The following is a 72,089-nucleotide window of genomic DNA, read 5'->3' as shown; positions in this document are numbered from 1 at the left end:
ATATTTTTAACCTATCACTTCAGCAGCAAACGTTTCCTGAGGATTGGAAATGCGCAGTTATGTTCCCGGTATTCAAGAAAGGTGACAAACGCAACATAGCGAACTATCGCGGAATCACTTCGCTAGGAGTCGGATCTAAAGTGTTTGAATCAATTATCAACGAGGCGTTATTTTCTGCTTGTCGACACTACATTAGTACATCTCAGCACGGATTTTTCCCAGGACGTTCAGTCGAGACGAATCTCGTCTGCTTTACGTCATTTTGCACGGAACAAATGTCTAAGAAATTGCAGGTGGATACTATTTACACTGATCTAAAGGCAGGTTTTGATAAAGTTAATCATGATATACTGATAACAAAGCTTGATAAGCTAGGGTGTTCTACTAGATTCTGCCATTGGCTTCGATCCTACCTTGTGCACCGTGAAATCGTTGTTCAAATTGGCGATATTGTTTCAGAATCCTTTTTCAACACTTCCGGAGTTCCTCAAGGTAGTACGCTAGGTCCACTACTTTTTTCACTGTTCGTGAACGATGCGGTTTTCGTTCTAAGCCGTGGAGAAAAGCTGTTTTTTGCCGACGACTTAAAATTTTTTCTTGTTATACGGAATGAAGCCGATTGCCGTGAGCTACAGCATCTTATTGACACCTTTTATAGCTGGTGTGTAAGAAACATGATGGTCCTTAGCGTTGCAAAATGTTTTGTCATCAGCTATTATCGAACGAGAAATATGGTTACCTTCAACTATAACATCGCAGGAACTTTACTACAACGCGTTGACCACGTGAAGGATCTAGGAGTCATTCTTGATGATAAGCTAACGTATACTCATCACGTCTCAGCGACCATCGACAGAGCCAATCGTTTGCTGGGATTTATTTTCAAAATATCCAACGAATTTCGGGATCCTCTATGCTTCAAGGCTCTTTATTGCTCATTGGTGCGCCCGCAGTTGGAATTTGCAAACGTCGTTTGGTGCCCGTATCAAGCTACGTGGAGCCTTAGGATCGAAGCAGTTCAGCGTAAATTCATACGATATGCGTTACGTGAATTGCCGTGGAACGATCCATTAAACCTGTCACCATACGAGGACCGTTGTCGTCTTTTAGGACTTAATACTTTAACACGCCGGAGACATGCAGCGCAAGCTACCTTCGTGTCAAAGATTCTGCTGGCTGAATATGATGATCCTGAGCTACTAGCGCAAATCAACTTCTACGCGCCTATCCGCTCTCTTCGCCCTCGAGCCCTGCTGCATTCTGAAATGCGCAGCACTAACTACGCTGCCAATAGTCCAATTTTAGCAATGAGTCGTCGCTTCAACGAGTTTGCTGAAATTTTTGACTTCGTCATGAAATCTTCGCAGTTTCGTCGTCGTGTATTGTCACTATTTTAATTATGTTTAGTTTACCTTAGTTTAGTATAGTTCATTAAGACAAATTGTCAGTTGGACTTTTTTTTATACAAATACAAATACAAATCTAAAGACTTCAGCAGTAGCATCCTGAACATGTCCGGATATGCCAGGATCGCAGTTTTCAGCGCCACGGTTGGTATTCCATCCGGACCGGAAGTTTCTTTGATTTTAGTCACATCGACGCGTCTTTGAGCTCGTCGTTAGTCACTTGCCACTCGACTGTGTTACCTCCTTCTTCTTCGCCGTACGGTGTCGGTGACCAGGTAGTTGAATCGTGATTCGGGAAGAGACTCTCAACGATTATCTTTAGCTTACACGGGCATATTTCAGCTGGTGTCGACGTTTGGCGTTTATTTCTCAGCACAACTACTTTATTTCTCAGCACAACTACTTATGGCAATTGGCTTGCTAAGCTTGATCTTCCATTTTAAAGAGTCCCTACCTTCTAGATATGTCGCTTGCACTCCTTTCTCACTCTCCATCTTGCGCTCTGAGTCCGCCTTCTGGCTCTAAGACAAGCAGCGTGTAACGTACTGAGTAACCAGTAAGCTGCACGCCGTCTACTGCATCGCCCTAGTTTTCGTGACATTGTATCGTCACAAGCCGTCACAATCCTTCTTGTTAGCCGTTAGCCGTATCAACGTACTTGATTCCCTTGTTCGCCGAAGTAACTCAACAAAGAGGTTTTCGTTAAAGGCTTTCGTCTTCCACTTTAGCTTGTCGCCCGTCCTTCTTCGTGCTGCAGCAGGGTTCCATTGGCCGATGCGGTAGCGAATCGCCTGGTGGTATCTATGGAGATACTTCTCTTACACTCTCCATTCCATGTTCGCCGTCAGTCAAGGACTACAAATTGTGACGAAATTTCTCTCGGTACCGATATCCATTTCGTGAACCATTAAGCTCCTAGCTCCTCGCTTCGCCGCGATCTACTCGTTATAGTCCTTGGCGGTTGAGCTAGCCTCCACAACGTGCCGACAGGTAGGTGTCGAGTCTGCAGCCAATTTTCACTACAAGGAAATATTTTCACAAAATAACTTTAGCAAAGGAAACTTTGAGAGTTTCATTTAAAATATTAGGCATTTTTTTATTTAACATTCAATTTTTTCAAATTTCTCCAAAATATTTCGGGGGGGGTTTCGTCCCCAAAACCCCCCCCGCTACTACGCCACTGCACCCAAGGGTATCAAAGAGCTTTTTGGGCCCGACTACACCATACTTTTCAGATCCCTAGGGACCTATACTAAACATCTAAATAGTTGTGACTTCATTTCTACTGCGCCGACAAATTCTATGGTCACTTTTTATGAACGATTTCTACATGCAAAGGGAAAAAAATTTTACCTTATGCCACCCAAGGGTATCAAAGAGCTCTTTGGGCCCGACTACACCATACTTTTCAGATCCCTAGGGACCTATGCTAAATAGCTAAGCACTTGTGATTTCATTTCTACTGCGCCGAAAAATTCTATGGTCACTTTTTAGGAACGATTTCTACATGTAAAGGGAAAAGCATTTTACCTTATGCCACCCAAGGGTATCAAAGAGCTCTTTGGGCCCGACTACACCATACTTTTCAGATCCCTAGGGACCTATACTAAACATCTAAGTACTTGGTATTTCATTTCTACTGCGCCGACAAAATCTATGGTCACTTTTTATGAACGATTTCTACATGCAAAGGGAAAAGCATTTTACCTTATGCCACCCAAGAGTATCAAAGAGCTCTTTGAGCCCGAATACACCATACTTTTCAGATCCCTAGAGACCTATGCTAAATATCTAAACACTTGTGATTTCATTTCTACTGCGCCGACAAATTCTATGGTCACTTTTTATGAACGATTTCTACATGCAAAGGGAAGAGCATTTTACCTTATGCCACCCAAGGGTACCAAAGAGCTCTTTAGGCTCGACTACACCATACTTTTCAGATCCCTAGGGACCTACGCTAAATATCTAAACACTTGTGATTTCATTTCTACTGCGCCGACAAATTCTATGGTCACTTTTTATGGATGATTTCTACATGCAAAGGGAAAAGCATTTTACGGACCTATGCTAAATTTCTACTGCGCCGACAAATTCTATGATCACTTTTTATGAACGGCTTCTACATGTAAAGGGAAAAGCATTTTACCTTATGCCACCTAAGGGTATCAAATAGCTCTTTGGGCCCGACTACACCATACTTTTCAGATCACTAGGGACCTATGCTAAATATCTAAATACTTGTGATTTCATTTCTACTGCGCCGACAAATTCTATGGTCACTTTTTATGAACGATTTCTACATGTAAAGGGAAAAGCATTTTACCTTATGCCACCCAAGGGTATCAAAGAGATCATTGGGCCCGACTACACCATACTTTTCAGATCCCTAGGGACCTATGCTAAATATCTAAATACTTGTGATTTCATTTCTACTGCGCCGACAAATTCTATGATCACTTTTTATGAACGGCTTCTACATGTAAAGGGAAAAGAATTTTACCTTATGCCACCCAAGGGTATCAAAGAGCTCTTTGGGCCCGACTACACCATACTTTTCAGATCCCTAGGGATATATACTAAACATCTAAATACTTGGTATTTCATTTCTACTGCACCGACAAATTCCATGGTCGCTTTTTATGAACGATTTCTACATGCAAAGGGAAAAGCATTTTACCTTATGCCACCCAAGGGTATCAAAGAGCTCTTTGGGCCCGACTACACCATACTTTTCAGATCCCTAGGGACCTATACTAAACATCTAAGTACTTGGTATTTCATTTCTACTGCGCCGATAAAATCTATGGTCACTTTTTATGAACGATTTCTACATGCAAAGTGAAAAGCATTTTACCTTATGCCACCCAAGGGTATCAAAGAGCTCTTTGAGCCCGACTACACCATACTTTTCAGATCCCTAGGGACCTATGCTAAATATCTAAACACTTGTGATTTCATTTCTACTGCGCCGACAAATTCTATGGTCACTTTTTATGAACGATTTCTACATGCAAAGGGAAAAGCATTTTACCTTATGCCACCCAAGGATATCAAAAAGCTCTTTGGGCCCGACTACACCATACTTTTCAGATCCCTAGGGACCTATACTAAACATCTAAGTACTTGGTATTTCATTTCTACTGCGCCGACAAAATCTATGGTCACTTTTTATGAACGATATATACATGTAAAGGGAAAAGCATTTTACCTTATGCCACCCAAGGGTATCAAAGAGCTCTTTAGGCCCGACTACACCATACTTTTCAGATCCCTAGGGACCTATGCTAAATATCTAAACACTTGTGATTTCATTTCTACTGCGCCGACAAATTCTATGGTCACTTTTTATGAACGATTTCTACATACAAAGTGAAAAGCATTTTACCTTATGCCACCCAAGGGTATCAAAGAGCTCTTTGGGCCCGACTACACCATACTTTTCAGATTCCTAGGGACCTATGGTAAATAATTTAACACTTGTGATTTCATTTCTACTGCGCCGACAAATTCTATGGTCACTTTTTAGGAACGATTTCTACATGTAAAGGGAAGAGCATTTTCCCTTATGCCACCCAAGGGTATCAAAGAGCTCTTTAGGCCCGACTACACCATACTTTTCAGATCCCTAGGGACCTATGCTAAATATCTAAACACTTGTGATTTCATTTCTACTGCGCCGACAAATTCTATGGTCACTTTTTATGAATGATTTCTACATGCACAGGGAAAAGCTTTTTACGCACCTATGCTAAATATCTAAACACTTGTGATTTCATTTCTACTGCGCCGACAAATTCTATGATCACTTTTTATGAACGGCTTCTACATGTAAAGGGAAAAGCATTTTACCTTATGCCACCCAAGGGTATCAAAGAGCTCTTTGGGCCCGACTACACCATACTTTTCAGATCCCTAGGGATCTATACTAAACATCTAAATACTTGGTATTTCATTTCTACTGCGCCGACAAATTCCATGGTCACTTTTTATGAACGATTTCTACATGCAAAGGGAAAAGCATTTTACCTTATGCCACCCAAGGGTATCAAAGAGCTCTTTGAGCCCGACTACACCATACTTTTCAGATCCCTAGGGACCTATGCTAAATATCTAAACACTTGTGATTTCATTTCTACTGCGCCGACAAATTCTATGGTCACTTTTTATGAATGATTTCTACATGCACAGGGAAAAGCATTTTACGCACCTATGCTAAATATCTAAACACTTGTGATTTCATTGCTACTGCGCCGACAAATTCTATGATCACTTTTTATGAACGGCTTCTACATGTAAAGGGAAAAGCATTTTACCTTATGCCACCCAAGGGTATCAAAGAGCTCTTTGGGCCCGACTACACCATAATTTTCAGATCCCTAGGGACCTATACTAAACATCTAAGTACTTGGTATTTCATTTCTACTGCGCCGACAAAATCTATGGTCACTTTTTATGAACGATATATACATGTAAAGGGAAAAGCATTTTCCCATATGCCACCCAAGGGTATCAAAGAGCTCTTGCGGCCCGACTACACCATATCTTTCAGATCCCTAGGGACCTTTGCTAAATATCTAAATACTTGTGATTTCATTTCTACTGCGCCGACAAATTCTATGGTCACTTTTTATGAACGATTTCTACATACAAAGTGAAAAGCATTTTACCTTATGCCACCCAAGGGTATCAAAGAGCTCTTTGGGCCCGACTACACCATACCTTTCAGATTCCTAGGGACCTATGGTAAATAATTTAACACTTGTGATTTCATTTCTACTGCGCCGACAAATTCTATGGTCACTTTTTAGGAAAGATTTCTACATGTAAAGGGAAGAGCATTTTACCTTATGCCACCCAAGGGTATCAAAGAGCTCTTTAGGCCCGACTACACCATACTTTTCAGATCCCTAGGGACCTATGCTAAATATCTAAACACTTGTGATTTCATTTCTACTGCGCCGACAAATGCTATGGTCACTTTTTATGAATGATTTCTACATGCACAGGGAAAAGCATTTTACGGACCTATGCTAAATATCTAAACACTTGTGATTTCATTTCTACTGCGCCGACAAATTCTATGATCACTTTTTATGAACGGCTTCTGCATGTAAAGGGAAAAGCATTTTACCTTATGCCACCCAAGGGTATCAAAGAGCTCTTTGGGCCCGACTACACCATACTTTTCAGATCCCTAGGGACCTATGCCAAATATCTAAATACTTGTGATTTCATTTCTACTGCGCCGACAAATTCTATGGTCACTTTTTATGAACGATTTCTACATGCAAAGGGAAAAGCATTTTACCTTATTTCACCCAAGGGTATTAAAGAGCTCTTTGTTCCCAACTACACCATACTTTTCAGATCCCTAGGGACCTATGCTAAATATCTAAACACTTGTGATTTCATTTTTACTGCGACGACAAATTCTATGGTCACTGTTTATGAACGATTTCTACATGTAAAGGGAAAAGCATTTTACCTTATGCCACCCAAGGGTATCAAAGAGATCATTGGGCCCGACTACACTATTTTTTTCAGATCCCTAGGGAACTATACTAAACGTCTAAATACTTGGTATTTCATTTCTACTGCGCCGACAAATTCTATGGTCACTTTTTATGAACGATTTCTACATGCAAAGGGAAAAGCATTTAACCTTATGCCACCCAAGGCTATCAAAGAGCTCTTTGGGCCCGACTACACCATACTTTTCAGATCCCTAGGGACCTATGCTAAATATCTAAATACTTGTGATTTCATTTCTACTGCGCCGACAAATTCTATGGTCACTTTTTATGAACGATTTCTACATGTAAAGGGAAAAGCATTTTACCTTATGCCACCCAAGGATATCAAAGAGATCACTGGGCCCGACTACACTATACTTTTCAGATCCCTAGGGACCTATGCTAAATATCTAAACTCTTGTGATTTCATTTCTACTGCGCCGACAAATTCCATGGTCACTTCTTATGAACGATTTCTACATGCAAAGGGAAAAGAATTTTACCTTATGCCACCCAAGGGTATCAAAGAGCTCTTTGGGCCCGACTATTCTATACTTTTCAGATCCCTAGGGACCTATACTAAACATCTAAATACTTGGTATTTCATTTCTACTGCGCCGACAAATTCCATGGTCACTTTTTATGAACGATTTCTACATGTAAAGGGAAGAGCATTTTACCTTATGCCACCCAAGGGTATCAAAGAGCTCTTTAGGCCCGACTACACCATACTTTTCAGATCCCTAAACACTTGTGATTTCATTTCTACTGCGCCGACAAATTCTATGTTCACTTTTTATGGATGATTTCTACATGCACAGGGAAAAGCATTTTACGGACCTATGCTAAATTTCTACTGCGCCGACAAATTCTATGATCACTTTTTATGAACGGCTTCTACATGTAAAGGGAAAAGCATTTTACCTTATGCCACCTAAGGGATCAAATAGCTCTTTGGGCCCGACTACACCATACTTTTCAGATCCCTAGGGACCTATGCTAAATATCTAAATACTTGTGATTTCATTTCTACTGCGCCGACAAATTCTATGGTCACTTTTTATGAACGATTTCTACATGTAAAGGGAAAAGCATTTTACGGACCTATGCCAAATTTCTACTGCGCCGACAAATTCTATGATCACTTTTTATGAACGGCTTCTACATGTAAAGGGAAAAGCATTTTACCTTATGCCACCTAAGGGTATCAAATAGCTCTTTGGGCCCGACTACACCATACTTTTCAGATCCCTAGGGACCTATGCTAAATATCTAAACACTTGTGATTTCATTTCTACTGCGCCGACAAATTCTTTGGTCACTTTTTATGAATGATATCTACATGCACAGGGAAAAGCATTTTAGGGACCTATGCTAAATATCTAAACACTTGTGATTTCATTTCTACTGCGCCGACAAATTCTATGATCACTTTTTATGAACGGCTTCTACATGTAAAGCGAAAAGCATTTTACCTTATGCCACCCAAGGGTATCAAATAGCTCTTTGGGCCCGACTACACCATACTTTTCAGATCCCTAGGGACCTATGCTAAATATCTAAATACTTGAGATTTCATTTCTACTGCGCCGACAAATTCTATGATCACTTTTTATGAACGATTTCTACATGCAAAGGGAAGAGCATTTTACCTTATGCCACCCAAGGGTATCAAAGAGCTCTTTAGGCCCGACTACACCATACTTTTCAGATCCCTAGGGACCTATGCGAAATATCTAAACACTTGTGATTTCATTTCTACTGCGCCGACAAATTCTACGGTCACTTTTTATGAACGATTTCTACATGCAAAGGGAAGAGCATTTTACCTTATGCCACCCAAGGGTATCAAAGAGCGCTTTGGGCCCGACTACAGCATACTTTTCAGATCCCTAAGGACCTATGCTAAATATCTAAACACTTGTGATTTTATTACTACTGTGCCGACAAATTCTATGGTCACTTTTTATGAATGATTTCTACATTCACAGGGAAAAGCATTTTACGGACCTATGCTAAATATCTAAACACTTGTGATTTCATTTCTACTGCGCCGACAAATTCTATGATCACTTTTTATGAACGGCTTCTACGTGTAAAGGGAAAAGAATTTTACCTTATGCCACCCAAGGGTATCAAATAGCTCTTTGGGCCCGACTACACCATACTTTTCAGATCCCTAGGGATCTATACTAAACATCTAAATACTTGGTATTTCATTTCTACTGCGCCGACAAATTCCATGGTCACTTTTTATGAACGATTTCTACATGCAAAGTGAAAAGCATTTTACCTTATGCCACCCAAGGGTATCAAAGAGCTCTTTGGGCCCAACTACACCATACTTTTCAGATCCCTAGGGACCTATACTAAACATCTAAGTACTTGGTATTTCATTTCTACTGCGCCGATAAAATCTATGGTCACTTTTTATGAACGATTTCTACATGCAAAGTGAAAAGCATTTTACCTTATGCCACCCAAGGGTATCAAAGAGCTCTTTGAGCCCGACTACACCATACTTTTCAGATCCCTAGGGACCTATGGTAAATATCTAAACACTTGTGATTTCATTTCTACTGCGCCGACAAATTCTATGGTCACTTTTTATGAACGATTTCTACATGCAAAGGGAAAAGCATTTTACCTTATGCCACCCAAGGATATCAAAAAGCTCTTTGGGCCCGACTACACCATACTTTTCAGATCCCTAGGGACCTATACTGAACATCTAAATACTTGGTATTTCATTTCTACTGCGCCGACAAATTCCATGGTCACTTTTTATGAACGATTTCTACATGTAAAGGGAAGAGCATTTTACCTTATGCCACCCAAGGGTATCAAAGAGCTCTTTAGGCCCGACTACACCATACTTTTCAGATCCCTAGGGACCTATGCTAAATATCGAAACACTTGTGATTTCATTTCTACTGCGCCGACAAATTTTATGTTCACTTTTTATGGATGATTTCTACATGCACAGGGAAAAGCATTTTACGGACCTATGCTAAATTTCTACTACGCCGACAAATTCTATGATCACTTTTTAAGAACGGCTTCTACATGTAAAGGGAAAAGCATTTTACCTTATGCCACCTAAGGGTATCAAATAGCTCTTTGGGCCCGACTACACCATACTTTTCAGATCCCTAGGAACCTATGCTAAATATCTAAATACTTGTGATTTCATTTCTACTGCGCCGACAAATTCTATGGTCACTTTTTATGAACGATTTCTACATGCAAAGTGAAAAGCATTTTACCTTATGCCACCCAAGGGTATCAAAGAGCTCTTTGAGCCCGTCTACACCATACTTTTCAGATCCCTAGGGACCTATGCTAAATATCTAAACAGTTGTGATTTAATTTCTACTGCGCCGACAAATTCTATGGTCACTTTTTATGAACGATTTCTACATGCAATGGGAAAAGCATTTTACCTTATGCCACCCTAGGGTATCAAAGTGCTCTTTGAACCCGACTACACTATACTTTTTAGATCCCTAGGGAACTATACTAAACATCTAAATACTTGGTATTTCATTTCTACTGCGCCGACAAATTCCAAAGTCACTTCTTATGAACGATTTCTACATGCAAAGGGAAAAGCATTTTACCTTATGCCACCCAAGGATATCAAAAAGCTCTTTGGGCGCGACTACACCATACTGTTCAGATCCCTAGGGACCTATACTAAACATCTATGTACTTGGTATTTCATTTCTACTGCGCCGACAAAATCTATGGTCACTTTTTATGAACGATATATACATGTAAAGGGAAAAGCATTTTACCTTATGCCACCCAAGGGTATCAAAGAGCTCTTGCGGCCCGACTACACCTTATCTTTCAGATCCCTAGGGACCTTTGCTAAATATCTAAATACTTGCGATTTCATTTCTACTGCGCCGACAAATTCTATGGTCACTTTTTATGAACGATTTCTATATACAAAGTGAAAAGCATTTTACCTTATGCCACCCAAGGGTATCAAAGAGCTCTTTGGGCCCGACTACACCATACTTTTCAGATTCCTAGGGACCTATGGTAAATAATTTAACACTTGTGGTTTCATTTCTACTGCGCCGACAAATTCTATGGTCACTTTTTATGAACGATTTCTACATGTAAAGGGAAAAGCATTTTACCTTATGCCACCCAAGGGTATCAAAGAGCTCTTTAGGCCCGACTACACCATACTTTTCAGATCCCTAGGGACCTATGCTAAATATCTAAACACTTGTGATTTCATTTCTACTGCGCCGACAAATTCTATGGTCACTTCTTATGAATGATTTCTACATGCACAGGGAAAAGCATTTTACGGACCTATGCTAAATATCTAAACACTTGTGATTTCATTTCTACTGCGCCGACAAATTCTATGATCACTTTTTATGAACGGCTTCTGCATGTAAAGGGAAAAGCATTTTACCTTATGCCACCCATGGGTATCAAAGAGCTCTTTGGGCCCGACTACACCATACTTTTCAGATCCCTAGGGACCTATGCTAAATATCTAAATACTTGTGATTTCATTTCTACTGCGCCGACAAATTCTATGGTCACTTTTTATGAACGATTTCTACATGCAAAGGGAAAAGCATTTTACCTTATGTCACCCAAGGGTATTAAAGAGCTCTTTGGGCCCGACTACACCATACTTTTCAGATCCCTAGGGACCTATGCTAAATATCTAAACACATGTGATTTTATTTCTACTGCGACGACAAATTCTATGGTCACTTTTTATGAACGATTTCTACATGTAAAGGGAAAAGCATTTTACCTTATGCCACTCAAGGGTATCAAGGAGATCATTGGGCTCAACTACACTATTTTTTCAGATCCCTAGGAAACTATACTAAACGTCTAAATACTTGGTATTTCATTTCTACTGCGCCGACAAATTCTATGGTCACTTTTTATGGATGATTTCTACATGCACAGGGAAAAGCATTTTACGGACCTATGCTAAATTTCTACTACGCCGACAAATTCTATGATCACTTTTTAAGAACGGCTTCTACATGTAAAGGGAAAAGCATTTTACCTTATGCCACCTAAGGGTATCAAATAGCTCTTTGGGCCCGACTACACCATACTTTTCAGATCCCTAGGGACCTATGCTAAATATCTAAATACTTGTGATTTCATTTCTACTGCGCCGACAAATTCTATGGTCACTTTTTATGAACGATTTCTACATGCAAAGGGAAAAGCATTTTACCTTATGCCACCCAAGGATATCAAAAAGCTCTTTGGGCCCGACTACACCATACTTTTCAGATCCCTAGGGACCTATACTAAACATCTAAATACTTGGTATTTCATTTCTACTGCGCCGACAAATTCCATGGTCACTTTTTATGAACGATTTCTACATGTAAAGGGAAGAGCATTTTACCTTATGCCACCCAAGGGTATCAAAGAGCTCTTTAGGCCCGACTACACCATACTTTTCAGATCCCTAGGGACCTATGCTAAATATCTAAACACTTGTGATTTCATTTCTACTGCGCCGACAATTTCTATGTTCACTTTTTATGGATGATTTCTACATGCACAGGGAAAAGCATTTTACGGACCTATGCTAAATTTCTACTACGCCGACAAATTCTATGATCACTTTTTAAGAACGGCTTCTACATGTAAAGGGAAAAGCATTTTACCTTATGCCACCTAAGGGTATCAAATAGCTCTTTGGGCCCGACTACACCATACTTTTCAGATCCCTAGGGACCTATGCTAAATATCTAAATACTTGTGATTTCATTTCTACTGCGCCGACAAATTCTATGGTCACTTTTTATGAACGATTTCTACATGCAAAGTGAAAAGCATTTTACCTTATGCCACCCAAGGGTATCAAAGAGCTCTTTGAGCCCGTCTACACCATACTTTTCAGATCCCTAGGGACCAATGCTAAATATCTAAACAGTTGTGATTTAATTTCTACTGCGCCGACAAATTCTATGGTCACTTTTTATGAACGATTTCTACATGCAAAGGGAAAAGCATTTTACCTTATGCCACCCAAGGGTATCAAAGAGCTCTTTGGGCCCGACTACACTATACTTTTCAGATCCCTAGGGAACTACACTAAACATCTAAATACGTGGTATTTCATTTCTACTGCGCCGACAAATTCCAAAGTCACTTCTTATGAACGATTTCTACATGCAAAGGGAAAAGCATTTTACCTTATGCCACCCAAGGATATCAAAAAGCTCTTTGGGCGCGACTACACCATACTTTTCAGATCCCTAGGGACCTATACTAAACATCTAAGTACTTGGTATTTCATTTCTACTGCGCCGACAAATTCTATGGTCACTTTTTATGAACGATATATACATGTAAAGGGAAAAGCATTTTACCTTATGCCACCCAAGGGTATCAAAGAGCTCTTGCGGCCCGACTACACCATATCTTTCAGATCCCTAGGGACCTTTGCTAAATATCTAAATACTTGCGATTTCATTTCTACTGCGCCGACAAATTCTATGGTCACTTTTTATGAACGATTTCTACATACAAAGTGAAAAGCATTTTACCTTATGCCACCCAAGGGTATCAAAGAGCTCTTTGGGCCCGACTACACCATACTTTTCAGATTCCTAGGGACCTATGGTAAATAATTTAACACTTGTGGTTTCATTTCTACTGCGCCGACAAATTCTATGGTCACTTTTTAGGAACGATTTCTACATGTAAAGGGAAGAGCATTTTACCTTATGCCACCCAAGGGTATCAAAGAGCTCTTTAGGCCCGACTACACCATACTTTTCAGATCCCTAGGGACCTATGCTAAATATCTAAACACTTGTGATTTCATTTCTACTGCGCCGACAAATTCTATGGTCACTTCTTATGAATGATTTCTACATGCACAGGGAAAACCATTTTACGGACCTATGCTAAATATCTAAACACTTGTGATTTCATTTCTACTGCGCCGACAAATTCTATGATCACTTTTTATGAACGGCTTCTGCATGTAAAGGGAAAAGCATTTTACCTTATGCCACCCAAGGGTATCAAAGAGCTCTTTGGGCCCGACTACACCATACTTTTCAGATCCCTAGGGACCTATGCTAAATATCTAAATACTTGTGATTTCATTTCTACTGCGCCGACAAATTCCAAAGTCACTTCTTATGAACGATTTCTACATGCAAAGTGAAAAGCATTTTACCTTATGCCACCCAAGGATATCAAAAAGCTCTTTGGGCCCGACTACACCATACTTTTCAGATCCCTAGGGACCTATGCTAAATATCTAAACACTTGTGATTTTATTTCTACTGCGACGACAAATTCTATGGTCACTTTTTATGAACGATTTCTACATGTAAAGGGAAAAGCATTTTACCTTATGCCACTCAAGGGTATCAAAGAGATCATTGGGCCCAACTACACTATTTTTTTCAGATCCCTAGGGACCTATACTAAACGTCTAAATACTTGGTATTTCATTTCTACTGCGCCGACAAATTCTATGGTCACTTTTTATGAACGATTTCTACATGCAAAGGGAAAAGCATTTTACCTTATGCCACCCAAGGCTATCAAAGAGCTCTTTGGGCCCGACTACACCATACTTTTCAGATCCCTAGGGATCTATGCTAAATATCTAAATACTTGTGATTTCATTTCTACTGCGCCGACAAATTCTATGGTCACTTTTTATGAACGATTTCTACATGTAAAGGGAAAAGCATTTTACCTTATGCCACCCAAGGGTATCAAAGAGATCATTGGGCCCGACTACACTATACTTTTCAGATCCCTAGGGACCTGTGCTAAATATCTAAACTCTTGTGATTTCATTTCTACTGCGCCGACAAATTCCATGGTCACTTCTTATGAACGATTTCTACATGCAAAGGGAAAAGAATTTTACCTTATGCCACCCAAGGGTATCAAAGAGCTCTTTGGGCCCGACTACACCATACTTTTCAGAACCCTAGGGACCTATACTAAACATCTAAATACTTGGTATTTCATTTCTACTGCGCCGACAAATTCCATGGTTACTTTTTATGAACGATTTCTACATGCAAAGGGAAAAGCATTTTACCTTATGCCACCCAAGGGTATCAAAGAGCTCTTTGGGCCTGACTACACCATACTTTTCAGATCCCTAGGGACCTATACTAAACATCGAAGTACTTGTTATTTCATTTCTACTGCGCCGACAAATTCTATGGTCACTTTTTATGAACGATTTCTACATGCAAAGGGAAAAGCATTTTACCTTATGCCACCCAAGGCTATCAAAGAGCTCTTTGGGCCCGACTACACCATACTTTTCAGATCCCTAGGGACCTATGCTAAATATCTCAATACTTGTGATTTCATTTCTACTGCGCCGATAAATTCTATTGTCACTTTTTTTGAACGATTTCTACATGCAAAGGGAAAAGCATTTTACCTTATGCCACCCATGGCTATCAAAGAGCTCTTTGGGCCCGACTACACCATACTTTTCAGATCCCTAGGGACCTATACTAAACATCAAAATACTTGTGATTTCATTTCTACTGCGCCGACTAATTCTATGGTCACTTTTTATGAACGATTTCTACATGCAAAGGGAAAAGCATTTTACCTTATGCCACCCAAGGGTATCAAAGAGCTCTTTGGGCCCGACTACACCATACTCTTCAGATCCCTAGGGACCTATGCTAAATAGCTAAACGCTTGTGATTTCGTTTCGACTGCGCCGAAAGATTCTATGGTCACTTTTTAGGAACGATTTCTACATGCAAAGGGAAAAGCATTTTACCTTACGCCACCCAAGGGTATCAAAGAGCTCTTGCGGCCCGACTACACCATTCTTTTCAGATCCCTAGGTACCTATACTAAACATCTAAATACTTGGTATTTCATTTCTACTGCGCCGACAAATTCCATGGTCACTTCTTTTGAACGATTTCTACATGCAAAGGGAAAAGCATTTTACCTTATGCCACCCAAGGATATCAAAAAGCTCTTTGGGCCCGACTACACCATACTTTTCAGATACCTAGGGACCTATGCTAAATATCTAAACACTTGTGATTTCATTTCTACTGCGCCGACAAATTCTATGGTCACTTTTTATGAACGATTTCTACATGCAAATGGAAAAGCATTTTACCTTATGCCACCCAAGGGTATCAAAGAGCTCTTTGGGCCCGACTACACCAAACTTTTCAGATCCCTAGGGACTTATGCTAAATAGCTAAACACTTGTGATTTCATTTCTACTGCGCCGAAAAATTCTATGGTCACTTTTTAGGAACGATTTCTACATGTAAAGGGAAAAGCATTTTACCTTATGCCACCCAAGGGTATCAAAGAGCTCTTTGGGCCCGACTACACCATACTTTTCTGATCCCTAGGGACTTATGCTAAATAGCTAAACACATGTGATTTCATTTCTACTGCGCCGACAAATTCTATGGTCACTTTTTAGGAACGATTTCTACATGTAAAGGGAAAAGCATTTTACCTTATGCCACCCAAGGGTATCAAAGAGCTCTTTGGGCCCGACTACACCATACTTTTCAGATCCCTAGGGACCTATACTATAAATTTAAATACTTGGTATTTCATTTCTACTGCGCCGACAAATTCTATGGTCACTTTTTATGAACGATTTCTACATGTAAAGGGAAAAGCATTTTACCTTATGCCACCCAAGGGTATCAAAGAGATCATTTGGCCCGACTACACTATACTTTTCAGTTCCCTAGGGAACTATACTAAACGTCTAAATACTTGGTATTTCATTTCTACTGCGCCGACAAATTCCATGGTCACTTTTTATGAACGATTTCTACATGCAAAGGGAAAAGCATTTTACCTTATGCCACCCAAGGCTATCAAAGAGCTCTTTGGGCCCGACTACACCATACTTTTCAGATCCCTAGGGACCTATGCTAAATATCTCAATACTTGTGATTTCATTTCTACTGCGCCGATAAATTCTATTGTCACTTTCTTTGAACGATTTCTACATGCAAAGGGAAAAGCATTTTACCTTATGCCACCCAAGGGTATCAAAGAGCTCTTTGGGCCCGACTACACCATACTTCAGATCCCTAGGGACCTATGCTAAATAATTTAAGAATTGTGATTTCATTTCTACTGCGCCGACAAATTCTATGGTCACTTTTTATGAACGATTTCTACATGCAAAGGGAAAAGCATTTTACCTTATGCCACCCAAGGGTATCAAAGAGCTCTTTGGGCCCGACTACACCATACTTTTCAGAACCCTAGGGACCTATACTAAACATCTAAATACTTGGTATTTCATTTCTACTGCGCCGACAAATTCCATGGTTACTTTTTATGAACGATTTCTACATGCAAAGGGAAAAGCATTTTACCTTATGCCACCCAAGGGTATCAAAGAGCTCTTTGGGCCTGACTACACCATACTTTTCAGATCCCTAGGGACCTATACTAAACATCGAAGTACTTGTTATTTCATTTCTACTGCGCCGACAAATTCTATGGTCACTTTTTATGAACGATTTCTACATGCAAAGGGAAAAGCATTTTACCTTATGCCACCCAAGGCTATCAAAGAGCTCTTTGGGCCCGACTACACCATACTTTTCAGATCCCTAGGGACCTATGCTAAATATCTCAATACTTGTGATTTCATTTCTACTGCGCCGATAAATTCTATTGTCACTTTTTTTGAACGATTTCTACATGCAAAGGGAAAAGCATTTTACCTTATGCCACCCATGGCTATCAAAGAGCTCTTTGGGCCCGACTACACCATACTTTTCAGATCCCTAGGGACCTATACTAAACATCAAAATACTTGTGATTTCATTTCTACTGCGCCGACTAATTCTATGGTCACTTTTTATGAACGATTTCTACATGCAAAGGGAAAAGCATTTTACCTTATGCCACCCAAGGGTATCAAAGAGCTCTTTGGGCCCGACTACACCATACTCTTCAGATCCCTAGGGACCTATGCTAAATAGCTAAACGCTTGTGATTTCGTTTCGACTGCGCCGAAAGATTCTATGGTCACTTTTTAGGAACGATTTCTACATGCAAAGGGAAAAGCATTTTACCTTACGCCACCCAAGGGTATCAAAGAGCTCTTGCGGCCCGACTACACCATTCTTTTCAGATCCCTAGGTACCTATACTAAACATCTAAATACTTGGTATTTCATTTCTACTGCGCCGACAAATTCCATGGTCACTTCTTTTGAACGATTTCTACATGCAAAGGGAAAAGCATTTTACCTTATGCCACCCAAGGATATCAAAAAGCTCTTTGGGCCCGACTACACCATACTTTTCAGATACCTAGGGACCTATGCTAAATATCTAAACACTTGTGATTTCATTTCTACTGCGCCGACAAATTCTATGGTCACTTTTTATGAACGATTTCTACATGCAAATGGAAAAGCATTTTACCTTATGCCACCCAAGGGTATCAAAGAGCTCTTTGGGCCCGACTACACCAAACTTTTCAGATCCCTAGGGACTTATGCTAAATAGCTAAACACTTGTGATTTCATTTCTACTGCGCCGAAAAATTCTATGGTCACTTTTTAGGAACGATTTCTACATGTAAAGGGAAAAGCATTTTACCTTATGCCACCCAAGGGTATCAAAGAGCTCTTTGGGCCCGACTACACCATACTTTTCTGATCCCTAGGGACTTATGCTAAATAGCTAAACACATGTGATTTCATTTCTACTGCGCCGACAAATTCTATGGTCACTTTTTAGGAACGATTTCTACATGTAAAGGGAAAAGCATTTTACCTTATGCCACCCAAGGGTATCAAAGAGCTCTTTGGGCCCGACTACACCATACTTTTCAGATCCCTAGGGACCTATACTATAAATTTAAATACTTGGTATTTCATTTCTACTGCGCCGACAAATTCTATGGTCACTTTTTATGAACGATTTCTACATGTAAAGGGAAAAGCATTTTACCTTATGCCACCCAAGGGTATCAAAGAGATCATTTGGCCCGACTACACTATACTTTTCAGTTCCCTAGGGAACTATACTAAACGTCTAAATACTTGGTATTTCATTTCTACTGCGCCGACAAATTCCATGGTCACTTTTTATGAACGATTTCTACATGCAAAGGGAAAAGCATTTTACCTTATGCCACCCAAGGCTATCAAAGAGCTCTTTGGGCCCGACTACACCATACTTTTCAGATCCCTAGGGACCTATGCTAAATATCTCAATACTTGTGATTTCATTTCTACTGCGCCGATAAATTCTATTGTCACTTTCTTTGAACGATTTCTACATGCAAAGGGAAAAGCATTTTACCTTATGCCACCCAAGGGTATCAAAGAGCTCTTTGGGCCCGAATACACCATACTTCAGATCCCTAGGGACCTATGCTAAATAATTTAAGAATTGTGATTTCATTTCTACTGCGCCGACAAATTCTATGGTCACTTTTTATGAACGATTTCTACATGCAAAGGGAAAAGCATTTTACCTTATGCCACCCAAGGGTATCAAAGAGCTCTTTGGGCCCGACTACACCATACTTTTCAGATCCCTAGGGACCTATGCTAACTAGCTAAACGCTTGTGATTTCGTTTCTACTGCGCCGAAAGATTCTATGGTCACTTTTTAGGAACGATTTCTACATGCAAGGGGAAAAGCATTTTACCTTACGCCACCCAAGGGTATCAAAGAGCTCTTTGGGCCCGACTACACCATTCTTTTCAGATCCCTAGGTACCTATACTAAGCATCTAAATACTTGGTATTTCATTTCTACTGCGCCGACGAATTCCATGGTCACTTCTTTTGAACGATTTCTGCATGCAAAGGGAAAAGCATTTTACCTTATGCCACCCAAGGATATCAAAAAGCTCTTTGAGCCCGACTACACCATACTTTTCAGATCCCTAGGGACCTATGCTAAATATCTAAACACTTGTGATTTCATTTCTACTGCGCCGACAAATTCTATGGTCACTTTTTATGAACGATTTCTACATGCAAATGGAAAAGCATTTTACCTTATGCCACCCAAGGGTATCAAAGAGCTCTTTGGGCCCGACTACACCATACTTTTCAGATCCCTAGGGACCTATGCTAAATATCTAAACACTTGTGATTTCATTTCTACTGCGCCGAAAAATTCTATGGTCACTTTTTAGGAACGATTTCTACATGTAAAGGGAAAAGCATTTTACCTTATGCCACCCAAGGGTATCAAAGAGCTCTTGCGGCCCGACTACACCATATCTTTCAGATCGCTAGGGACCTTTGCTAAATATCTAAGTACTTGTGATTTCATTTCTACTGCGCCGATAAATTCTATGGTCACTTTTTATGAACGATTTCTACATACAAAGTTTATGTTTATGTTTATTACCTTCACCAACAAGCCCCTTGGTCCCAATGGTGGTTGCTTAAACTAATTACATTTTAAAATTGACAACATTTTCGCTTTTATAGCATTCCGCGTCCGGTTGAAGTCGAAGGCCGTCGCCACACTGTTAAAAATTCGTTGGAGTCCGGTTACAGCGCTCTGGCAACCATAGTTGGTTCTCCTGAACGGAACTCGCAGAAGGGAGTTATTACGTAGAGCTCGAACGCGGGCTTGAAGATCCAGACGTCCGAGGATTGTAGGGCAATCCACTCTGGCAGAGAGTAAGTCCGAGACGAACAGGGCTCGAGAGCAGTCCCTCCGAATGCTGAGTGTATCGAGGTGTATAAGCTGGCAACGGTTTTCATAGCTCGGCAGCTGAAATCTGTTTCGCCATGGGAGATGACGAAGGGCGAAGCGTATGAACCTGCGTTGGACAGCCTCGATTCTGTCAATCCCGTTCTGGTAGTACGGATTCCAAACAGCTGAACAATATTCTAACGTTGAGCGGACCAACGCGCAGTAAAGCGATGTAAGACAATATACGTCCCTGAAGTTTTTCGCTATTCGGAAGATGAACCCAAGCTGTCGTGATGCCTTATCCACGATGTATGATGTATGTGGTTTGAATGTTAATGCCGAATCCATGATGACTCCGAGATCTTTGATGTGAGAGTGTCTTGGAATGCTCGAGCCGAAGAAATGGTAGTTAAACTGAGTCGGTTGGCGTTTCCGCGTGAACGTAACGATTGAGCATTTGCTCGGGTTTAAAACCATTCTGTTTTGATCACACCACGTGCTAAAGCTGTCCAGATCCCTCTGAAGAAGCTCGGCATCGGTTTTATCCCGTATTTGTTGAAAAATTTTCATGTCGTCGGCGAAAGAAAGGCGGGGTCCTTGTAATGTGAAATTGACGTCATTAAAGTAGAGGAGGAATATTACTGGACCGAGATGGCTTCCTTGTGGTATGCCGGATGTAGCGAAGAATGGTGCAGATAGACAGTCCTTAATGCTGATTTGGAGTTGCCTTCCATCGAGGTAGGAACGAAACCAGCGCAGAAGTTGTCCATGAATGCCGAGTTTGTCCAGCTTCGCTATTGCGATATCATGGTTGATTTTGTCGAAGGCCGCAGATAGATCCATATAAATAGCATCGGTTTGCAATCCGTCAGCGAATCCATCCATTACATATGTTGTGAACGAGAGCAGGTTTATCGTTGTCGATCGTTTAGGCATGAAACCGTGTTGGTCATCTGCAATGTAGTGTTTGCAGTGAAAGAAAATAGGATCTAACACAACCAGCTCGAACAGTTTTGATACAGCACTTAAACACGAGATTCCCCGATAATTGTCAATGTTCGATTTGTTTCCTTTTTTATGAACTGGAAACATGTGCGCTGCTTTCCAGCAGGAAGGGAATGTACCAGTAGTGAGTGATAGCTCGAAGACTCGCCGAAGTGGTTCAAGAAGCCCGCTGATGCACTTTTTGACAAAAATCGAGGGAACACCATCTGGACCTGGGGAACAAGATGCTTTCAGTTTGGCATTTGCTGCAAGAATGGCAGCATTATCGACACTAATTCGGTTGATGGTTCGTCCTAGAGAAGGAGTTAAATTAGCGGCGGCAGCGACTTGTTGTGGTGGCAAGCGCTCGTTGGAAAAAACGCTTGAAAATTTGTCGGAGAACAGTTGGCAAATTTCCTTAGTGTCGGTGCCTAAAACTCCATTAAACGACATACAAGATGGCAAACCGGATTCCTTTCGCTGCTCGTTAACATACTTCCAGAACGACTTGGGCTTGGATTTCAGTTGACGCTCGACGTTTCGCTGGTGTCTAAAAAAGGCGCGTCTGCTTTGTTGTTGCTATTCGTGATTGAGTTGAAAGTAGTGATTTCGTAATGCAAGTGTCTTATGCTTCGAGAATTTTTTAAATGCAGCTCGTTTGGCAGATTTTAAACGTCTTAGGACGGTTGATTGCCAGGGAGGGTGTTCATCGGTACTAATTGTTCGTTTTGGTACATGGCGGTCGATAAGGTAGTTAAGAATACTAGAAAACGTCATCGCTGCTTCGTTCGCGTCGTCATTGTTCATATTTTCGTCCCAGTTTATATCCAACAGCATGCTAACGATGCTGTCGTCGTCAGCGTTTTTAAAATCGTAGACGATAGAGCATGAGACGTCTTCAAAATTCACTCCTAAGTTACCAGCGAATACAAGATGTAGTGGGGGATGATGACGCACCTGCTTGACTAAAGGAGTCGGTGCAGTGCAGCAGTACGGAGCGCAGTCCCGGGCACTTACAAAGCAGAGGTCCAATGTACGTCCATTCTCGTTGGTGACATTATTAATTTGCCGAAGAGTTGCGCTGCTGTAGTTGTCCAAAATACAACTGGCATTGTTAATAAGCGCAGATTTTTCGATATCCAATCGTAGAAAACCATTACTTGCTTGGCACCACGTCAAGCCAGGTAAGTTGAAGTCGCCCAGTATAACGATATCATCAGACGGGGCGGCGATCGAGGCGATAAAAGAAACGGAGGAAAGATGTACATCGATCAGGCTGGAATCACGAATTCTGTCAGGTGGAAAATACACAACACACAGGAACAGATTGCGATCGGCAAGTTTCACTGATATCCACACTTGCTCGGAGCTCGCCCACCGGTCATCGTTGATCACTCGGGCTTTTATACCACGCCGAACGGCGATAAGCACACCACCGCCTGATGTCTTGTGGCTGTTGAGGGCATTACGGTCACAGCGGTAGACATCGAATGTTGAACCAAAGACCTGGCGAGACAGAGTACGGTTGTCGAGCCACGTCTCGGTCAAGGCGATAACGTCGTAACAGCAACCCGTGGTCGCGAGCAAATAGCTGTCCGTTGATGAATTTAGGCCACCAACATTCTGGTAGTAAACCTCAATGTTGTTGGAGGACGGATCAGGTACAGCAGAGAGCGAAGCCATGTTGCCGTGTAGGAAGATCCTTTCGTCAATCTCACGAACAGTATCGGAACGGTTCACGGTCGCCTGGTCGACTGTGGTGAGGGATTCGAGGCATCCCGAATCAACTGCGCGCCCCAAAATACGACTATCGTCGTCGTCGAGAGAAATGGTTGGCATCTGATAACAAGATGTCGGAGCAAAAGGCAAAAAACTGAAAGCGAAGAATACATCAGCGCTTGAAGTGTTCGGAACAGATGTATACTTGCCATTTGCGGCAGGTTGGAAGACCCTTTCACCCATCCCACACACAGGACCGGGACGACTGATGATCGCTGGCTGCAAGTGCTCGACTGTGGCGGGGGGATCGAGGGCTTGCATAGTGCCAACTGCGGTGCGTCCCAGTATGCGTTGGAACCCGATGGCGGAATGCGGAGAGCAGGAACGGGGTGGTAGCAGCTTGCGGCGAGATTCGTACGATGAGCTAGAAGCGTGAATCGGTTCAACCGTTGTATCGTTACAATTTTTATTATACTTGCCGAGAAAGGCGGCTTGGAAGACCCTTTCCCCACCCACACATACAGGACCAGGACGACTGATGAACGCTGGCGGCAAGGGCTCGACTGTAGCGGGGGGATCGAGGGCTTTCATAGTACCAACTGCGTTGCATCCCAGTATGCGATCGGCATCGATACTCCTTCACAAGGGCGGTGTGGCTTGGTATAGTGGCATGACCAATCGTTGCGGAGTCCTCTGCAGGACCATTGATGGGCCGGGTTGCATTAGAGAGGTACATGCTTCTTCTGGAGGCGGTGGAAAATCAGTCGGCGGACTCCAAATGTTCTGGGTACGGCTGTCTTCAAATTCCCTGAACAGTATGCCTTGCGGCCATGTGTCAGGATTAAGAGCTGCATCACGGTACTTTGGGTGAACTCCAACTTTGAAGGATATGAAGTTCAAAGTACTGACGTCTATGCCTTTTTTAACAAGCGGAATAACCTTTATCTCCTCGTTACAATTTAGTCCTTCTTTAGACATTTTTTCGACAGTCTCTTTGCTAACGCTAGGATGAAAGCGCGAAAGATACATCCAGAGCAACGGCGCGGGAGGTGGAATCGTAAAAATGTTGCTATTATCGACTAGCTTTCGACTACCAACAAGAATATTGCTCGGATCAGGGCCATCCTCGCGACGACGTTTCTGAGGTGGTCGAGAGGTACCGGAGTTTGGCCGGACTGGAGTAGCTGTTGAAACCTTTCTAGCCAGGCGCGAAATTTGCTGTTTTTTTTTGGATAACTCGGCCTTTAGCTCAGCACAGACGTCATCCGTTTTCCCAGCGATAGCAGCGATAACACATCCAAGTGAAGAAACGGTGTCGCGAAAGCGAGCAAACTTCATCAGCTTGACACATTCATTGCACATCCAAAATAAGTTTGGGCTTTCCCAGGCACGTAGCCAGAGGGGGGGCTAGGGGGCTAAAGCCCCCCCCGAAATTTTTCAAAAATAATTTTAAAAAACCGGTGACTTTTAACAAAACTTGTTGCTTATTTGGTTTGAACAAATTATTGAGAAAAAGTTAAAGAAGGCTATTTCTAACCACCGAAGGCAATGGTCACGAAATTGCTTTATGCTTTTGCTCGAGCCAGTGCGAAGCGAACAACAAAAAAGTAACTTTTATATTGTGTGCCTTGTCTGAAAAATACAAGAGACTGTTACTTTAATTGTAGCTGTAATAATCTGTCGAGATTAGTGATTAGCAGAAGCAAGAATTGGTGCTCCAGCCAAATGCGGTGATTATAAAATTATTGATCATTCGCATCCTGAAGGTGTAAATAGAGATTAGACTTTCGGAAACCGGCTCTATCCAGTTCTACCATGGCAGGCATTTAGCGCTCAACAAATCAGTGCAGACGAAACCATTCATTTCGCACAACTTAAAGCACAAGGTTGTGTGTGACAATGCTATAATTAAGATCCTTCTGTATATAGACTATGAGAAAATGAATGTTCCGCTACAAGATCGGATACCGCTTACTCGCAGATTAATGTCACATTTGGGAGAAATGGAATCTATTTGGAAGGGCAATTATTGAGGGCGAAAAGCAAGGAAGATATTCGCGAACATAAAGGCAGCAACTACGTTGATGACACGGAAATGTACAATAGCGAGATAGAAATGAACTACTCCCCCCAAGACATAGTTGGTGAGGAAAAAAATATTTCCTCGCCTCGTAAACAGGTTTCCACGTGCAATGGCTAAGCGCTTGCGCGAGATCTGTAGGACAACCACATAAACTCGTTATATTATTTTTATTGTTTACATAAGTCGTAGAGAAACTGCAAGAGCCTTATTCATCTCTGATCTTCTGTCAGGACGCATCGATTCTCCAGATTTACTAGAGCGAGTTAACATCCAAGCAAGGTCCAGAACGTTACGCGGAAACGTTCTTCTGAGAGTGCCGTTTCGACGAACTATTCAAACAGCTAATGCCGCTATCACGGAACTACAACGCCTCTTCAATCGTGTGTCGCACTTGTTCGACTTTCATTTGTCTCGAATATCATTGAGAAATCGATTCCTGCAGTTTTTTAGATGTAATTAGTTTAAGTTTCCATCATTGGGGCCGAGTACGGCCTGTTGATGTACGTGATAAATAAATAAATAAATAAATAAAAAAAAAGATGGGTGGGTAATGTCTGCGACATAACCGGAGAGATGTAGAATACATAAGGAACACGTTCTTCAAATATGTTGATACTCATTAGGATTTTCGGACAAAAGCTGATTTGGGCGAGGAATATTTCAAATTATTCTTTACAAAAATGATGGTGGTCCTGAAAAGGACCGGTTTTGTTGGCGTTGTTGGCCTTGGTGAGGGAGATGGCTAACGATGAAATTAATTGTTAGCATGAGGAAGTCGCGTAGTACTGGCCAATGGAAGAACAGATAATAATTGATTCCTGAAAATCAATTTTTCTTTATTCATGTAAATTATACATACTTACAAATCTAACAGAAGATTCCTGATCATATTTCTGAATCATTAGTGCGAACATTGTGTAATTTGGTTAAGTACAATGAAAGTTACAAACTTTCCAAACTCGACCTTCTGTTCATTCAGAAATATTGAAATGGGGTGTCGTGGTCACAATAAAAAAAGATGGGTGGGTAATGTCTGTCACATAACCGGAGCGTCGTGATTTCAATTCGAGACGTTAATTTAAAACTAATAATATTCAACAGAATCACGTTTGAATGGGAAATTTTCAAATAATTCTCTATGGTAATAATGGTGGTTCTGAAAAGAACCTTTGGTATCGGCGTTGGTGTTGATGGTGATGCGCTGGATCGTTGGATATTTTTTCACGGGGGCTGCCAACAAGCTTGAATAGAAGCATGCGACTTCAACGTTTCTCTTAAACACATGCAACGACACATTCGTTTTGGTAATACTGATAATAACAGTAGAAAGGAATGGAAAAGCAGTGCACGAAACGAGCGAGAGGATAATTTAAATTTTTGTTCCGTGTGCAAGCTACTTCTTTCCACACAACGTATTATGTTGCTTGTTGGAAATTTGCTACACACCTTAAAATGAAAGTTTCAGTTTAACTCTCACTAGAACACAATTGATTGGTCCTGAAAAGAACCGTAACGGTTGCTTTTATTGTAATTTACGCCCACTCCCACAAACCGACCAAGTAGGCATCACTGGCTTCTCGGGGCATCATTACGACTGAGCTTTGTAAGCGTAGCTCGACTTTGCAGTCCTGCACAATCTCACGACCCAGACGCTGGAACGATAGCCTACTCCGTTGCCCTTTAGTTGGGGCGAAATACTAGCACGGCGACAGTTCCTGATCGGTAGTTGATTGCGATGGGCCACCAGTAGCTGGGGCACTTTTGCGGACCGTCATCATCGCCAACTGCTTTCCTCCGGTGGACTGGCTGCTTGCTAGTGCTTGAACGAATACGAATGATGAGAAAAACCGACCGACCAATATTCATATATGAAAACACGAGAAAGCACTACTATCGCTCTCTCGCTCGTTTTCGTGCCATTCCTGTGCCTTTCCTTTCCGTTCGGCTACCAATACTAGCATAACCAAAACGAATATTCTGTCTTTCCATCGCCTTCAATTTAGTGGCCAGTGCTAGCAAACTTGCATGTTCAGTTTTTCAATAACAACATTTTCAATATTTTCAAAGAATGTTGCAGATTTGAAAAGAAGGAAGGAGAAGATTTTCACAAATTTAAATTCTTTTGTCTTATTTGTTAGCGCTGATAAAGGCTATTTAGTTTGCTACTAGCAAGGAGCTGCACAAACAAATCGATTTATGCAGTTAATCAACGGAGGCTGCCAAAAAGTTCGAAAAAAAGCATGCGACTAGTGTACTTTGCATATTCTATATTTTATCAATACTAGAGAGGATCAATAAAATAATTCAAATTGTTATAGCGACATGCAATTGTGGCAACACTGGCCATGAGATGGTGGGAGAACACGCACATTCGTTTTAGTTATGATTGTAGTAGCAGCAGAAAGGAATGGAAAAGCAGTGCACGAAAACGAGCGAGAGAGGATAATTTAAATTCTCTTTCTTTCTTTCCACACATCGTATTTCTTATATAGCTTTCTGAAAATTATTTGTTATACACCATAAAATGTAAATTTCAGTTTAACTCTTATTAGAACACAATTAATTGGTCCTGTAAAGAACCGTTTATTGTTTTATTGCGGGAGCATAATTCAGACGCACTCCCCGCGGACACGGTGAACCACTTTAACTCTTATTAGAACACAGATTAGTTTCTCTGTTGCCCTTTAGTTGGGGCGAAATTCTTGCAGGGCGACAGTTCCTGATCGGGTTGCGATGAGTCACCAGTAGCTGGGGCACTTTTTCCGACCGTCGTCATCGCCAACTTCTTTCCTTCGGTGGACTGGCTGCTTGCTAGTGCTTGAACGAATACGAATGATGAGAAAAACCGACCGACCAATATTCATATATGAACACACGAGAAAGCGCTACTATCGCTCTCGCTCGTTTTCGTGCCATTCCTGTGCCTTTCCTTTCCGTTCGGCTACCAATACTAGCATAACCAAAACGAATATTCTGTCTTTCCATCGCCTTCAATCTAGTGGCCAGTGCTAGCAAACTTGCATGTTCAGTTTTTCAATAACAACATTCAAACAATATTTTCAAAGAATGCTGCAGATTTGAAAAGAAGGAAATGATTTTCACAAATTTAAATTCTTTCGTGTTATTTGTTAGCGCTGATAAAGGCTATTTAGTTTGCTACTAGCAAGGAGCTGCACAAACAAATCGATTTATGCAGTTAATCAACGGAGGCTGCCAAAAAGTTCGAATAAAAGCATGCGACTAGTGTACTTTGCACGTTCTATATTTTATCAATACTAGAGAGGATCAATAAAATAATTCAAATTGTAATAGCGACATGCAATTGTGGCAACACTGGCCAAGAGATGGTGGGGGAACACGCACATTCGTTTTAGTTATGATGGTAGTAGCAGCAGAAAGGAAAGGAAAAGCAGTGCACGAAAACGAGCAAGAGAGGATAATTTAAATTCTCTTTCTTTCTTTCCACACATCGTATTTTATATATAGCTTTCTGAAAATTATTTGTTATACACCATAAAATGTAAATTTCAGTTTAACTCTTATTACAACACAATTAATTGGTCCTGTAAAGAACCGTTTATTGTTTTATTGCGGGAGCATAATTCAGACGCACTCCCCGCGGACACGGTGAGCCACAAAGCACTATTTTGCATCCTCGAACAAACCGACCAAGTAGGCATCGTTGGCTTCTCGGGGCATCATTACGACTGAGCTTTGTAAGCGTGGCTCGATTTTGCAGTCCTGCACAATCTCACGACCCAGACGCTGGAACGATAGCCTACTCTGTTGCCCTTTAGTTGGGGCGAAATTCTTGCAGGTCGACAGTTCCTGATCGGGTTGCGATGAGTCACCAGTAGCTGGGGCACTTTTTCCGCCGTCGTCATTGCCAACTGCTTTCCTTCGGTGGACTGGCTGCTTGCTAGTGCTTGAACGAATACGAATGATGAGAAAAACCGACCGACAGATATTTATATAATCGCGCTAATATGCACTACTATCGCTTTCTCGCTCGTTCTCGTGCCGTGCATGAGCCTTTCCTTTCCGTCCGGCTTCTAATGGCCTAACCAAAGGAATATGCCGTCTTTCCCCCACCAACTGCTCTCGTCAAGCAACCCAATGCGAATAACCATAGGAACAAACATGTAGTGGACCTATATATAAACTTTTCATTATTTTATTGTTCGGTTGGTCCACCATTTTGACGGCTCTGTGCGGGATGGGCTGAAAATTTTCACTATTCCGAGTCGTTTTCGAAAGATTTTTCAAAACACAATTTTTTGTTATTAGTGCATGTTATACATACTTCAAATTTTAATACAGCATAGAGGAACATATTTGCAACAAATTGGCCTAAAAATCAAATCATTCTGTTAGGTATGATAAAAGTTATTAACGTTCAAAATCTGACGCGGCGCCGCAGCCGATATTTTGAAACGGGACCCCTATATTGAAAGCTTAAATGTATTCTACATTAAAAAGGAAATATATAAAAGACCCACGACCCAGTTTGTTATTTTTAAATGATAAGTTTTTGAATTGCACACAATTTTGAATTTCTGTATTAGGTCAGTGCACACTGTACACTCTGTTCTCTGTACACTACTCTGCGCTACACAAAAAGTATTTCAATTTATCTGAGAACGATTGAGCCGAGAATAGAATTTTCATTTCGCGTCATTTTAACGCAATACCATTTTTATTAACGCTTCATTTCATTGTTACGAGTAATTCGTTCCGTACTAATACACTGTTAATCCGTAAATCCGTGATATCTTCGACAAACGTGCAAAAAAAATTCTTTTAAAAGTGGACCGGGCAAAAAGTGGTAAAATAATAGGCAATCACGAAGAGGGACTAAAATGTTGGGACTGATTGAATCTATAAGTCAATAAGTTGGGATAACAGTTTCGATTTCATGTCTTAAGTATGTGACAGTCTTTCGTTCCGTTTTTGCTCGTCATGGAATAAAATGAGAGAGATAATCTTAAATAAGAGAGCAAAGAGAGGAAAAAATCAACCAATCTAAATCGACTCAAGATCACTCTTCTATCTTTACTATACACTCAACACGAGTTCTTTCCGAATTGCGCTCTGATCTTCTCATTTCGTCTTCGTTGCGTTAGGTGCAACAACTTTAATTGAAACTTTTTCCCAAATAGTGATAAAACAAACATGTAATCAGACAAACATTACAACTTTCTTCAAGAAATCATACATCTCTTCCAATCTTGATGATGATTGAAAAAAATCAAGAGCTAATTATTTTTATTCACAAACAAACCTATTACTAAACTAAACTAAACTAAACTAAACTAAACTAAACTAAACAGATTAGTGTTCATATTTGTTTAATGAATTGGCAAAGAGTTTTGCAAAAGTTTTACAGGAAACGGATAATTTGCTGTAATTTAAAACAGACAACTCTAAAAGAAAGCCTCGGCAAATTAGGTGCAAGTGCGATGTGTTCTCTTCCATGTGTCGGAAGCAAGTGATGCTGAAATTATTATCTATGTTTATAGTCTCTAGTTATTTTGGTGGTGTAATCAATGTTATATTTACCAAATTTTATGTAAATTAGAAGCATTGAGTAATCAGTGCTAAGTAATTTTCTTTCGATTTGTGAATAGATTCTGAGCAGTTTCGCTCAGTAGATTAAATTCTGGGTAGTTTCCATTAGTAGATTAAATCATTGAAATATATATTTGACATTGTCCAAAACCCCACGAATTCCGAAATAAAACCTTCAAATAAATAAATAAAACCAAAATGTTCAAATATAATATTTACTTAATCTAGGTAATCTTCTCAAGTTACAACGGTTTTGCAAGATTGTCAAAAGTCAATAGAGCTAAGGCATTCTTGCTTTGTAGTGAAATCAGTAGTTTTTGCACTCACTTTACATTTTGACTTTTACTATAGTTTTAGGGATCTAGGAAAATCAGTCTACGATATTTTTAATTCATAAGTACAATGATATAAAAAGTACCTAAAAAGAATCAACTTAAATAGATAAAAAGATAGTTATTCTGAGTTGCCTGATAATGTTGTCGAAGATAGTCTTTAACCCATTACCTATGAGAGTCAAATGAAAAAACATGTGTTTTTTTTCAGGATTGTTTTGATTACGACATGATCAGTATCATTTAAATTGAAAATTTCATAAAGTCGAGTTAACGCAAACTTCGGATGAAGTCAAAGAGCTAGTAATAGTAGAAAGAAACCTGATCATGAAAATAGGAGTTGAACCTATTTTCTGCATCTACAAATCGCCTGCCTTATCAGAAGATTTGAAGCAAATTTCGACATTCACTTTGTTCGGACATTCTTTGCAACGGTAAACTTTGATTTCACACTGATATATTCCTATTCATGGGGACAACCTTGACGTTGGTTTCGTTCTTCTGATTAGCAAATGCGTGTAAAGTTTCATGAGACGGGTTTTTGGATATTTTTCTACTCATTCCAATTTAGCGTCTTCTACAAATTGTAAAGGTGTATCGAATGTGTAGCATTTTCAAGCAGCGTAGCATGCAGCGTAGCATTTTCAAGCAGCCCTTAATACTTTGAGCTCTTGACTATTCATTTTTGTAACTAGAGAAATTTCTAACTTGTAAATCAAAAATAATCAAATTTAATTCGTCGATGCACTATAGCCTTTCTTGTAACAGGCAACATATTATTAGAGTTTTTAGTGTCTATTGTCTTATTTTTGGAATTGTTTTCACTAAGAACTTTTCATAATTACGTTCAGTTTCCAGTGATTGTTTCAAGTCATCAGAATTAATACATTTATGCAATAATTTTTAAGCCCCTCCCGAAACAAAATCCTGGCTACGGGCCTGGGCTTTCCGCAAGTTTTTTCAAAAACGGCTTGTTAAGTTGTTTCCCACATTGCATATGTGCCACATTTTTGCAAAAACCCATGCATTCAATAAAGTCGTCATCCGATTTGACGGTTTTCGCGCAGTGATCACATGCACTTGCCATAATGCTTGCCGATCTGAGAATGCGAACAATGAAATATAGATGGCGCTGCGGTCGGTGGAAAGTTTGGTGGTTAAGTCACAGAAGTTCACTCAATTACGTTCTTCGCTGATTTATTCGCAACACAAAAGCAAACAGGAGACACTTTCACACTGCACAATAACAATGTTAAAAACAAAATACTGAGTCGATTAACACGACAAACAACGATAAAAACTTCACAAATCTCGTCAAAAAGTAAAAATAGTTGGAGCGATTTATGTAAACAACTAATCGGTAGGAATACACTTGTTGCAGAGAAACCACGGCCTTTCCGATTTTATAATCTTTATTCTACGAGGATTATAAAATCCCTAAAATTTTAGATTTACATTAGTTAGTATTTAGTTGAATAGGTAAATTCTTACGTTTAGTGCCCTCTTAGGCTTCTAATTGTTTCCTCCTTGGTAGTTTACTCCACGTATTAGCCACTGTAAGTTAGGTTAGGTTTTAGCGATTATTCACAGGATTGCTGTGTCATGTTTATGTTACCTCTAATCTGGTCGTGTTCTAGGCTAGACCAAGTATATTAAGGGCGATTAGAAATAATACAGTCCGCTATTTAATACCTGCATTAATTTTAAGTAGATCGTAAGTTCATGAAGTTTTAGTTTAAGTAATTCACGTTTTGTACCTCAATTCAATATCGAAATATCTTTAAATACCGTCTTTAAATACCACTAGATTTTAGTTTACTTGTAGCCTATAAGTTAGATGTAGTATAATATTTCAATAGTTTTAAGTTTAGTAGTAAATTTACCGTTTTAACACCATCGATCACTAGATTCTAAGACGTAAGCTAAGACCGTTTTTATAATTCTTTGATTTGACATTCTCATGAGTCATTGCCTATTGGCTGACGTTTAGTTTACTTGTACGGTACGGGTAAAGAAGATTAATTGTGGACGAGGGGCTTTGTAGTAACACTCCCCCCCAGTATGCTGTCGTGGAGGCAGCCTACTCTATGTTGGTCCAACGTCCAGAACTGCAATCTTTACAGCGGGCCGTTCCATCAACCCTCCGGATGTTTGGATTGTAGCACTTCGTACCTGCCCGTCCTTCGATTGGGAAATGGAAACCACACGACCTTTGGGCCAGCAGTTCCTTGGTAATGCGGGGTCCACAATGACTACGATGTCTCCCGTCTTAATAGGTTTTACCGGCTGGAACCATTTAGTTCTACGCGTGATGCTGGGAAGGTATTCCGTTAACCAACGTTTCCAAAAGATATTTGCGTAAACTTGAGACATTTTCCAGGTTTTGCGTAAGGTATCTGCGCCGTCGTCGAATAGGAAGAAGGGTTTAACGCCATTCGATGTTCCCAAGAGGAAATGGTTTGGTGTTAGAGCTGGTGCTGATTCATTGTCGGCTGAAACGTATGTCAATGGCCTAGAATTTACGACCATCTCAACTTCCATTAGCATATTCCGATAAATCTCGTCCGTAGGCAGTCTTCGTGGCTTTATTTGCGCCAGTCCTTTCTTGACCGACTGTATCAGTCGTTCCCAACTCCCTCCCATATGGGGAGAGGCAGGTGGATTGAAGATCCAGCGCGTAGAACATGTTGTAAAACTTCTCACCATGTGATCCTGGTCAACCGTTTTCAAAATTTCTTTCAGCTCCCGATCTGCACCGATGAAGTTCGTCCCTCGATCACTATAAATTTCGAGCGGAACTCCCCTTCTAGACATGAAATTGCGTATGGCCATGATACAGGAGTCCGTCGTAAGACTGTGTGCTATTTCAATGTGTATGGCGCGCACAGTGAGGCATGTTATTAGCACACCCCATCGTTTTTCAACACGGCGCCCTACTAGTACTTCTTGTGGACCAAAGTAGTCTATACCTATATACGAAAAAGGTCTTGCGTAGGCTGCTAACCTGGCTGCAGGGAGACTGCCCATCATTGGTGGCTGTGGCGTTGTATTTCGTATTTTACAAAATTGACAGTTTCGCCTAACACGATCGCACTGTGTACGTACTTTGGGAATATAGTATTTCTGCTTCAGTTCGTTCAGAACCGTTTGATGATTTTGATGGTGATAGAGCTTATGAACCTCACGAATTATAAGTGTTGTTATGTAGTGTTGCCGGGGCAAGAATATTGGTCGTTTAGCGAGATCGCCAACAAAGTTACATTCGTCTATTCTTCCTGGAATGCGTAAAACTTGGCTTTCGTCCATTATGGGATGTAGTTTGGACAGCTGACCTTTTTCTTTGAGACGCTTTTGTGTATTTGCTTTGATAGGGTGTGAAGCCAGTGAATAGTCTTTGGGGAACATTTCTTTCTGGGCCAGGCGGTAGATGCACATTTCTGCTCGTTTCAGCTCTTCATGAGACAGAGGACCGTACTGGAGACCCTCACTTCTTGATTGCCGTTGAAGATTTGATACGTATCGTTGCACCCATGCTGCCGAGCGTAACAATCGGTTCCATTTCGAGAAGCGTTCCCACGCTATTATCGACGCGTAAGCGTTGTGGTGGAGAACGGTAGGGCGAAGTTCTTCATCCGTCGATCCGAAGCTGTTGCAGTGGGTTGGCCAGTTTATCTTGTTTGTCCACAAGAATTCTGGACTCCTAAACCAGCGACTGTTCGGTGAGAGGTCGGGAAGCTTTTGCCACTTTGTACCTTCGTCCGCAACATTGAGTTTGGTCGAAATCCAGTACCATTCGGTTGTTGTAGTAGATTCAAGTATCTCGCTCACGCGTGCAGCTTCGAATTGGCTATACCGACGATGGTCGGAGTTAATCCAGTGCATGACATCCTTTGAGTCTGTATAAAAGTAGCGCTTTACGATCGGACGTTTATGATGCTCCACGATGCTTTTAGCAAGTCGAGCCCCCAGTACTGCTGCCTGTAGTTCTAGTCGGGGAATAGTCACAAACTTTAGCGGTGCTACGCGAGTTTTTGCTCCTGCTATTGCGCATTCTATTTCATCGCCTTCTTCGAACCTGAAATACGACACCGCTGCGTAGCCGCTCTCACTCGCATCTACGAAGGTGTGGAGTTCGATTGTCGTCGTTTCATCGGACGCTGAGGTATGTTTGCGGTAGCACCTAGGTACCGCAACTGATTGAACGCCTGGAAGCACTCGAAGCCACACTCTCCATTTATCCAGAAGATTGCCGCTAATCTTCTCGTCCCAGCCCACACCGGATCTCCATACTTCCTGTAAAAGCACTTTCAGATACATTAGGAGGTTGGCGATCAGTCCCAGTGGGTCGAAGATAGTCATCAGTGTTCGAAGGAGTTCTCTTTTCGTTGGGATTTTTCGTCCCGAGAGCAGGTCGCCATCGTGTCGTGGGGAAAGCTTGAAGGTGAAGCAATCTGTTTTCGTATCCCACCACATGCCGAGTATTTTTTCGATGGCAGTCTCTGAATCTATGCTGAGGCTCGTTTCGACGTGCGGTTTAGCGTCAAGTTTGTTCAGTAGGTGATCGGAATTTGAGTGCCAGTTTCTTATCTCGAATCCTGCGTGAGAATGAATGTGGCGGACTTCTTTCGCCAGCTTAACGGCCTGTTCGACTTCCTCCACGCTCGTCAGCATATCGTCCACATAGTGATGTTTCGTGATGGCCTCTACAGCACGTGGGAATTCTTTGGCGAATCGCTGGGCATTAAGGTTCATGCAGTATTCGGTTGTGGCTGGGGAGCAGGTTGCCCCGAAGCTCAGGACGGTCATAATGTATTCATGAGGCTTGCCTCCGGGTTCTTCGGCGGGCCAAAAAAATCTCTGGCAGTGTTGATCATTCTCGTTCATTCTCACTTGGTGGAACATCTCGCGTATGTCCGCTGTAATGGCGATCTTATATTCTCGAAACATATACAGTACCGAAACTAGAGAATTGAGTAGGTCGGGTCCTTTCAAAAGTTGCGAGTTCAGAGATATTCCGCGGACCTCCGCTGCTGCATCCCAGACAATGCGAATCTTGCCTGGTTTGTTTGGGTTGACGACCGGAAAAACCGGTAGATACCACACTCGATTGCGATGAATTTTCAGTTCTGTAGAGGTCAACTTTCGTACATAACCTTTCTCCTCATATTCGCTTATTTTAGATTTGAGCATACTGGCTAGTTCTGGTTCACGTTCCATTCGTTTCTCTAGACATTTCGTTCTCGTGAGTGCCATTGATCTGGAGTTCGGAAGCCGGACGTCGTTGTACTTCCAAAGAAGACCGCTTTCGTATCTTCCGTTCTTTAGAGTGGTGCACTGTTCAAGTAAACGTATGGCGCGCTCATCCTCCTTTGATTGTAGAGTTTTGCGGGGTGAAATTATTCCCATACTGTCTAAAGCGAAGTACTCTTTAACGGCTGCGTGTAAGTCCTCGTCATGGCCTTTGTTACAAGCACAGATATGATACGAACGATGAACGGCGTGATCGATAATTGCATTTGGTTGTGATGAGCTGAAGCACGGACCGTATACAATCCAACCTTGTCGAGTTTTAGCTGCTGAAGGCTCGTTATCTCTGCCTTCTCTACTATCTAGTACATGCCCGAGTCGACAGTTGTTCATCCCGATTAATATTCTGGGAGCGATTCTGGAATATGATTGAATAGGAAGTCCTTCGAGGTGCTTATATCTCTGACTCAGATCTTCGATCGACAATGTCTGTTCTGGTAGTCTGAGTTCTGCGACTGTATGAACTCCGGATAGGCGATATTGTTTATCAGGGCTGTGCACACTTGATATGTCGACCGAAAGCTTAACCGAGTTCTTTTCCCACCTACTGGTTCCACCCATCCAATTCAGGCAGAGTGGCTGGGGGGTTCCTTCCAAGCCTAGTTCGTTGTAAAGCTCTTGTTCCATCAGGGTTGATGATGACCCATCATCAAGGAACGCAAACGTTGCAATTGATTTCCCTTTTCCTTTTATAATAACCGGTACGTACCGAAAGAATACGGAACCGACGCCACTGCGATGAATGTTGCAACACTGATTTAAATCTGTAGGTGGAGAGGGTGACGCTAATCTTGCGTCCCTGTGCTTGGTATCATTGTGCAACAATTTGTGATGTAAAAATGTGCAACCATTTTGCCCACATGGATCTTTGGCGTTGCAGGACGTGAAATGCTTTCTTAGGCACCTACGACAGAGTTTGCAGGCTCTTAATACTTTCCAGCGCATATCTACGTTCATAGACAAAAAACGTTTGCATCTGGCAACGGTCTCGCAATCCGATTTGCAGACGATACAATCATCTGTCGCTGGCTCACGCGGGCTTTCCGACAGACACTCGGAGTGAACGTTTAAAAATCCTTGATTCTTCTTCTTCTCTGTTTTCCCGACTATGTCCACGTCCAGGGTAGTAACTTCACAAGCAGCTTCCACGATTGTTTTAAGCCATTCATTAAAATCTGTGAGTTTCACTCTCCGAATAGGTTTGCGGGTTAGCGCCCAGCTAAGTTTAACTGTTGGTGGAAGTTTTTCTTCTAGTTCCTGAAGGATTGTTACGTTGTAGTAATACTCGTCTAACTCGCAGGCCTGTATAGTAGCGCATAAGTTCTGTACTGATACGCCGAAATTGATCATTGTATTCAGTTTTTCGATTCTCGGTGGTGGTATGTCTCGAATCTTCTGGATCATTGCCCCAACGATAAGGTTAGGTCGCCCGAACAAGGTTTTCAGCGTAGACATCACCGTACCCACATTGTCTGGGTGTAGCAGCAAGCTTCGCGTTGCATCGAAGGCTTTGTCTTTTAAACAGCGTCTTAGGCGAAATATGTTCTCCTCGTTGGTATACCCGCACATTGCAGTGCTACTCTCGAATGTGGCAAAAAATAGGGGCCAATCCTCAGGATCTCCGGAGAAGGTTGGTAGATGTTTAGATACGGCTTGCCGTGCAGCCAGTTGGTTTTTTGAGAGAGCCCGCGCGTGTTGAGAATAGTTACCGGTCGTACTGCGGTTGCTATTCGTGTTTCTCTTTGAAGTAACGGATAGTACGTCGGAGCAGACCGGCGTAGGAGCTATGGAAGTATCGGGGTGAGGTCCGTTCTCCAACCATTTATCAACTTTCTCCTTACAGCTGATATTTTCCTCTTCTTCGTTTGCGAACTCGTATTCACTACTGCATTCTTCCATCAGCACGAGTTGTTCTTCAAGGTGTCTCATTTCCAAAGCTTGCCGTTCTTTTAGAGCTATTAGACGACGTTCACGGTCTTTTGTCGTTCGTTTTGATGACACGATTGACTTTGTTTCACTCTGTGACTTTGTCTCTATAGCAACATTGTCAGGCTTTCGCTTGAGAAGTGCGATCTCCTTTTGTAGCTGATTCTCACGCATACTCCATTGTGCTTGGAGTTTGTAGATCCGCTCGTTCATCGATGTGTTTTTCTGCTCCTCTAGCATATTGATCTGATGTTCAAAATTGGTACGCTGTGTCTGAAACATGCAGCGTAATTTTTCGATTTCTTGACGTAGTTTTGCGTTGTCACTATTATCCGTACATTGTAGCGTTGGCCCTGTGGCCCCGGTGGCAGATAGAGCGTTATCACCAACGTTAGTAGCTTTTGTTGTTGGCGCGACCGTCAATGATTCATCTACGATGGTAACAGCCAGCTCCTGCCCATTAGAAGAAACTGGAGTTGAAGTTCCCGCTGGCTGGGACTTTTTCGTCACGCATTCGTCACAGCACCAGTCGTAATCAGCGATCCCTTCATCTACATGTACACAGCTGTAGTGATACCACTTGTTGCAGTCGTCGCACTGCACCATTCGACTATTGTCCGGAGAATTGCACATATTGCAGCTCACGTTCGTCGGCGGCGGAATCTTCGCCGATTTGTTGCCAACTTTCTTTGATGGCATTTTAAACGGATTTTATAAGTTGTTGCAGAGAAACCACGGCCTTTCCGATTTTATAATCTTTATTCTACGAGGATTATAAAATCCCTAAAATTTTAGATTTACATTAGTTAGTATTTAGTTGAATAGGTAAATTCTTACGTTTAGTGCCCTCTTAGGCTTCTAATTGTTTCCTCCTTGGTAGTTTACTCCACGTATTAGCCACTGTAAGTTAGGTTAGGTTTTAGCGATTATTCACAGGATTGCTGTGTCATGTTTATGTTACCTCTAATCTGGTCGTGTTCTAGGCTAGACCAAGTATATTAAGGGCGATTAGAAATAATACAGTCCGCTATTTAATACCTGCATTAATTTTAAGTAGATCGTAAGTTCATGAAGTTTTAGTTTAAGTAATTCACGTTTTGTACCTCAATTCAATATCGAAATATCTTTAAATCACCTTTAAATACTAGATTTTAGTTTATGCCACCCAAGGGTATCAAAGAGCTCTTTAGGCCCGACTACACCATACTTTTCAGATCCCTAGGGACCTATGCTAAATATCTCAATACTTGTGATTTCATTTCTACTGCGCCGAAAAATTCTATTGTCACTTTTTATGAACGATTTCTACATGCAAAGCATTTTACCTTATGTCACCCAAGGGTATCAAAGAGCTCTTTGGGCCCGACTACACCATACTTTTCAGATCCCTAGGGACCTATACTAAACATCTAAATACTTGTGATTTCATTTCTACTGCGCCGACAAATTCTATGGTCTTTTTTTATGAACGATTTCTACATGCAAAGGGAAAAGAATTTTACCTTATGCCACCCAAGGGTATCAAAGAGCTCTTTGGGCCCGACTACACCATACTTTTCAGATCCCTAGGGACCTATACTAAATATCTAAATACTTGGTATTTCATTTCTACTGCGCCGACAAATTCCATGGTTACTTTTTATGAACGATTTCTACATGCAAAGGGAAAAGCATTTTACCTTCTGCCACCCAAGGGTATCAAAGAGCTCTTTGGGCCCGACTACACCATACTTTTTAGATCCCTAGGGACCTATACTAAACATCTAAGTACTTGGTATTTCAATTCTACTGCGCCGACAAAATCTATGGTCACTTTTTATGAACGATTTCTACATGTAAAGGGAAAAGCATTTTACCTTATGCCACCCAAGGGTATCAAAGAGATCATTGGGCCCGACTACACTATTCTTTTCAGATCCCTAGAAAACTATACTAAACGTCTAAATACTTGGTATTTCATTTCTACTGCGTCGACAAATTCTATGGTCACGTTTTATGAACGATTTCTACATGTAAAGGGAAAAGCATTTTACCTTATGCCACCCAAGGCTATCAAAGAGCTCTTTGGGCCCGACTGCACCATACTTTTCAGATCCCTAGGGACCTATGCTAAATATCTCAATACTTGTGATTTCATTTCTACTGCGCCGAATAATTCTGTTGTCACTTTTTATGAACGATTTCTACATGCAAAGGGAAAAGCATTTTACCTTATGCCACCCAAGGGTATCAAAGAGCTCCTTGGGTCCGACTACACCATACTTTTCAGATCCCTAGGGACCTATACTAAACATCTAAATACTTGTGATTTCATTTCTACTGCGCCGACAAATTCTATGGTCTTTTTTATGAACGATTTCTACATGCAAATGGAAAAGCATTTTACCTTATGCCACCCAAGGGTATCAAAGAGCTCTTTGGGCCCAACTACACCATACTTTTCAGATCCCTAGGGACCTATGCTAAATATCTAAACTCTTGTGATTTCATTTCTACTGCGCCGAAAAATTCTATGGTCACTTTTTAGGAACGATTTATACATGTAAAGGGAAAAGCATTTTACCTTATGCCACCCAAGGGTATCAAAGAGCTCTTTGGCCCCGACTACACCATACTTTTCAGATCCCTAGGGATCTATACTAAACATCTAAGTACTTGGTATTTCATTTCTACTGCGCCGACAAAATCTATGGTCACTTTTTATGAACGATTTCTACATGTAAAGGGAAAAGCATTTTACCTTATGCCACCCAAGAGTATCAAAGAGCTCTTTGAGACCGAGCACACCATACTTTTCAGAACCCTAGGGACCTATGCTAAATATCTAAACACTTGTGATTTCATTTCTACTGCGCCGACAAATTCTATGGTCACTTTTTAGGAACGATTTCTACATGTAAAGGGAAGAGCATTTTACCTTATGCCGCCCAAGGGTATCAAAGAGCTCTTTGGGCCCGACTACACCATACTTTTCAGATCCCTAGGGACCTATGCTAAATATCTAAACACTTGTGATTTCATTTCTACTGCGCCGACAACTTTTATGGTCACTTTTTATGAATGATTTCTACATGCACAGGGAAAAGCATTTTACGAACCTATGCTAAATATCTAAACACTTGTGATTTCATTTCTACTGCGCCGACAAATTCTATGATCACTTTTTATGAACGATTTCTACATGCAAAGGGAAGAGCATTTTACCTTATGCCACCCAAGGGTATCAAAGAGCTCTTTGGGCCCGACTACACCATACTTTTCAGATCCCTAGGGACCTATACTATATATCTAAGTACTTGGTATTTCATTTTTACTGCGCCGACAAATTCTATGGTCACTTTTTATGAACGATTTCTACATACAAAGTGAAAAGCATTTTACCTTATGCCACCCAAGGGTATCAAAGAGCTCTTTGGGCCCGACTACACCATACTTTTCAGATCCCTAGGGACCTATGCTAAATAATTTAACAATTGTGATTTCATTTCTACTGCGCCGACAAATTCTATGGTCACTTTTTAGGAACGATTTCTACATGTAAAGGAAAGAGCATTTTACCTTATGCCACCCAAGGGTATCAAAGAGCTGCTTAGGCCCGACTACACCATACTTTTCAAATCCCTAGGGACCTATGCTAAATATCTAAATATATGTGATTTCATTTCTACTGCGCCGATAAATTCTATTGTCACTTTTTTTTAACGATTTCTACATGCAAAGGGAAAAGCATTTTACCTTATGCCACCCAAGGGTATCAAAGAGCTCTTTGGGCCCGAATACACCATACTTTTCAGATCCCTAGGGACCTATACTAAACATCAAAATACTTGTGATTTCTTCTCTACTGCGCCGACAAATTCTATGGTCACTTTTTATGAACGATTTCTACATGCAAAGGGAAAAGCATTTTACCTTATGCCACCCAAGGGTATCAAAGAGCTCTTTGGGCCCGACTACACCATACTTTTCAGATCCCTAGGGACCTATGCTAAATAGCTAAACGCTTGTGTTTTCGTTTCTACTGCGCCGAAAGATTCTATGGTCACTTTTTAGGAACGATTTCTACATGCAAAGGGAAAAGCATTTTACCTTACGCCACCCAAGGGTATCAAAGAGCTCTTTGGGCCCGACTACACCATACTTTTCAGATCCCTAGGGACCTATGCTAAATAATTTAACAATTGTGATTTCATTTCTACTGCGCCGACAAATTCTATGGTCACTTTTTAGGAACGATTTCTACATGTAAAGGGAAGAGCATTTTACCTTATGCCACCCAAGGGTATCAAAGAGCTCCTTAGGCCCGACTACACCATACTTTTCAGATCCCTAGGGACCTATGCTAAATATCTAAATATATGTGATTTCATTTCTACTGCGCCGACAAATTCTATGGTCACTTTTTATGAATGATTTCTACATGCACAGGGAAAAGCATTTTACGCACCTATGCTAAATATCTAAACACTTGTGATTTCATTTCTACTGCGCCGACAAATTCTATGATCACTTTTTATGAACGGCTTCTACATGTAAAGGGAAAAGCATTTTACCTTATGCCACCTAAGGGTATCAAATAGCTCTTTGGGCCCGACTACACCATACTTTTCAGATCCCTAGGGACCTTTGCTAAATATCTAAATACTTGTGATTTCATTTCTACTGCGCCGACAAATTCTATGGTCACTTTTTCTGTACGATTTCTACATGCAAAGGGAAAAGCATTTTACCTTATGTCACCCAAGGGTATTAAAGAGCTCTTTGGGCCTGACTACACCATACTTTTCAGATCCCTAGGGACCTATGCTAAATATCTAAACACTTGTGATTTCATTTCTACTGCGCCGACAAATTCTATGGTCACTTTTTATGAACGATTTCTACATGTAAAGGGAAAAGCATTTTACCTTATGCCACCCAAGGGTATCAAAGAGCTCTTTGGGCCCGACTACACCATACTTTTCAGAACCCTAGGGACCTATGCTAAATATCTAAATACTTGGTATTTCATTGCTACTGCGCCGACAAATTCTATGGTCACTTTTTATGAACGATTTCTACATGTAAAGGGAAAAGCATTTTACCTTATGCCACCCAAGGGTATCAAAGAGCTCTTTGGGCCCGACTACACCATACTTTTCAGATTCCTAGGGACCTATGCTAAATATCTAAATACTTGTGATTTCATTTCTACTGCGCCGACAAATTATATGGTTACTTTTTATGAACGGTTTCTACATGTAAAGGGAAAAGCATTTTACCTTATGCCACCCAAGAGTATCAAAGAGCTCTTTGGGCCCGACTACACCATACCTTTCAAATCCCTAGGGACCTATGCTAAGTATCTAAATACTTGTGATTTCATTTCTACTGCGCCGACAAATTCTATGGTCACTTTTTATGAACGATTTCTACATGCAAAGTGAAAAGCATTTTAACTTATGCCACCCAAGGGTATCAAAGAGATCATTGGGCCCAACTACACTATACTTTTCAGATCCCTAGGGAACTATACTAAACGTCTAAATACTTGGTATTTCATTTCTACTGCGCCGACAAATTCCATGATCACTTTTTATGAACGATTTCTACATGCAAAGGGAAAAGCATTTTACCTTATGCCACCCAAGGCTATCAAAGAGCTCTTTGGGCCCGTTTACACCATACTTTTCAGATCCCTAGGGACCTATGCTAAATATCTAAATACTTGTGATTTCATTTCTACAGCGCCGATAAATTCTATGGTCACTTTTTATGAACGATTTCTACATGTAAAGGGAAAAGCGTTTCACCTTATGCCACCCAAGGGTATCAAAGAGCTCTTTGGGCCCGACTACACCATACCTTTCAGATCCCTAGGGACCTATGCTAAATATCTAAATACTTGTGACTTCATTTCTACTGCGCCGGCAAATTCTATGGTCACTTTTTATGGACGATTTCTACATGTAAGGGGAAAAGCATTTTACCTTATGCCACCCAAGGGTATCAAAGAGATCATTTGGCCCGACTACACTATACTTTTCAGATCCCTAGGGAACTATACTAAACGTCTAAATATTTGGTATTTCATTTCTACTGCGCCGACAAATTCCATGGTCACTTTTTATGAACGATTTCTACATGCAAAGGGAAAAGCATTTTACCTTATGCCACCCAAGGCTATCAAAGAGCTCTTTGGGCCCGACTACACCATACTTTTCAGATCCCTAGGGACCTATACTAAACATCAAAATACCTGTGATTTCATTTCTACTGCGCCGACAAATTCTATGGTCACTTTTTATGAACGATTTCTACATGCAAAGGGAAAAGCATTTTACCTTATGCCACCCAAGGGTATTAAAGAGCTCTTTGGGCCCGACTACACCATACCTTTCAGATCCCTAGAGACCTATGCTAAATAGCTAAACGCTTGTGATTTCGTTTCTACTGCGCCGAAAGATTCTATGGTCACTTTTTAGGAACGATTTCTACATGCAAAGGGAAAAGCATTTTACCTTACGCCACCCAAGGGTATCAAAGAGCTCTTTGGGCCCGACTACACCATTCTTTTCAGATCCCTAGGTACGTATACTAAACATCTAAATACTTGGTATTTCATTTCTACTGCGCCGACAAATTCCATGGTCACTTCTTTTGAACGATTTCTACATGCAAAGGGAAAAGCATTTTACCTTATGCCACCCAAGGATATCAAAAAGCTCTTTGAGCCCGACTACACCATACTTTTCAGATACCTAGTGACCTATGCTAAATATCTAAACACTTGTGATTTCATTTCTACTGCGCCGAAAAATTCTATGGTCACTTTTTATGAACGATTTCTACATGCAAATGGAAAAGCATTTTACCTTATGCCACCCAAGGGTATCAAAGAGCTCTTTGGGCCCGACTACACCATACTTTTCAGATCCCTGGGGACTTATGCTAAATAGCTAAACACTTGTGATTTCATTTCTACTGCGCCGAAAAATTCTATGGTCACTTTTTAGGAACGATTTCTACATGTAAAGGGAAAAGCATTTTACCTTATGCCACCCAAGGGTATCAAAGAGCTCTTTGGGCCCGACTAGACCATACTTTTCAGATCCCTAGAGACCTATACTATAAATCTAAGTACGTGGTATTTCATTTCTACTGCGCCGACAAATTCTATGGTCACTTTTTATGAACGATTTCTACATACAAAGTGAAAAGCATTTTACCTTATGCCACCCAAGGGTATCAAAGAGCTCTTTGGGCCCGACTACACCATACTTTTCAGATCCCTAGGGACCTATGCTAAATAATTTAACACTTGTGATTTCATTTCTACTGCGCCGACAAATTCTATGGTCACTTTTGAGGAACGATTTCTACATGTAAAGGGAAAAGCATTTTACCTTATGCCACCCAAGGGTATCAAAGAGCTCTTTGGGCCCGACTACACCATACTTTTCAGATCCCTAGGGACCTATACTATAAATCTAAGTACTTGGTATTTCATTTCTACTGCGCCGACAAATTCTATGGTCACTTTTTATGAACGATTTCTACATACAAAGTGAAAAGCATTTTACCTTATGCCACCCAAGGGTATCAAAGAGCTCTTTAGGCCCGACTACACCATACTTTTCAGATCCCTAGGGACCTATGCTAAATATCTAAATACTTGTGATTTCATTTCTACTGCGCCGACAAATTCTATGGTCACTTTTTATGAATGATTTCTACATGCACAGGGAAAAGCATTTTACGGACCTATGCTAAATATCTAAACACTTGTGATTTCATTTCGACTGCGCCGACAAATTCTATGATCACTTTTTATGAACGGCTTCTACATGTAAAGGGAAAAGCATTTTACCTTATGCCACCTAAGGGTATCAAATAGCTCTTTGGGCCCGACTACACCATACTTTTCAGATCCCTAGAGACCTATGCTAAATATCTAAATACTTGTGATTTCATTTCTACTGCGCCGACAAATTCTATGGTCACTTTTTCTGAACGATTTCTATATGCAAAGGGAAAAGCATTTTACCTTATGTCACCCAAGGGTATTAAAGAGCTCTTTGGGCCTGACTACACCATACTTTTCAGATCCCTAGGGACCTATGCTAAATATCTAAACACTTGTGATTTCATTTCTACTGCGACGACAAATTCTATGGTCACTTCTTTTGAACGATTTCTACATGCAAAGGGAAAAGCATTTTACCTTATGCCACCAAAGGATATCAAAGAGCTCTTTGGGCCCGACTACACCATACTTTTCAGATCCCTATGGACCTGTGCTAAATATATAAATACTTGTGATTTCATTTCTACTGCGCGGGCAAATTATATGGTTACTTTTTATGAACGATTTCTACATGCAAAGGGAAAAGCATTTTACCTTATGTCACCCAAGGGTATTAAAGAGCTCTTTGGGCCTGACTACACCATACTTTTCAGATCCCTAGGGACCTATGCTAAATATCTAAACACTTGTGATTTCATTTCTACTGCGCCGACAAATTCTATGGTCACTTTTTATGAACGATTTCAACATGTAAAGGGAAAAGCATTTTACCTTATGCCACCCAAGAGTTTCAAAGAGCTCTTTGAGCTCGACTACACCATACTTTTCAGATCCCTAGAGACCTATGCTAAATATCTAAGCACTTGTCATTTCATTTCTACTGCGCCGACAAATTCTACGGTCACTTTTTATGAACGATTTCTACATGCAAAGGGAAAAGCATTTTACCTTATGCCACCCAAGGGTATCAAAGAGCTCTTTGGGCCCGACTACACCATACTTTTCAAATCCCTAGGGACCTATGCTAAATATCTAAATACTTGTGATTTCATTTCTACTGCGCTGACAAATTATATGGTTACTTTTTCTGAACGGTTTCTACATGCAAAGGGAAAAGCATTTTACCTTATGCCACCCAAGGCTATCAAAGAGCTCTTTGGGCCCGACTACACCATACTTTTTAGATCCCTAGGGACTTATGCTAAATATCTAAATACTTGTGATTTCATTTCTACTGCGCCGACAAATTCTATGGTCACTTCTTATGAACGATTTCTACATGCAAAGGGAAAAGCATTTTACCTTCTGTCACCCAAGGGTATCAAAGAGCTTTTTGGTCCCGACTACACCATACTTTTCAGATCCCTAGGGACCTATGCTAAATATCTAAATACTTGTGATTTCATTTCTACTGCGCCGACAAATTCTATGGTCACTTTTTATGAACGATTTCTACATGTAAAGGGAAAAGCATTTTACCTTATGCCACCCAAGGGTATCAAAGAGCTCTTTGGGCCCGACTACACCATACTATTCAGATCCCTAGGGACCTATGCTAAATAGCTAAACATTTGTGATTTCATTTCTACTGCGCCGAAAAATTCTATGGTCACTTTTTAGGAACGATTTCTACATGTAAAGGGAAAAGCATTTTACCTTATGCCACCCAAGGGTATCAAAGAGCTCTTTGGGCCCGACTACACCATACTTTTCAGATCCCTAGGGACCTATACTAAACATCTAAGTACTTGGTATTTCATTTCTACTGCGCCGACAAAATCTATGGTCACTTTTTATGAACGATTTCTACATGTAAAGGGAAAAGCATTTTACCTTATGCCACCCAAGAGTATCAAAGAGCTCTTTGAGCCCGAGTACACCATATTTTTCAGATCCCTAGGGAACTATACAAAACGTATAAATTCTTGGTATTTCATTTCTACTGCGCCGACAAATTCCATGGTCACTTTTTATGAACGATTACTACATGCAAAGGGAAAAGCATTTTACCTTATGCCACCCAAGGCTATCAAAGAGCTCTTTGGGCCCGACTACACCATACTTTTCAGATCCCTAGGGACCTATGCTAAATATCTAAATACTTGTGATTTCATTTCTACTGCGCCGATAAATTCTATTGTCACTTTTTATGAACGATTTCTACATGCAAAGGGAAAAGCATTTTACCTTATGCCACCCAAGGGTATCAAAGAGCTCTTTGGGCCCGACTACACCATACTTTTCAGATCCCTAAGGACCTATGCTAAATATATAAATACTTGTGATTTCATTTCTACTGCGCCGACGAATTCTATGGTCACTTTTTATGAACGATTTCTACATGCAAAGGGAAAAGCATTTTACCTTATGCCACCCAAGGGTATCAAAGAGCTCTTTGGGCTCGACTACACTATACTTTTCAGAACCCTAGGGACCTATGCTAAATATCTAAATACTTGGTATTTCATTTCTACTGAGCCGACAAATTCTATGGTCACTTTTTATGAATGATTTCTACATGTAGAGGGGAAAAGCATTTTACCTTATGCCACCCAAGTCTATCAAAGAGCTCTTTGGGCCCGACTACACCGTACTTTTCAGATCCCTAGGGACCTATGCTAAATATCTAAATACTTGTGATTTCATTTCTACTGCGCCGATAAATTCTATGGTCACTTTTTATGAACGGCTTCTACATGTAAAGGGAAAAGCATTTTACCTTATGCCACCTAAGGGTATCAAATAGCTCTTTGGGCCCGACTACACCATACTTTTCAGATCACTAGGGACCTATGCTAAATATCTAAATACTTGTGATTTCATTTCTACTGCGCCGATAAATTCTATGGTCACTTTTTATGAACGATTTCTACATGTAAAGGGAAAAGCGTTTCACCTTATGCCACCCAAGGGTATCAAAGAGCTCTTTGGGCCCGACTACACCATACTTTTCAGATCCCTAGGGACCTATGCTAAATATCTAAATACTTGTGACTTCATTTCTACTGCGCCGACAAATTCTATGGTCACTTTTTATGGACGATTTCTACATGTAAGGGGAAAAGCATTTTACCTTATGCCACCCAAGGGTATCAAAGAGATCATTTGGCCCGACTACACTATACTTTTATACTACTTGTGATTTCATTTCTACTGCGCCGACAAATTCTATGGTCACTTTTTATGAACGATTTCAACATGTAAAGGGAAAAGCATTTTACCTTATGCCACCCAAGAGTTTCAAAGAGCTCTTTGAGCTCGACTACACCATACTTTTCAGATCCCTAGAGACCTATGCTAAATATCTAAGCACTTGTCATTTCATTTCTACTGCGCCGACAAATTCTACGGTCACTTTTTATGAACGATTTCTACATGCAAAGGGAAAAGCATTTTACCTTATGCCACCCAAGGGTATCAAAGAGCTCTTTGGGCCCGACTACACCATACTTTTCAAATCCCTAGGGACCTATGCTAAATATCTAAATACTTGTGATTTCATTTCTACTGCGCTGACAAATTATATGGTTACTTTTTCTGAACGGTTTCTACATGCAAAGGGAAAAGCATTTTACCTTATGCCACCCAAGGCTATCAAAGAGCTCTTTGGGCCCGACTACACCATACTTTTTAGATCCCTAGGGACTAATGCTAAATATCTAAATACTTGTGATTTCATTTCTACTGCGCCGACAAATTCTATGGTCACTTCTTATGAACGATTTCTACATGCAAAGGGAAAAGCATTTTACCTTCTGTCACCCAAGGGTATCAAAGAGCTTTTTGGTCCCGACTACACCATACTTTTCAGATCCCTAGGGACCTATGCTAAATATCTAAATACTTGTGATTTCATTTCTACTGCGCCGACAAATTCTATGGTCACTTTTTATGAACGATTTCTACATGTAAAGGGAAAAGCATTTTACCTTATGCCACCCAAGGGTATCAAAGAGCTCTTTGGGCCCGACTACACCATACTATTCAGATCCCTAGGGACCTATGCTAAATAGCTAAACACTTGTGATTTCATTTCTACTGCGCCGAAAAATTCTATGGTCACTTTTTAGGAACGATTTCTACATGTAAAGGGAAAAGCATTTTACCTTATGCCACCCAAGGGTATCAAAGAGCTCTTTGGGCCCGACTACACCATACTTTTCAGATCCCTAGGGACCTATACTAAACATCTAAGTACTTGGTATTTCATTTCTACTGCGCCGACAAAATCTATGGTCACTTTTTATGAACGATTTCTACATGTAAAGGGAAAAGCATTTTACCTTATGCCACCCAAGAGTATCAAAGAGCTCTTTGAGCCCGAGTACACCATACTTTTCAGATCCCTAGGGAACTATACAAAACGTATAAATTCTTGGTATTTCATTTCTACTGCGCCGACAAATTCCATGGTCACTTTTTATGAACGATTACTACATGCAAAGGGAAAAGCATTTTACCTTATGCCACCCAAGGCTATCAAAGAGCTCTTTGGGCCCGACTACACCATACTTTTCAGATCCCTAGGGACCTATGCTAAATATCTAAATACTTGTGATTTCATTTCTACTGCGCCGATAAATTCTATTGTCACTTTTTATGAACGATTTCTACATGCAAAGGGAAAAGCATTTTACCTTATGCCACCCAAGGGTATCAAAGAGCTCTTTGGGCCCGACTACACCATACTTTTCAGATCCCTAAGGACCTATGCTAAATATATAAATACTTGTGATTTCATTTCTACTGCGCCGACGAATTCTATGGTCACTTTTTATGAACGATTTCTACATGCAAAGGGAAAAGCATTTTACCTTATGCCACCCAAGGGTATCAAAGAGCTCTTTGGGCTCGACTACACTATACTTTTCAGAACCCTAGGGACCTATGCTAAATATCTAAATACTTGGTATTTCATTTCTACTGAGCCGACAAATTCTATGGTCACTTTTTATGAATGATTTCTACATGTAGAGGGGAAAAGCATTTTACCTTATGCCACCCAAGTCTATCAAAGAGCTCTTTGGGCCCGACTACACCGTACTTTTCAGATCCCTAGGGACCTATGCTAAATATCTAAATACTTGTGATTTCATTTCTACTGCGCCGATAAATTCTATGGTCACTTTTTATGAACGGCTTCTACATGTAAAGGGAAAAGCATTTTACCTTATGCCACCTAAGGGTATCAAATAGCTCTTTGGGCCCGACTACACCATACTTTTCAGATCACTAGGGACCTATGCTAAATATCTAAATACTTGTGATTTCATTTCTACTGCGCCGATAAATTCTATGGTCACTTTTTATGAACGATTTCTACATGTAAAGGGAAAAGCGTTTCACCTTATGCCACCCAAGGGTATCAAAGAGCTCTTTGGGCCCGACTACACCATACTTTTCAGATCCCTAGGGACCTATGCTAAATATCTAAATACTTGTGACTTCATTTCTACTGCGCCGACAAATTCTATGGTCACTTTTTATGGACGATTTCTACATGTAAGGGGAAAAGCATTTTACCTTATGCCACCCAAGGGTATCAAAGAGATCATTTGGCCCGACTACACTATACTTTTCAGATCCCTAGGGAACTATACTAAACGTCTAAATATTTGGTATTTCATTTCTACTGCGCCGACAAATTCCATGCTCACTTTTTATGAACGATTTCTACATGCAAAGGGAAAAGCATTTTACCTTATGCCACCCAAGGCTATCAAAGAGCTCTTTGGGCCCGACTACACCATACTTTTCAGATCCCTAGGGACATATACTAAACATCAAAATACCTGTGATTTCATTTCTACTGCGCCGACAAATTCTATGGTCACTTTTTATGAACGATTTCTACATGCAAAGGGAAAAGCATTTTACCTTATGCCACCCAAGGGTATTAAAGAGCTCTTTGGGCCCGACTACACCATACCTTTCAGATCCCTAGAGACCTATGCTAAATAGCTAAACGCTTGTGATTTCGTTTCTACTGCGCCGAAAGATTCTATGGTCACTTTTTAGGAACGATTTCTACATGCAAAGGGAAAAGCATTTTACCTTACGCCACCCAAGGGTATCAAAGAGCTCTTTGGGCCCGACTACACCATTCTTTTCAGATCCCTAGGTACCTATACTAAACATCTAAATACTTGGTATTTCATTTCTACTGCGCCGACAAATTCCATGGTCACTTCTTTTGAACGATTTCTACATGCAAAGGGAAAAGCATTTTACCTTATGCCACCCAAGGATATCAAAAAGCTCTTTGAGCCCGACTACACCATACTTTTCAGATACCTAGTGACCTATGCTAAATATCTAAACACTTGTGATTTCATTTCTACTGCGCCGACAAATTCTATGGTCACTTTTTATGAACGATTTCTACATGCAAATGGAAAAGCATTTTACCTTATGCCACCCAAGGGTATCAAAGAGCTCTTTGGGCCCGACTACACCATACTTTTCAGATCCCTAGGGACCTATGCTAAATAGCTAAACACTTGTGATTTCATTTCTACTGCGCCGAAAAATTCTACGGTCACTTTTTAGGAACGATTTCTACATGTAAAGGGAAAAGCATTTTACCTTATGCCACCCAAGGGTATCAAAGAGCTCCTTAGGCCCGACTACACCATACTTTTCAGATCCCTAGGGACTTATGCTAAATAGCTAAACACTTGTGATTTCATTTCTACTGCGCCGAAAAATTCTATGGTCACTTTTTAGGAACGATTTCTACATGTAAAGGGAAAAGCATTTTACCTTATACCACCCAAGGGTATCAAAGAGCTCTTTGGGCCCGACTAGACCATACTTTTCAGATCCCTAGAGACCTATACTATAAATCTAAGTACGTGGTATTTCATTTCTACTGCGCCGACAAATTCTATGGTCACTTTTTATGAACGATTTCTACATACAAAGTGAAAAGCATTTTACCTTATGCCACCCAAGGGTATCAAAGAGCTCTTTGGGCCCGACTACACCATACTTTTCAGATCCCTAGGGACCTATGCTAAATAATTTAACACTTGTGATTTCATTTCTACTGCGCCGACAAATTCTATGGTCACTTTTGAGGAACGATTTCTACATGTAAAGGGAAAAGCATTTTACCTTATGCCACCCAAGGGTATCAAAGAGCTCTTTGGGCCCGACTACACCATACTTTTCAGATCCCTAGGGACCTATACTATAAATCTAAGTACTTGGTATTTCATTTCTACTGCGCCGACAAATTCTATGGTCACTTTTTATGAACGATTTCTACATACAAAGTGAAAAGCATTTTACGTTATGCCACCCAAGGGTATCAAAGAGCTCTTTAGGCCCGACTACACCATACTTTTCAGATCCCTAGGGACCTATGCTAAATATCTAAATACTTGTGATTTCATTTCTACTGCGCCGACAAATTCTATGGTCACTTTTTATGAATGATTTCTACATGCACAGGGAAAAGCATTTTACGGACCTATGCTAAATATCTAAACACTTGTGATTTCATTTCGACTGCGCCGACAAATTCTATGATCACTTTTTATGAACGGCTTCTACATGTAAAGGGAAAAGCATTTTACCTTATGCCACCTAAGGGTATCAAATAGCTCTTTGGGCCCGACTACACCATACTTTTCAGATCCCTAGAGACCTATGCTAAATATCTAAATTTTTGTGATTTCATTTCTACTGCGCCGACAAATTCTATGGTCACTTTTTCTGAACGATTTCTATATGCAAAGGGAAAAGCATTTTACCTTATGTCACCCAAGGGTATTAAAGAGCTCTTTGGGCCTGACTACACCATACTTTTCAGATCCCTAGGGACCTATGCTAAATATCTAAACACTTGTGATTTCATTTCTACTGCGACGACAAATTCTATGGTCACTTCTTTTGAACGATTTCTACATGCAAAGGGAAAAGCATTTTACCTTATGCCACCAAAGGATATCAAAGAGCTCTTTGGGCCCGACTACACCATACTTTTCAGATCCCTATGGACCTGTGCTAAATACATAAATACTTGTGATTTCATTTCTACTGCGCGGGCAAATTATATGGTTACTTTTTATGAACGATTTCTACATGCAAAGGGAAAAGCATTTTACCTTATGTCACCCAAGGGTATTAAAGAGCTCTTTGGGCCTGACTACACCATACTTTTCAGATCCCTAGGGACCTATGCTAAATATCTAAACACTTGTGATTTCATTTCTACTGCGCCGACAAATTCTATGGTCACTTTTTATGAACGATTTCAACATGTAAAGGGAAAAGCATTTTACCTTATGCCACCCAAGAGTTTCAAAGAGCTCTTTGAGCTCGACTACACCATACTTTTCAGATCCCTAGAGACCTATGCTAAATATCTAAGCACTTGTGATTTCATTTCTACTGCGCCGACAAATTCTACGGTCACTTTTTATGAACGATTTCTACATGCAAAGGGAAAAGCATTTTACCTTATGCCACCCAAGGGTATCAAAGAGCTCTTTGGGCCCGACTACACCATACTTTTCAAATCCCTAGGGACCTATGCTAAATATCTAAATACTTGTGATTTCATTTCTACTGCGCTGACAAATTATATGGTTACTTTTTCTGAACGGTTTCTACATGCAAAGGGAAAAGCATTTTACCTTATGCCACCCAAGGCTATCAAAGAGCTCTTTGGGCCCGACTACACCATACTTTTTAGATCCCTAGGGACTTATGCTAAATATCTAAATACTTGTGATTTCATTTCTACTGCGCCGACAAATTCTATGGTCACTTCTTATGAACGATTTCTACATGCAAAGGGAAAAGCATTTTACCTTCTGTCACCCAAGGGTATCAAAGAGCTTTTTGGTCCCGACTACACCATACTTTTCAGATCCCTAGGGACCTATGCTAAATATCTAAATACTTGTGATTTCATTTCTACTGCGCCGACAAATTCTATTGTCACTTTTTATGAACGATTTCTACATGTAAAGGGAAAAGCATTTTACCTTATGCCACCCAAGGGTATCAAAGAGCTCTTTGGGCCCGACTACACCATACTATTCAGATCCCTAGGGACCTATGCTAAATAGCTAAACACTTGTGATTTCATTTCTACTGCGCCGAAAAATTCTATGGTCACTTTTTAGGAACGATTTCTACATGTAAAGGGAAAAGCATTTTACCTTATGCCACCCAAGGGTATCAAAGAGCTCTTTGGGCCCGACTACACCATACTTTTCAGATCCCTAGGGACCTATACTAAACATCTAAGTACTTGGTATTTCATTTCTACTGCGCCGACAAAATCTATGGTCACTTTTTATGAACGATTTCTACATGTAAAGGGAAAAGCATTTTACCTTATGCCACCCAAGAGTATCAAAGAGCTCTTTGAGCCCGAGTACACCATACTTTTCAGATCCCTAGGGAACTATACAAAACGTATAAATTCTTGGTATTTCATTTCTACTGCGCCGACAAATTCCATGGTCACTTTTTATGAACGATTACTACATGCAAAGGGAAAAGCATTTTACCTTATGCCACCCAAGGCTATCAAAGAGCTCTTTGGGCCCGACTACACCATACTTTTCAGATCCCTAGGGACCTATGCTAAATATCTCAATACTTGTGATTTCATTTCTACTGCGCCGATAAATTCTATTGTCACTTTTTATGAACGATTTCTACATGCAAAGGGAAAAGCATTTTACCTTATGCCACCCAAGGGTATCAAAGAGCTCTTTGGGCCCGACTACACCATACTTTTCAGATCCCTAAGGACCTATGCTAAATATATAAATACTTGTGATTTCATTTCTACTGCGCCGACGAATTCTATGGTCACTTTTTATGAACGATTTCTACATGCAAAGGGAAAAGCATTTTACCTTATGCCACCCAAGGGTATCAAAGAGCTCTTTGGGCTCGACTACACTATACTTTTCAGAACCCTAGGGACCTATGCTAAATATCTAAATACTTGGTATTTCATTTCTACTGAGCCGACAAATTCTATGGTCACTTTTTATGAATGATTTCTACATGTAGAGGGGAAAAGCATTTTACCTTATGCCACCCAAGTCTATCAAAGAGCTCTTTGGGCCCGACTACACCGTACTTTTCAGATCCCTAGGGACCTATGCTAAATATCTAAATACTTGTGATTTCATTTCTACTGCGCTGACAAATTATATGGTTACTTTTTCTGAACGGTTTCTACATGCAAAGTGAAAAGCATTTTACCTTATGCCACCCAAGGGTATCAAAGAGCTCTTTGGGCCCGACTACACCATACTTTTCAGATCCCTAGGGACCTATGCTAAATAGCTAAACACTTGTGATTTCATTTCTACTGCGCCGAAAAATTCTACGGTCACTTTTTAGGAACGATTTCTACATGTAAAGGGAAAAGCATTTTACCTTATGCCACCCAAGGGTATCAAAGAGCTCCTTAGGCCCGACTACACCATACTTTTCAGATCCCTAGGGACTTATGCTAAATAGCTAAACACTTGTGATTTCATTTCTACTGCGCCGAAAAATTCTATGGTCACTTTTTAGGAACGATTTCTACATGTAAAGGGAAAAGCATTTTACCTTATGCCACCCAAGGGTATCAAAGAGCTCTTTGGGCCCGACTAGACCATACTTTTCAGATCCCTAGAGACCTATACTATAAATCTAAGTACGTGGTATTTCATTTCTACTGCGCCGACAAATTCTATGGTCACTTTTTATGAACGATTTCTACATACAAAGTGAAAAGCATTTTACCTTATGCCACCCAAGGGTATCAAAGAGCTCTTTGGGCCCGACTACACCATACTTTTCAGATCCCTAGGGACCTATGCTAAATAATTTAACACTTGTGATTTCATTTCTACTGCGCCGACAAATTCTATGGTCACTTTTGAGGAACGATTTCTACATGTAAAGGGAAAAGCATTTTACCTTATGCCACCCAAGGGTATCAAAGAGCTCTTTGGGCCCGACTACACCATACTTTTCAGATCCCTAGGGACCTATACTATAAATCTAAGTACTTGGTATTTCATTTCTACTGCGCCGACAAATTCTATGGTCACTTTTTATGAACGATTTCTACATACAAAGTGAAAAGCATTTCACCTTATGCCACCCAAGGGTATCAAAGAGCTCTTTAGGCCCGACTACACCATACTTTTCAGATCCCTAGGGACCTATGCTAAATATCTAAATACTTGTGATTTCATTTCTACTGCGCCGACAAATTCTATGGTCACTTTTTATGAATGATTTCTACATGCACAGGGAAAAACATTTTACGGACCTATGCTAAATATCTAAACACTTGTGATTTCATTTCGACTGCGCCGACAAATTCTATGATCACTTTTTATGAACGGCTTCTACATGTAAAGGGAAAAGCATTTTACCTTATGCCACCTAAGGGTATCAAATAGCTCTTTGGGCCCGACTACACCATACTTTTCAGATCCCTATGGACCTGTGCTAAATATATAAATACTTGTGATTTCATTTCTACTGCGCGGGCAAATTATATGGTTACTTTTTATGAACGATTTCTACATGCAAAGGGAAAAGCATTTTACCTTATGTCACCCAAGGGTATTAAAGAGCTCTTTGGGCCTGACTACACCATACTTTTCAGATCCCTAGGGACCTATGCTAAATATCTAAACACTTGTGATTTCATTTCTACTGCGCCGACAAATTCTATGGTCACTTTTTATGAACGATTTCAACATGTAAAGGGAAAAGCATTTTACCTTATGCCACCCAAGAGTTTCAAAGAGCTCTTTGAGCTCGACTACACCATACTTTTCAGATCCCTAGAGACCTATGCTAAATATCTAAGCACTTGTCATTTCATTTCTACTGCGCCGACAAATTCTACGGTCACTTTTTATGAACGATTTCTACATGCAAAGGGAAAAGCATTTTACCTTATGCCACCCAAGGGTATCAAAGAGCTCTTTGGGCCCGACTACACCATACTTTTCAAATACCTAGGGACCTATGCTAAATATCTAAATACTTGTGATTTCATTTCTACTGCGCTGACAAATTATATGGTTACTTTTTCTGAACGGTTTCTACATGCAAAGGGAAAAGCATTTTACCTTATGCCACCCAAGGCTATCAAAGAGCTCTTTGGGCCCGACTACACCATACTTTTTAGATCCCTAGGGACTTATGCTAAATATCTAAATACTTGTGATTTCATTTCTACTGCGCCGACAAATTCTATGGTCACTTCTTATGAACGATTTCTACATGCAAAGGGAAAAGCATTTTACCTTCTGTCACCCAAGGGTATCAAAGAGCTTTTTGGTCCCGACTACACCATACTTTTCAGATCCCTAGGGACCTATGCTAAATATCTAAATACTTGTGATTTCATTTCTACTGCGCCGACAAATTCTATGGTCACTTTTTATGAACGATTTCTACATTTAAAGGGAAAAGCATTTTACCTTATGCCACCCAAGGGTATCAAAGAGCTCTTTGGGCCCGACTACACCATACTATTCAGATCCCTAGGGACCTATGCTAAATAGCTAAACACTTGTGATTTCATTTCTACTGCGCCGAAAAATTCTATGGTCACTTTTTAGGAACGATTTCTACATGTAAAGGGAAAAGCATTTTACCTTATGCCACCCAAGGGTATCAAAGAGCTCTTTGGGCCCGACTACACCATACTTTTCAGATCCCTAGGGACCTATACTAAACATCTAAGTACTTGGTATTTCATTTCTACTGCGCCGACAAAATCTATGGTCACTTTTTATGAACGATTTCTACATGTAAAGGGAAAAGCATTTTACCTTATGCCACCCAAGAGTATCAAAGAGCTCTTTGAGCCCGAGTACACCATACTTTTCAGATCCCTAGGGAACTATACAAAACGTATAAATTCTTGGTATTTCATTTCTACTGCGCCGACAAATTCCATGGTCACTTTTTATGAACGATTACTACATGCAAAGGGAAAAGCATTTTACCTTATGCCACCCAAGGCTATCAAAGAGCTCTTTGGGCCCGACTACACCATACTTTTCAGATCCCTAGGGACCTATGCTAAATATCTAAATACTTGTGATTTCATTTCTACTGCGCCGATAAATTCTATTGTCACTTTTTATGAACGATTTCTACATGCAAAGGGAAAAGCATTTTACCTTATGCCACCCAAGGGTATCAAAGAGCTCTTTGGGCCCGACTACACCATACTTTTCAGATCCCTAAGGACCTATGCTAAATATATAAATACTTGTGATTTCATTTCTACTGCGCCGACGAATTCTATGGTCACTTTTTATGAACGATTTCTACATGCAAAGGGAAAAGCATTTTACCTTATGCCACCCAAGGGTATCAAAGAGCTCTTTGGGCTCGACTACACTATACTTTTCAGAACCCTAGGGACCTATGCTAAATATCTAAATACTTGGTATTTCATTTCTACTGAGCCGACAAATTCTATGGTCACTTTTTATGAATGATTTCTACATGTAGAGGGGAAAAGCATTTTACCTTATGCCACCCAAGTCTATCAAAGAGCTCTTTGGGCCCGACTACACCGTACTTTTCAGATCCCTAGGGACCTATGCTAAATATCTAAATACTTGTGATTTCATTTCTACTGCGCCGATAAATTCTATGGTCACTTTTTATGAACGGCTTCTACATGTAAAGGGAAAAGCATTTTACCTTATGCCACCTAAGGGTATTAAAGAGCTCTTTGGGCCTGACTACACCATACTTTTCAGATCCCTAGGGACCTATGCTAAATATCTAAACACTTGTGATTTCATTTCTACTGCGCCGACAAATTCTATGGTCACTTTTTATGAACGATTTCAACATGTAAAGGGAAAAGCATTTTACCTTATGCCACCCAAGAGTTTCAAAGAGCTCTTTGAGCTCGACTACACCATACTTTTCAGATCCCTAGAGACCTATGCTAAATATCTAAGCACTTGTCATTTCATTTCTACTGCGCCGACAAATTCTACGGTCACTTTTTATGAACGATTTCTACATGCAAAGGGAAAAGCATTTTACCTTATGCCACCCAAGGGTATCAAAGAGCTCTTTGGGCCCGACTACACCATACTTTTCAAATCCCTAGGGACCTATGCTAAATATCTAAATACTTGTGATTTCATTTCTACTGCGCTGACAAATTATATGGTTACTTTTTCTGAACGGTTTCTACATGCAAAGGGAAAAGCATTTTACCTTATGCCACCCAAGGCTATCAAAGAGCTCTTTGGGCCCGACTACACCATACTTTTTAGATCCCTAGGGACTTATGCTAAATATCTAAATACTTGTGATTTCATTTCTACTGCGCCGACAAATTCTATGGTCACTTCTTATGAACGATTTCTACATGCAAAGGGAAAAGCATTTTACCTTCTGTCACCCAAGGGTATCAAAGAGCTTTTTGGTCCCGACTACACCATACTTTTCAGATCCCTAGGGACCTATGCTAAATATCTAAATACTTGTGATTTCATTTCTACTGCGCCGACAAATTCTATTGTCACTTTTTATGAACGATTTCTACATGTAAAGGGAAAAGCATTTTACCTTATGCCACCCAAGGGTATCAAAGAGCTCTTTGGGCCCGACTACACCATACTATTCAGATCCCTAGGGACCTATGCTAAATAGCTAAACACTTGTGATTTCATTTCTACTGCGCCGAAAAATTCTATGGTCACTTTTTAGGAACGATTTCTACATGTAAAGGGAAAAGCATTTTACCTTATGCCACCCAAGGGTATCAAAGAGCTCTTTGGGCCCGACTACACCATACTTTTCAGATCCCTAGGGACCTATACTAAACATCTAAGTACTTGGTATTTCATTTCTACTGCGCCGACAAAATCTATGGTCACTTTTTATGAACGATTTCTACATGTAAAGGGAAAAGCATTTTACCTTATGCCACCCAAGAGTATCAAAGAGCTCTTTGAGCCCGAGTACACCATACTTTTCAGATCCCTAGGGAACTATACAAAACGCATAAATTCTTGGTATTTCATTTCTACTGCGCCGACAAATTCCATGGTCACTTTTTATGAACGATTACTACATGCAAAGGGAAAAGCATTTTACCTTATGCCACCCAAGGCTATCAAAGAGCTCTTTGGGCCCGACTACACCATACTTTTCAGATCCCTAGGGACCTATGCTAAATATCTCAATACTTGTGATTTCATTTCTACTGCGCCGATAAATTCTATTGTCACTTTTTATGAACGATTTCTACATGCAAAGGGAAAAGCATTTTACCTTATGCCACCCAAGGGTATCAAAGAGCTCTTTGGGCCCGACTACACCATACTTTTCAGATCCCTAAGGACCTATGCTAAATATATAAATACTTGTGATTTCATTTCTACTGCGCCGACGAATTCTATGGTCACTTTTTATGAACGATTTCTACATGCAAAAGGGAAAAGCATTTTACCTTATGCCACCCAAGGGTATCAAAGAGCTCTTTGGGCTCGACTACACTATACTTTTCAGAACCCTAGGGACCTATGCTAAATATCTAAATACTTGGTATTTCATTTCTACTGCGCCGACAAATTCTATGGTCACTTTTTATGAATGATTTCTACATGTAGAGGGGAAAAGCATTTTACCTTATGCCACCCAAGTCTATCAAAGAGCTCTTTGGGCCCGACTACACCGTACTTTTCAGATCCCTAGGGACCTATGCTAAATATCTAAATACTTGTGATTTCATTTCTACTGCGCTGACAAATTATATGGTTACTTTTTCTGAACGGTTTCTACATGCAAAGTGAAAAGCATTTTACCTTATGCCACCCAAGGCTATCAAAGAGCTCTTTGGGCCCGACTACACCATACTTTTCAGATCCCTAGGGACTTATGCTAAATATCTAAATACTTGTGATTTCATTTCTACTGCGCCGACAAATTCTAGGGTCACTTCTTATGAACGATTTCTTCATGCAAAGGGAAAAGCATTTTACCTTCTGTCACCCAAGGGTATCAAAGAGCTTTTTGGTCCCGACTACACCATACTTTTCAGATCCCTAGGGACTTATGCTAAATATCTAAATACTTGTGATTTTATTTCTACTGCGCCGACAAATTCTATGGTCACTTCTTATGAACGATTTCTACATGCAAAGGGAAAAGCATTTTACCTTCTGTCACCCAAGGGTATCAAAGAGCTTTTTGGTCCCGACTACACCATACTTTTCAGATCCCTAGGGACCTATGCTAAATATCTAAATACTTGTGATTTCATTTCTACTGCGCCGACAAATTCTATGGTCACTTTTTATGAACGATTTCTACATGTAAAGGGAAAAGCATTTTACCTTATGCCACCCAAGGGTATCAAAGAGCTCTTTGGGCCCGACTACACCATACTTTTCAGATCCCTAGGGACCTGTACTAAACAACTAAGTACTTGGTATTTCATTTCTACTGCGCCGACAAAATCTATGGTCACTTTTTATGAACGATTTCTACATGTAAAGGGAAAAGCATTTTACCTTATGCCACCCAAGAGTATCGAAGAGTTCTTTGAGCCCGAGAGCACCATACTTTTCAGATCCCTAGGGAACTATACTAAACGTATAAATTCTTGGTATTTCATTTCTACTGCGCCGACAAATTCCATGGTCACTTTTTATGAACGATTACTACATGCAAAGGGAAAAGCATTTTACCTTATGCCACCCAAGGCTATCAAAGAGCTCTTTGGGCCCGACTGCACCATACTTTTCAGATCCCTAGGAACCTATGCTAAATATCTCAATACTTGTGATTTCATTTCTACTGCGCCGATAAATTCTATTGTCACTTTTTATGAACGATTTCTACATGCAAAGGGAAAAGCATTTTACCTTATGCCACCCAAGGGTATCAAAGAGCTCTTTGGGCCCGACTACACCATACTTTTCAGATCCCTAGGGACCTATACTAAACATCTAAATACTTGTGATTTCATTTCTACTGCGCCGACAAATTCTATGGTCACTTTTTATGAACGATTTCTACATGCAAAGGGAAAAGCATTTTACCTTATGCCACCCAAGGGTATCAAAGAGCTCTTTGGGCCCGACTACACCATACTTTTCAGATCCCTAGGGACCTATGCTAAATATCTCAATACTTGTGATTTCATTTCTACTGCGCCGACAAATTCTATGGTCACTTTTTAGGAACGATTTCTACATGTAAAGGGAAAAGCATTTTACCTTATGCCACCCAAGGGTATTAATGAGCTCTTTGGGCCCGACTACACCACCCTAGGGACCTATGCTAAATATCTAAACACTTGTGATTTCATTTCTACTGCGACGACAAATTCTATGGTCACTTCTTATGAACGATTTCTACATGCAAAGGGAAGAGCATTTTACCTTCAAGGGTATCAAAGAGCTCTTTGGGCCCGACTACACCATACTTTTCAGATCCCTAGGGACCTATACTAAACATCTAAGTGCTTGGTATTTCATTTCTACTGCGCCGACAAATTCTAAGGTCACCTTTTATGAACGATTTCTGCATGTAAAGGGAAAAGCATTTTACCTTATGCCACCCAAAAGAATCGAAGAGCTCTTGGGGCCCGACTACACCATACCTTTCAGATCCCTAGGGACCTATGCTAAATATCTAAATACTTGTGATTTCACTTCTACTGCGCCGACAAATTCTATGGTCACTTTTTATGAACGATTTCTACATGCAAAGTGAAAAGCATTTTACCTTATGCCACCCAAGGGTATCAAAGAGCTCTTTGGGCCCGACTACACCATACTTTTCAGATCCCTAGGGACCTATACTAAACATCTTAATACTTGGTATTTCATTTCTACTGCGCCGACAAATTCCATGGTCACTTCTTATGAACGATTTCTACATGCAAAGGGAAAAGCATTTTACCTTATGCCACCAAAGGATATCAAAGAGCTCTTTGAGCCCGACTAAACCATACTTTTCAGATACCTAGGGACCTATGCTAAATATCTAAACACTTGTGATTTCATTTCTACTGCGCCGACAAATTCTATGGTCACTTTTTATGAACGATTTCTACATGCAAAGGGAAAAGCATTTTACCTTATGCCACCCAAGGGTATCAAAGAGCTCTTTGGGCCCGACTACACTATACTTTTCAGATCCCTAGGGAACTATACTAAACATCTAAATACTTGGTATTTCATTTCTGCTGCGCCGACAAATTCTATGGTCATTTCTTATGAACGATTTCTACATGCAAAGGGAAAAGCATTTTACCTTATGCCACCCAAGGATATCAAAAAGCTCTTTGGGCCCGACTACACCATACTTTTCAGATCCCTGGGGACCTATACTAAACATCTAAGTACTTGGTATTTCATTTCTACTGCGCCGACAAAATCTATGGTCACTTTTTATGAACGATTTCTACATGTAAAGGGAAAAGCATTTTACCTTATGCCACCCAAGGGTATCAAAGAGCTCTTGCGGCCCGACTACACCATACCTTTCAGATCCCTAGGGACCTTTGCTGAATATCTAAACACTTGTGATTTTATTTCTACTGCGACGACAAATTCTATGGTCACTTCTTATGAACGATTTCTACATGCAAAGGGAAAAGCATTTTACCTTCAAGGGTATCAAAGAGCTCTTTGGGCCCGACTACACCATACTTTTCAGATCCCTAGGGAACTATACTAAACATCTAAGTACTTGGTATTTCATTTCTACTGCGCCGACAAATTCTATGGTCACTTTTTATGAACGATTTCTACATGCAAAGTGAAAAGTATTTTACCTTATGCCACCCAAGGGTATCAAAGAGCTCTTGCGGCCCGACTACACCATACCTTTCAGATCCCTAGGGACCTTTGCTGAATATCTAAATACTTGTGATTTCATTTCTACTGCGACGACAAATTCTATGGTCACTTCTTATGAACGATTTCTACATGCAAAGGGAAAAGCATTTTACCTTCAAGGGTATCAAAGAGCTCTTTGGGCCCGACTACACCATACTTTTCAGATCCCTAGGGAACTATACTAACCATCTAAGTACTTGGTATTTCATTTCTACTGCGCCGACAAATTCTATGGTCACTTTTTATGAACGATTTCTGCATGTAAAGGGAAAAGCATTTTACCTTATGCCACCCAAAAGTATCGAAGAGCTCTTGGGGCCCGACTACACCATACCTTTCAGATCCCTAGGGACCTATGCTAAATATCTAAATACTTGTGATTTCATTTCTACTGCGCCGACAAATTCTATGGTCACTTTTTATGAACGATTTCTACATGCAAAGTGAAAAGTATTTTACCTTATGCCACCCAAAAGAATCGAAGAGCTCTTGGGGCCCGACTACACCATACCTTTCAGATCCCTAGGGACCTATGCTAAATATCTAAATACTTGTGATTTCACTTCTACTGCGCCGACAAATTCTATGGTCACTTTTTATGAACGATTTCTACATGCAAAGTGAAAAGCATTTTACCTTATGCCACCCAAGGGTATCAAAGAGCTCTTTGGGCCCGACTACACCATACTTTTCAGATCCCTAGGGACCTATACTAAACATCTTAATACTTGGTATTTCATTTCTACTGCGCCGACAAATTCCATGGTCACTTCTTATGAACGATTTCTACATGCAAAGGGAAAAGCATTTTACCTTATGCCACCAAAGGATATCAAAGAGCTCTTTGAGCCCGACTAAACCATACTTTTCAGATACCTAGGGACCTATGCTAAATATCTAAACGCTTGTGATTTCATTTCTACTGCGCCGACAAATTCTATGGTCACTTTTTATGAACGATTTCTACATGCAAAGGGAAAAGCATTTTACCTTATGCCACCCAAGGGTATCAAAGAGCTCTTTGGGCCCGACTACACTATACTTTTCAGATCCCTAGGGAACTATACTAAACATCTAAATACTTGGTATTTCATTTCTGCTGCGCCGACAAATTCTATGGTCATTTCTTATGAACGATTTCTACATGCAAAGGGAAAAGCATTTTACCTTATGCCACCCAAGGATATCAAAAAGCTCTTTGGGCCCGACTACACCATACTTTTCAGATCCCTGGGGACCTATACTAAACATCTAAGTACTTGGTATTTCATTTCTACTGCGCCGACAAAATCTATGGTCACTTTTTATGAACGATTTCTACATGTAAAGGGAAAAGCATTTTACCTTATGCCACCCAAGGGTATCAAAGAGCTCTTGCGGCCCGACTACACCATACCTTTCAGATCCCTAGGGACCTTTGCTGAATATCTAAACACTTGTGATTTTATTTCTACTGCGACGACAAATTCTATGGTCACTTCTTATGAACGATTTCTACATGCAAAGGGAAAAGCATTTTACCTTCAAGGGTATCAAAGAGCTCTTTGGGCCCGACTACACCATACTTTTCAGATCCCTAGGGAACTATACTAAACATCTAAGTACTTGGTATTTCATTTCTACTGCGCCGACAAATTCTATGGTCACTTTTTATGAACGATTTCTACATGCAAAGTGAAAAGTATTTTACCTTATGCCACCCAAGGGTATCAAAGAGCTCTTGCGGCCCGACTACACCATACCTTTCAGATCCCTAGGGACCTTTGCTGAATATCTAAATACTTGTGATTTCATTTCTACTGCGACGACAAATTCTATGGTCACTTCTTATGAACGATTTCTACATGCAAAGGGAAAAGCATTTTACCTTCAAGGGTATCAAAGAGCTCTTTGGGCCCGACTACACCATACTTTTCAGATCCCTAGGGAACTATACTAACCATCTAAGTACTTGGTATTTCATTTCTACTGCGCCGACAAATTCTATGGTCACTTTTTATGAACGATTTCTGCATGTAAAGGGAAAAGCATTTTACCTTATGCCACCCAAAAGTATCGAAGAGCTCTTGGGGCCCGACTACACCATACCTTTCAGATCCCTAGGGACCTATGCTAAATATCTAAATACTTGTGATTTCATTTCTACTGCGCCGACAAATTCTATGGTCACTTTTTATGAACGATTTCTACATGCAAAGTGAAAAGTATTTTACCTTATGCCACCCAAGGGTATCAAAGAGCTCTTTGGGCTCGACTACACCATACTTTTCAGATTTCTAGGGACCTATACTAAATATCTAAATACTTGGTATTTCATTTCTACTGCGCCGACACATTCCATGGTCACTTTTTATGAACGATTTCTACATGCACAGGGAAAAGCATTTTACCTTATGCCACCCAAGGGTATCAAAGAGCTCTTTGGGCCCAACTGCACCATACTTTTCAGATCCCTAGGGACCTATACTAAACATCTAAATACTTGGTATTTCATTTCTACTGCGCCGACAAATTCCATGGTCACTTCTTATGAACGATTTCTACATGCAAAGGGAAAAGCATTTTACCTTATGCCACCCAAGGGTATCAAAGAGCTCTTTGGGCCCGACTACACTATACTTTTCAGATCCCTAGGAAACTATACTAAACATCTAAATACTTGGTATTTCATTTCTACTGCGTCGACAAATTCCATGGTAATTTCTTATGAACGATTTCTACATGCAAAGGGAAAAGCATTTTACCTTATGCCACCCAAGGATATCAAAAAGCTCTTTGGGCCCGACTACACCATACTTTTCATATCCCTGGGGACCTATACTAAACATCTAAGTACTTGGTATTTCATTTCTACTGCGCCGACAAAATCTATGGTCACTTTTTATGAACGATTTCTACATGTAAAGGGAAAAGCATTTTACCTTATGCCACCCAAGGGTATCAAAGAGCTCTTTGGGCCCGACTACACCACCCCTTTCAGATCCCTAGGGACCTTTGCTAAATATCTAAATACTTGTGATTTCATTTCTACTGCGCCGACAAATTCTATGGTCACTTTTTATGAACGATTTCTACATACAAAGTGAAAAGCATTTTACCTTATGCCACCCAAGGGTATCAAAGAGCTCTTTGGGCCCGACTACACCATACTTTTCAGATCCCTAGGGACCTATGCTAAATAATTTAACACTTGTGATTTCATTTCTACTGCGCCGACAAATTCTATGGTCACTTTTTAGGAACGATTTCTACATGTAAAGGGAAGAGCATTTTACCTTATGCCACCCAAGGGTATCAAAGAGCTCTTTGGGCCCGACTACACCATACTTTTCAGATCCCTAGGGACCTATACTAAACATCTAAGTACTTGGTATTTCATTTCTACTGCGCCGTCAAATTCTATGGTCACTTTTTATAAATGATTTCTACATGCACAGCGAAAAGCATTTTACGGACCTATGCTACATATCTAAACACTTGTGATTTCATTTCTACTGCGCCGACAAATTCTATGATCACTTTTTATGAACGGCTTCTACATGTAAAGGGAAAAGCATTTTACCTTATGCCACCTAAGGGTATCAAATAGCTCTTTGGGCCGGACTACACCATACTTTTCAGATCCCTAGAGACCTAAGCTAAATATCTAAATACTTGTGATTTCATTTCTACTGCGTAGACAAATTCTATGGTCACTTTTTCTGAACAATTTCTACATGCAAAGGGAAAAGCATTTTACCTTATGTCACCCAAGGGTATCAAAGAGCTCTTTGGGCCTGACTACACCATACTTTTCAGATCCCTAGGGACCTATGCTAAATATCTAAACACTTGTGATTTCATTTCTACTGCGACGACAAATTCTATGGTCACTTCTTATGAACGATTTCTACATGCAAAGGGAAAAGCATTTTACCTTATGCCACCAAAGGATATCAAAGAGCTCTTTGGGCCCGACTACACCATACTTTTCAGATCCCTATGGACCTGTGCTAAATATATAAATACTTGTGATTTCATTTCTACTGCGCGGGCAAATTATACGGTTACTTTTTATGAACGATTTCTACATGCAAAGGGAAAAGCATTTTACCTTATGCCACCCAAGGCTATCAAAGAGCTCTTTGGGCCCGACTACACCATACTTTTCAGATCCCTAGGGACTTATGCTAAATATCTAAATACTTGTGATTTCATTTCTACTGCGCCGACAAATTCTATGGTCACTTCTTATGAACGATTTCTACATGCAAAGGGAAAAGCATTTTACCTTCTGTCACCCAAGGGTATCAAAGAGCTTTTTGGTCCCGACTACACCATACTTTTCAGATCCCTAGGGACTTATGCTAAATATCTAAATACTTGTGATTTCATTTCTACTGCGCCGACAAATTCTATGGTCACTTCTTATGAACGATTTCTACATGCAAAGGGAAAAGCATTTTACCTTCTGTCACCCAAGGGTATCAAAGAGCTTTTTGGTCCCGACTACACCATACTTTTCAGATCCCTAGGGACCTATGCTAAATATCTAAATACTTGTGATTTCATTTCTACTGCGCCGACAAATTCTATGGTCACTTTTTATGAACGATTTCTACATGTAAAGGGAAAAGCATTTTACCTTATGCCACCCAAGGGTATCAAAGAGCTCTTTGGGCCCGACTACACCATACTTTTCAGATCCCTAGGGACCTATACTAAACATCTAAGTACTTGGTATTTCATTTCTACTGCGCCGACAAAATCTATGGTCACTTTTTATGAACGATTTCTACATGTAAAGGGAAAAGCATTTTACCTTATGCCACCCAAGAGTATCAAAGAGCTCTTTGAGCCCGAGTACACCATACTTTTCAGATCCCTAGGGAACTATACTAAACGTATAAATTCTTGGTATTTCATTTCTACTGCGCCGACAAATTCCATGGTCACTTTTTATGAACGATTACTACATGCAAAGGGAAAAGCATTTTACCTTATGCCACCCAAGGCTATCAAAGAGCTCTTTGGGCCCGACTGCACCATACTTTTCAGATCCCTAGGAACCTATGCTAAATATCTCAATACTTGTGATTTCATTTCTACTGCGCCGATAAATTCTATTGTCACTTTTTATGAACGATTTCTACATGCAAAGGGAAAAGCATTTTACCTTATGCCACCCAAGGGTATCAAAGAGCTCTTTGGGCCCGACTACACCATACTTTTCAGATCCCTAGGGACCTATACTAAACATCTAAATACTTGTGATTTCATTTCTACTGCGCCGACAAATTCTATGGTCTTTTTTTATGAACGATTTCTACATGCAAAGGGAAAAGCATTTTACCTTATGCCACCCAAGGGTATCAAAGAGCTCTTTGGGCCCGACTACACCACCCTAGGGACCTATGCTAAATATCTAAACACTTGTGATTTCATTTCTACTGCGACGACAAATTCTATGGTCACTTCTTATGAACGATTTCTACATGCAAAGGGAAGAGCATTTTACCTTCAAGGGTATCAAAGAGCTCTTTGGGCCCGACTACACCATACTTTTCAGATCCCTAGGGACCTATACTAAACATCTAAGTGCTTGGTATTTCATTTCTACTGCGCCGACAAATTCTAAGGTCACCTTTTATGAACGATTTCTGCATGTAAAGGGAAAAGCATTTTACCTTATGCCACCCAAAAGAATCGAAGAGCTCTTGGGGCCCGACTACACCATACCTTTCAGATCCCTAGGGACCTATGCTAAATATCTAAATACTTGTGATTTCACTTCTACTGCGCCGACAAATTCTATGGTCACTTTTTATGAACGATTTCTACATGCAAAGTGAAAAGCATTTTACCTTATGCCACCCAAGGGTATCAAAGAGCTCTTTGGGCCCGACTACACCATACTTTTCAGATCCCTAGGGACCTATACTAAACATCTTAATACTTGGTATTTCATTTCTACTGCGCCGACAAATTCCATGGTCACTTCTTATGAACGATTTCTACATGCAAAGGGAAAAGCATTTTACCTTATGCCACCAAAGGATATCAAAGAGCTCTTTGAGCCCGACTAAACCATACTTTTCAGATACCTAGGGACCTATGCTAAATATCTAAACACTTGTGATTTCATTTCTACTGCGCCGACAAATTCTATGGTCACTTTTCATGAACGATTTCTACATGCAAAGGGAAAAGCATTTTACCTTATGCCACCCAAGGGTATCAAAGAGCTCTTTGGGCCCGACTACACTATACTTTTCAGATCCCTAGGGAACTATACTAAACATCTAAATACTTGGTATTTCATTTCTGCTGCGCCGACAAATTCTATGGTCATTTCTTATGAACGATTTCTACATGCAAAGGGAAAAGCATTTTACCTTATGCCACCCAAGGATATCAAAAAGCTCTTTGGGCCCGACTACACCATACTTTTCAGATCCCTGGGGACCTATACTAAACATCTAAGTACTTGGTATTTCATTTCTACTGCGCCGACAAAATCTATGGTCACTTTTTATGAACGATTTCTACATGTAAAGGGAAAAGCATTTTACCTTATGCCACCCAAGGGTATCAAAGAGCTCTTGCGGCCCGACTACACCATACCTTTCAGATCCCTAGGGACCTTTGCTGAATATCTAAACACTTGTGATTTTATTTCTACTGCGACGACAAATTCTATGGTCACTTCTTATGAACGATTTCTACATGCAAAGGGAAAAGCATTTTACCTTCAAGGGTATCAAAGAGCTCTTTGGGCCCGACTACACCATACTTTTCAGATCCCTAGGGAACTATACTAAACATCTAAGTACTTGGTATTTCATTTCTACTGCGCCGACAAATTCTATGGTCACTTTTTATGAACGATTTCTACATGCAAAGTGAAAAGT

At 40.5% G+C, this 72,089-nt stretch overlaps 1 protein-coding gene and 2 long non-coding RNA genes across 3 annotated transcripts; all 3 read right to left on the bottom strand.

The window, feature by feature from the left end:
• Positions 1-32,693: 32,693 nt before the first annotated feature.
• Positions 32,694-33,085, bottom strand: LOC131676337 (uncharacterized). The gene is made up of 3 exons (XR_009303136.1): positions 33,057-33,085; positions 32,915-32,991; positions 32,694-32,853 (listed from the first exon to the last, which is right to left on the bottom strand). It is a non-coding gene; the product is annotated as an uncharacterized LOC131676337 (long non-coding RNA).
• A 299-nt stretch (positions 33,086-33,384) lies between these two features.
• On the bottom strand, positions 33,385-38,772 carry LOC131696331 (uncharacterized). The gene has a single exon (XM_058984877.1). It carries the CDS (start codon positions 38,770-38,772, stop codon positions 33,385-33,387), a length of 5,388 nt encoding a protein of 1,795 aa, XP_058840860.1.
• A 271-nt stretch (positions 38,773-39,043) lies between these two features.
• LOC131676336 (uncharacterized) lies at positions 39,044-39,675 on the bottom strand. Its single transcript, XR_009303135.1, has 3 exons — positions 39,636-39,675; positions 39,494-39,570; positions 39,044-39,432 (listed from the first exon to the last, which is right to left on the bottom strand). It is a non-coding gene; the product is annotated as an uncharacterized LOC131676336 (long non-coding RNA).
• Between the last annotated feature and the right edge of the window lie 32,414 nt (positions 39,676-72,089).

The sequence above is a fragment of the Topomyia yanbarensis genome, chromosome 1, assembly GCF_030247195.1.
Source record: "Topomyia yanbarensis strain Yona2022 chromosome 1, ASM3024719v1, whole genome shotgun sequence".
Lineage (NCBI taxonomy): Eukaryota > Metazoa > Arthropoda > Insecta > Diptera > Culicidae > Topomyia > Topomyia yanbarensis.
Note: the sequence above shows the minus strand (reverse complement) of the source record. Positions and strands in the feature narration are given on the sequence as shown.

Bases quoted from the DNA above. Each gene is read 5' to 3' on its own strand.
- LOC131696331 (XM_058984877.1), bottom strand. From the start codon at position 38,772: ATGCTAGAGGAGCAGAAAAACACATCGATGAACGAGCGGATCTACAAA.